The sequence below is a fragment of the Triticum aestivum genome, chromosome 3A, assembly GCF_018294505.1.
Source record: "Triticum aestivum cultivar Chinese Spring chromosome 3A, IWGSC CS RefSeq v2.1, whole genome shotgun sequence".
Lineage (NCBI taxonomy): Eukaryota > Viridiplantae > Streptophyta > Magnoliopsida > Poales > Poaceae > Triticum > Triticum aestivum.
The window spans coordinates 428,856,254-428,928,342 of NC_057800.1; positions in this window are offsets into that span (position 1 = coordinate 428,856,254).

Genomic DNA, 72,089 nt, shown 5'->3' on the forward strand with positions numbered 1-72,089 from the left:
CATTGTTACCGGCATGACACCATGATCTCCATCATCTTGATCTTTTATCAACGTGTTGTCACATTGTTGTCTCACCAGCTGTTTCTTTTGCAACTATTGCTATCGCATAGTGATAAAGTGAAGCAATTACATGGCACTTGCATCTTATGCAATAAAGAGACAACCATAAGGCTCCTGCCAGTTGCTGATAACTTTAATAAAACATGATCATCTCATACAACAATTTATATCTCATCATGTCTTGACCATATCACATCACAACATGCCCTGCAAAAGCAAGTTAGACGTCCTCTACTTTGTTGTTGCAAGTTTTACGTGGCTGCTACAGGCTGAGCAAGAACCGTTCTTACCTACGCATCAAAACCACAATGATATTTTGTCAAGTTAGTGTTGTTTTAACCTTCAACAAGGATCGGGCGTAGTCACACTCGGTTCAACTAAAGTTGGAGAAACTGACACCCGCCAGCCACCTGTGTGCAAAGCACGTCGGTAGAACCAGTCTCGCGTAAGTGTACGCGTAATGTCGGTCCAGGCCGCTTCATCCAACAATACCGCTGGACCAAAGTATGACATGCTGGTAAGCAGTCTGACTTGTATCGCTCACAACTCACTTGTGATCTACTCGTGCATATAACATGTACGCATAAACCTGGCTCGGATGCCACTGTTGGGGAATGTAGTAATTTCAAAAAAAATCCTATGCACACGCAAGATCATGGTGATGCATAGCAAGGAGAGGGAAGAGTATCGTCCACGTACCCTCATAGACCATAAGCGGAAGCGTTATGAGAACGCGGTTGATGTAGTCGAACGTCTTCACGATCCAACCGATCCAAGTACCGAACGCACGGCACCTAGTTCAGCACACGTTTAGCTCGATGATGTCCCACGAACTCCAATCGAGCGGAGCTTCATGGGAGACTTTCCGTCAACATGACGGCGTGATGATGGTGATGATGTTGCTACCGACGCAGGGCTTCGCCTAAGCACTGCTACGATATGATCGAGGTGGATTATGGTGGAGGGGGCACCGCACACGGCTAAGGGATCAATGACCAACTTGTGTGTCTTGAGGTGCCCCCCTGCCCCCGTATATAAAGGAGTGGAGGAGGGGAGGGCCGGCCCTCTACTATGGCGCGCCCTGAGAGTCCTACTCCCACCGGGAGTAGGTTTCCCCCCTTTCCATGTAGTAGGAGTAGGAGAGAAGGAAAGGGAAAAGAGAAGAGAAGGAAGGAGGGGGTGCAGCCCCTCCCCCTAGTCCAATTCGGACTAAGCCTTGGGGGGCGCGCAACCTCCCCTCTCTCTTTTCCCTAAAGCCCAATAAGGCCCATATACTCCCTGGCGAATTCCCGTAACTCTCTAGCACTCCGAAAAATACCCGAATCACTCGGAACCTTTCTGATGTCCGAATATAGTCGTCCAATATATTGATATTTACGTCACGACCATTTCAAGACTCCTCGTCATGTACCCGATCTCATCCGGGACTCCGAACTACCGTCAGTACATCAAAACACATAAACTCATATTATCGATCATCACTGAACGTTAAGCGTGCGGACCCTACGGGTTCGAGAACTATGTAGACATGACCGAGACACGTCTCCGGTCAATAACCAATAGCGGAACCTGGATGCTCATATTGGCTCCTGCATATTCTACGAAGATCTTTATCGGTCAAACCGCATAACAACATACGTTGTTCCCTTTCTCATCGGTATGTTACTTGCCCGAGATTCGATCATCGATATCTCAATACCTAGCTCAATCTCGTTAACGACATGTCTCTTTACTTGTTCTGTAATACATCATCCCACAACTAACTCATTAGTTGCACTGCTTGCAAGGCTTATAGTGATGTGCATTACCGAGAGGGCCCAGAGATACCTCTCCGACAATCGGAGTGACAAATCCTAATCTCGATCTATGCCAACTCAACAAGTACCATCGGAGACACCTGTAGAGCACCTTTATAATCACCCAGTTACGTTGTGACATTTGGTAGCACACAAAGTGTTCATCCGGTATTCGAGAGTTGCATAATCTCATAGTAAGAGGAACATGTATAATTCATGAAGAAAGCAGTAGCAACAAACTAAACGATCATTGTGCTAAGCTAACGGAATGGGTCAAGTCAATCGCATCATTCTCTAATGATGTGATCCCGTTACTCAAATGACAACTCATGTCTATGGCTAGGAAACTTAACCATCTTTGATTCAACGAGCTATTCAAGTAGAGGCATACTAGTGACACTCTGTTTGTCTATGTATTCACACATGTACTGAGTTTCTAGTTAATACAATTCTAGCATGAATAATAAACATTTATCATGATATAAGGAAATAAATAATGACTTTATTATTGCCTCTAGGGCATATTTCCTTCAAGGAGTAGGTTGTGTCATCCGAGGACAGGAAGCTTAACCCCGCCACGGAAGCAGCAGACTCCACGGTGTTGGAGCCGCACACAGACCTAACCTCTGGTAATGCATGTGTCACCGGAACCTTGGGCTCATTTCTGTTTAAAAGTTTTGAACTATGTGCATCCGCACATGTCAAGCATAATCGATTATCAATCGCCGAATTCAGGGCCGCAGACATCTTCCAGCGCTCACCCTTGGGTGATGTGCTAAATTCATTAAAAAATCTATCCTTAGTGGGGGATTCACAACCGAACTATATCCAGTTCGAACTAGAAGCTGATGATAGGGAATTTCACTCCCCACCCGCCACCCACTTCATAGCCACTGTCGAAGACTTAACTGACATGCTCGATTACGGCTCCGACGACGTCGACGATATGGACGACGATGCCGGAGAAGAAGAGTCCCAGGACCCGCCGTTCACCGGACGCTGGACGGCCACTTCCTCGTACGATGTATACATGGTGGATGCACCAAAGGAGAACAACGGTGATGATAAAGAAGATCCAGTTGAGGATAAACCTCCTAAGATACAATCAAAACGCTGGTGTCAGCGGTGCCGCTCTAAGTCACGCCGCAGTAAAGATAGCAACACCGGCACAGGAGAAGATAACACTCCGGAAGGTGCCGAAGACAACGAAGACCCCGTTGACGCAGCTACCGAACAGGATGAACTGGAAGATGGGCAGGTTAGCCCTGGTAAACAGGCCACGCACAAGGACTCGGAGAATAGTAATTATCTTCCGCTCTCCGAGGATGAGGCGAGCCTTCCTTCTTATCTGCCAAATACTTGGGGCAGTTCTGCTTCCAGTGACCAGTCCCTTTGCAGTAGAAGCACTTAGTCTCAGGCTTAGGTATAGACTTGGGCTTCTTAACTTGAGCAGCAACTTGCTTGCCGTTCTTCTTGAAGTTCCCCTTCTTCCCTTTGCCCTTTTCTTGAAACTAGTGGCCTTGTCAACCATCAACACTTGATGCTTTTCTTGATTTCTACCTTCATCGATTTCAGCATCACGAAGAGCTTGGGAATCATTTTCGTTATCCCTTGCATATTATAGTTCATCACGAAGTTCCAGTAACTTGGTGATAGTGACTAGAGAACTCTGTCAATCACTATCTTATCTAGAAGATTAACTCCCACTTGATTCAACTGATTGCAGTACTCAGACATTCTGAGCCCATGCTCACTAGCTGAGCTATTCTCCTCCATCTTGTAGGCAAAGTGCTTGTCAAAGGTCTCATACCTTTCGACATGGGCATGAGTCTGAAATACTAATTTCAACTCTTGGAACATCTCATATGCTCCGTGGCATTCAAAACATCTTTGAATCCCCGATTCTAAGCCGTAAAGCATGGTGCCCTAAACTATCAAGTAGTCATCATATCGAGCTCGCCAAACGTTCTTAACATCTGCATCTACTCTTGCAATCAGTCTGTCACCTAACGGTGCATCAAGGACATAATTCTTCTGTGCAGCAATGAGGATAATCCTCAGATCACGAATCCAATCCGCATCATTTCTACTAACATTTTTCAACTTAGTTTTTCTCTAGGAACATATCAAAATAAATGGGTAGCTACATCGCGAGCTATTGATCTACAACATAGTTATGCAAATACTATCAGGACAAAGTTCATGATAAATTAAAGTTCAATTAATCTTATTACTTAAGAAGTCCCACTTAGATAGACATCCCTCTAGTAATCTAAATGATCACGTGATCCAAATCAACTAAACCATGTCCGATCATCATGTGAGATGGAGTAGTTTTTAATGGTGAACATCACTATGTTGATCATATCTACTATATGATTCACGCTCGACCTTTCGGTCTCTAGTGTTCCGAGGCCATATCTGCATATGCTAGGCTCATCAAGTTTAACTCTCAGATCAAAAGGGGTGGGGTGAGTTGAACAAAAGGGTTGCGCATCTGCGTCGGCTGCCGCTCCCCGCTCCCACGTCTACGCCGGCTGACGCTCCGGCACCGGCGGCCACCCCCTTCTCCGGCGCATATGGCGAGCCGTGTCTAGCTCTTAGCCTCCTCCTGCCCGGTGTCGGCACCCCCGCCCGCTGCGGGTGGTCCCCCCACTCGCCTGCGCTCGCTCATTGTCGCCTCGTAGCCGTGGATGGATGCCCCAGCACTGGCTGGTGGCGGCGCCCCCTGGCAGCTAGTTCGGGGCAGGAAGGAGCGACGGCCCGCTGGCCCTCCCCCGGGTGCCGTGGGTCTGCTTTCCTCCCGCCCGCCGCGCTCGGCCAGCTCGGCTCCGCTCAATGGTTGCTGTTACAACTGTGGGGATGATGACGGCACATCTCGAGGTTTTGCCCGAATCCGACCAAGTGTGTTTGCTACGGCGGTAGCAACCACACCTCTCGCGGGTGCACCCACCCCCGGAGCCCGTCAGACTCGCCACCGGCGCTGCTGGCCCCGGCTCTGTGCGTGCATGCGCTAGCTGTGCCAACCCCTACTAGCCGGCTTCCGCCGCCGCCCCAGGCCCTCCGCCACTTGGGGCCGTCCGGTTGGCCTCGCCTTCTCCCATGGTGCTTCCTCCGCCGCCGCCGGGCCTCCCCCCAGCCATGGCGGCCTACCTGGACAGGGCGTGGTCGGACGTGGCCCGTGGTTCTTTCATTGGCAGTGGCGTCGGGCCTCGGTTCTCGGTGTCGTTCGAGGGCCCGGTGGTGGCAGAGCAAGTCGCCGTGGACACGGTGGACTGCTGCTTCCTCAAGTCTGGGGTGGATCTATGCGCTCTGGAGGACGAGCTCTGGCGGGCGGTCGTGGTCTCGGTGGTGGATGCGCACCGTCAGGTAGATCTCGCTATGGCCGCGGCGGTGCTCCATGCTTCGTTCAACATTGGTCCCTCCGACATGTCCATCCATGCGTACCATCCGGAGGACTTCCTTGTGCTCTGTGGAAGTGAGGCCATTAGAGAAACGATGGTGGATAGAGGTCGAGCTCTGGCGCGGGGCTTCTCTTTGTCGCTTCGGCCTTGGAGTCGTCACGCGCAGGTCACTGGCATCGACATGTCGTTCCTGGTGCTATTTGCACTGGTTTGCGTTCCGGCGAACGCCTGGACTCGGCGGGCCGCGCAAGAGGTGTTGCACAGAACTGGCGTCGTGGTCAAGGTGGCCGACAGCACCGCTAGGTGCCATGACATGTCGTGGTTTCGCGTTTGGTTGAAGATGGATGACCCGGACCGAATTCTAGCTCGCCGCATCTTGGTCGTGGAGGAATCGTCCAGCCGGCGAGGCCGTGGGCGCGTGGAGGGCGTGGATGCCCTATGGTACCCCGTGGAGATCATCAGGGAAGCACCGCCTGTCAGGCCGGGTGGCAGCCCATCCGGTCACCGCCCTCCGCCGCCATCGCCATCGTCTGCGGACGGAGATGAGGAAGATGACAGGCTGGCCCGAGGTGGGCGCGATGGGTTTCCGCCTGGTGGGCCTCCGGCTCCCAGCCCGACAGGCTCTCCGCGGTCCTCGACGGCATCTGCGCCGCCGGCGAGGTCACATGGGCGTGCGCCGCCGTCGGTTGATGGGTGCCCTGCTGGCCAGGGAGGCCCCGCGCAGCTGTCCGAAGGGGCTGACATCAGGAGTTCATGCCAGGGGGTGGACCAGGTGGAAAGGCAGGGCGGTCTCCCTGCGGAAAGCGTGGGCGGTCTTCTCACGGGGCGATATGTGGAAAGCCAGACCAGGGTGGACTAAGAGGAGGCGTGGGAAAGCGTGGTTGTGGGATAATGCGGGTTGCCCCTCCCCGCCCCACTCCCCCCGCTCGCGTCGTCTTGCGGCTCCATAAGGATCTCCCACCAACCGGAGGGTGACAATGAGTCATCTGCACAGTCTCCTGTCTCGGTGAACCAGCCCAACGGCAGGATGTGACGGGCGGATTCCGGGCTGGCCCTGCTGGTCGGACCCGCGCGCAGCCTGAGCATGGGTGGCTGCACCACTGCCAGCACCACCATCGACCCAGAGCGCTCCATTCTTATTGGTGCTTGGGATCTGGCCCTACTGGTAGATGCCAGTCGGGACCCCACATGCCTGCCACGGCATGATCTCACGCTCGATTCCCTGGGGGACAGCCCGGTTGGTGGGGACAGGGGATCCCCCTCGTTCCCCACGCCAGATGGCGACACAACAAGTGGCGAGCCAACACCGGTTGAGAGTTTGCATGCATGCACGATGACGGAACCCACGTTCCTGGTGTGCCTCTCTGATGGGCATGAGCGGTCGCCGCCTCGGCTCGCAGCCACGGTCGATGAGGTGCAGACCCCTGTTGCGGTTCCGTGTGATGAGCTGAACCAATTTTGTATCTCTGCCCGGAGAATCCTTGACCTAGTTCTTGTCATTCCCGCGGACCGTGCACCACCGCAAGCCAAGAGAAGACCAAGGCAAAGAAGGGCGCCGGTCTCGAGCCCGAGAAGGAGTGTGCGCCTGGCCAAGGGTCCGAGAAGGCGCTTAGTGGGTTCAAAACAGCAACACGTCCTAATCCGTAGATTGTGCCTCGCCAACGAAGCGGAGGTGATTACGGATGAAGCGCTACTACTCTATGCGGATCTTTTCTCCAAGCCACTTAACGATGATCACATCACGGTGATTCTGGCGCTGTTTGGGTGGGAGGCACCGGCTCTTCCCCTCCAGGAGGAGGTGCCAGAGGTAGATGCGCGGAAGTGACCTGCGCATGCCTGGTGGTTTTGGTAGGCTTAGTCCATGGAATCATGGCCTTACAAAGTCCTTGTGTGGAATGTGCGCGGACTAAACTCGCCGGCTCGGTGTAGTGCCATATATCAGGTGGTGGATATGGTTAGGCCGGCTATAGTGTGTCTACAGGAGACAAAGGTCGAACACTTGACTGTGGATATTGTTCGGCACTGCCTGGGTATTAATTTAGAGAATTACTTCTACTTGCCGGCGACCGGAATGAGGGGTGGAATCCTACGGGCTTGGGATGAGACAATTGTCGGGCTTTCCAATCCGCATCGCACCATGAAGACGATAACTGCCTTGGTGAAACCCAAGAACGGTGGGCATTGGTGGTTCACCGGTGTGTATGGCCCGCAGACGGGCATGGACAAGGTCACATTCATGCAAGAGTTGGTAGACGTGCATGAATTACATGCAGGCCCGTGGGCAATCATGGGTGACTTTAACTTGCTGGTGAACCCTCAAGACAAGAACAATGACGCGATCAATAGGCGAATGATAGCTAGGTTCAGAAACAAGGTGAACCAACTGGAAGTGAAAGAGATGTACCTCAACAGCCGCAAGTTCACCTGGTCTAACAAACAGCAGTGCCCAACCATGGAGAAAATAGAGCGCGTGTTCACAATGAACTGCTGGGACGATGCCCACCCAGTTGCTCTGCTAACTGCCATGGGATCGGCGGTCTCGGACCACTGTCCGCTCCTCCTGGACATCAACGCAGACTTTGCATATGGGAAGCACTTCATATTCGAGACCTTTTGGATAAAGGCAGAAGGCTTTTATGAAACTATGGAAACTGCATGCGGATCGATAAGCTCGGAAGGCAATGCTTTCATTGTGTTACACAACAAGCTATGAGCCACGGCAAAAGCGCTCCACTGGTGGAGTGATAGGTGGATCGGGAACATTCAGCTTCAGATAGCAATCGCACTGGAGGTGATCGCGCAACTTGATGGGACAATGGACTCGCAGATTCTGTCAGATCAGGAGAGGGGCCTACACAATGCCCTCAAGAAAAAGCTTCTTGGCCTATGCTTGTTACAGTGCACAATTGCGAGAAAAAGATCGAGGTTACTCCAGCTAAAAGAGGGGGAGGCGAACACAACCTTTTTCCATCGCCAAGCGAGTCACAGGCAGAGGAAGAATGCGATCCTTTTGATTGTCTCAGAGGACCAGGTGCACACGAGGCAGGAGAATATTGTGCATGCGGTGGATGCGTACTACGCGAGACTCCTTGGGTCAACCACCGAACGGACGCAAGGCCTAAACATGGAGATGCTGCAGCTGCCTGTTCTTGACTTGGCACACCTAGAAGAGCCGTTCTCGGTGCAGGAAGTGGCGCGGGTAATCAAGAGTATGCCACTCGACAAGGCGCCAGGGCCTGACGGTTTCACGGGCCGATTTTACGCTACCTGTTGGACTATCATCAAAGGCGATTTCATGAGATCCCTACAGGAGTTCCATGGTGGAAATATGTGTGGACTACATGTGATCAACAGAGCCACAGTCACATTGCTACCAAAAAAGCCAGGGGCAGTGGACATTCGTGATTTCAGACCGGTGAGCATGAACCATGGCGCAATCAAAATCTTTGACAAGATCCTCGCCATGAGGCTTGCGGACGATCTGCCACACCTGATCAGGAACCACCAGAGCGCCTTTGTACGGGGACGGACACTCCACGACAATTTTATGCTTGTGCAAGGCACGGCCCGCAGGTTGCATGCTCTAAGGGAGCCAGCGGTGCTCCTCAAACTAGACATATCCAAAGCTTTTGACACCGTGCAGTGGTCCTTTTTGGTGGAGATTTTGTCTGTGCTGGGCTTTGGACCAAAGTGGCTTGCCTGGATTTGTGGTTTGTTGTCGACGTCCACCACCAAGATCACTGTCAATGCCATAGCAGGGAGACCATCTACAATTGCCAGGGCCTGAGACAAGGCAGCCCCTCTCTCCCATGTTATTCATCCTCTGCATGGAGCCTTTGCACCATCTGTTCGAATGCGCGTCCACAGCCAGACTAATCACCCCTCTTGCCAGGTCTGGGCTCCAGCAGCGCGTGTCCATGTACGCTGACGACATCATGGTGTTCCTGAAGCCATCTGTGAGAGACCTGCGAGCCTGCGCTGCCCTGCTGGACCTATTCGGCCACGCGCCTGGCCTGTGGATAAACCTGCAGAAAAGTGCAGCCCTGGCAATTAGGTGCACGCGGGAGCATATGCAAACGGTAACAGGGCTGCTGGGCTGCACAGGTGGCACATTTCCTTGCTGGTATCTCAGCCTCCCGCTCTCGATAAGGAAGCAGACGGCTGCCCAGTTCCAGGGGATGGTCGACCAGATGGTAGCGCGCCTGCCTACCTGGAAGGCTACGACGCTACCCAAGAGCAGCCGCCTTCTGCTGGTTCAATCCGTGCTTAGTGCAATCCCAGTACACTCCATGCTCGCAATGGGCCTGCCGCCGAAGACCATCAAGGCGATGATCAAAATTTGTAGGGGTTTCCTATGGTGTGGAAAGGAAGAAGCTGGCGGTGGCAAATGTGTCGTGGCATGGGAATCGTTGAGTCGACCGAGGTGGGCAGGAGGACTTGGAGTTCCAAATCTGCGATGGATGAACATTGCCTTGCAAACCAAGTGGCTCTGGCTACAGTGCGTTGATCACTCTAGGCCATGGGTGGAATTCAAGTAGAACATACCTGAGGAGGCTAGAGGGCTCTTTCAGGCAGCTGCGAGGATGACCATTGGAGATGGGCGCACAACCATTTTCTGGGAGGACCGATGGCTGACAGGATACCGCATACAGGAGCTTGCGCTAGCCATATATGACAGAATATCTAAACGGACGAGGCAATCCCGAACTGTGGCGGATGCCCTAACCGATTCCACTTGGGCCCGAGACATTGGCCCGGACATGGACGAGCAGGCGTTAGCCCAGTTCCTTGGGCTTTGGCCCCAGGTGGAGAGTGTGACACTATTGGATCACACACCAGACAAGTTGACGTGGTCATGGGAGAAGGATAGAGTTTTCTCGGCGCGATCGGCCTATGCGGCAAGATAAGCAACGCTTCAGGTCTCCCCCACGGCAGGTTACACATGGTCATCGCATGCACCCTGCGCTGTCAATTTTTCGCATGGCTGGCCCTTCAAAATCGGGTGTGGACCTCAGATAGACTCGCGAGAAGAGATCTCCCACATCAGGAACGCTGCCCGTTTTGCGACCAGGACGTTGAAATAATTAACCACCTCCTCATCCGCTGTGTGTTTGCTAGAGAGACCTGGGATGCGTTTTGCCAGGCGATTGGCACAATTGGCGAGGCCCCAACGGCAGCGGATGACCTTCTAGCCTGGACTACTAGACCTGCGTTGGCCGGGCGGCATGCCAAATCCCTACGTGCACTTCATCTTCTGATCATGTGGAATTGTGGAAACACAGGAACTCTATTGTGTTTGAGGGGAAGACACCGGACGTGCGGGCACTTCTGTGGAAAATTGCCGATGAGTGCGTGGTGTGGACGAAGGCAGGGATCATTCATAGCGACCTCGAAATTTATAGTAAGGGATCATCTTATAAAGCTACCGTCGAACTAAGCAAAATAAGATGTATAAAAGATAAACATCACATGCAATCAAAAATATGTGACATGATATGGCCATCATCATCTTGTGCCTTTGATCTCTCCAAAGTACTGTCATGATCTCCATTATTACCGGCATGACACCATCATCTCCATCATCTTGATCTTTTATCAATGTGTTGTCACATTGTTGTCTCACCAGCTGTTTCTTTTGCAACTATTGCTATCGCATAGTGATAAAGTGAAGCAATTACATGGCACTTGCATCTTATGCAATAAAGAGACAACCATAAGGCTCCTGCCAGTTGCTGATAACTTTAACAAAACATGATCATCTCATACAACAATTTATATCTCATCATGTCTTGACCATATCACATCACAACATGCCCTGCAAAAGCAAGTTAGACGTCCTCTACTTTGTTGTTGCAAGTTTTACGTGGCTGCTACAGGCTGAGCAAGAACCATTCTTACCTACGCATCAAAACCACAATGATATTTTGTCAAGTTAGTGTTGTTTTAACCTTCAACAAGGATCGGGCGTAGTCACACTCGGTTCAACTAAAGTTGGAGAAACTGACACCCGCCAGCCACCTGTGTGCAAAGCACGTCGGTAGAACTAGTCTCGCGTAAGCGTACGCGTAATGTCGGTCCAGGCCGCTTCATCCAACAATACCGCTGGACCAAAGTATGACATGCTGGTAAGCAGTCTGACTTGTATCGCTCACAACTCACTTGTGATCTACTCGTGCATATAACATGTACGCATAAACCTGGCTCGGATGCCACTGTTGGGGAATGTAGTAATTTCAAAAAAAATCCTATGCACACGCAAGATCATGGTGATGCATAGCAAGGAGAGGGAAGAGTATCGTCCACGTACCCTCGTAGACCATAAGCGGAAGCGTTATGAGAACGCGGTTGATGTAGTCGAACGTCTTCACGATCCAACCGATCCAAGTACCGAACGCACGGCACCTAGTTCAGCACACGTTTAGCTCGATGATGTCCCACGAACTCCAATCGAGTGGAGCTTCATGGGAGACTTTCCGTCAGCATGACGGCGTGATGACGGTGATGATGTTGCTACCGACGCAGGGCTTCGCCTAAGCACTGCTACGATATGATCGAAGTGGATTAAGCCTTGGGGGGCGCGCAACCTCCCCTCTCTCTTTTCCGTAAAGCCCAATAAGGCCCATATACTCCCTCGCGAATTCCCGTAACTCTCTAGCACTCCGAAAAATACCCGAATCACTCGGAACCTTTCCGATGTCCGAATATAGTCGTCCAATATATCGATATTTACGTCACGACCATTTCAAGACTCCTCGTCATGTACCCGATCTCATCCGGGACTCCGAACTACCTTCAGTACATCAAAACACATAAACTCATATTATCGATCATCACCGAACGTTAAGCGTGCGGACCCTACGGGTTCGAGAACTATGTAGACATGACCGAGACACGTCTCCGGTCAATAACCAATAGCGGAACCTGGATGCTCATATTGGCTCCTACATATTCTACGAAGATCTTTATCGGTCAAACCGCATAACAACATACGTTGTTCCCTTTCTCATCGGTATGTTACTTGCCCGAGATTCGATCGTCGATATCTCAATACCTAGCTCAATATCGTTAACGGCATGTCTCTTTACTTGTTCCGTAATACATCATCCCACAACTAACTCATTAGTTGCACTGCTTGCAAGGCTTATAGTGATGTGCATTACCGAGAGGGCCCAGAGATACCTCTCCGACAATCGGAGTGACAAATCCTAATCTCGATCTATGCCAACTCAACAAGTACCATCGGAGACACCTGTAGAGCACCTTTATAATCACCCAGTTACGTTGTGATGTTTGGTAGCACACAAAGTGTTCATCCGGTATTCGAGAGTTGCATAATCTCATAGTAAGAGGAACATGTATAATTCATGAAGAAAGCAGTAGCAACAAACTAAACGATCATTGTGCTAAGCTAACGGAATGGGTCAAGTCAATCGCATCATTCTCTAATGATGTGATCCCGTTACTCAAATGACAACTCATGTCTATGGCTAGGAAACTTAACCATCTTTGATTCAACGAGCTATTCAAGTAGAGGCATACTAGTGACACTCTGTTTGTCTATGTATGCACACATGTACTGAGTTTCTAGTTAATACAATTCTAGCATGAATAATAAACATTTATCATGATATAAGGAAATAAATAATGACTTTATTATTGCCTCTAGGGCATATTTCCTTCAAGGAGTAGGTTGTGTCATCCGAGGACAGGAAGCTTAACCCCGCCAGGGAAGCAGCAGACTCCACGGCGTTGGAGCCGCACACAGACCTAACCTCTGGTAATGCCTGTGTCAAGCATGATCGACTCTCAATCGCCGAATTCAGCGCCGCAAACATCTTCCGGCGCTCACCCTTGGGTGATGTGCTAAATTCATTAAAAAATCTATCCTTAGCGGGGGATTCACAACCGAACTATATCCAGTTCAAACTAGAAGCTGATGATAGGGAATTTCACTCCCCACCCGCCACCCACTTCATAGCCACTGTCGAAGACTTAACTGACATGCTCGATTACGGCTCCGACGACGTCGACGGTATGGACGACGATGCCGGAGAAGAAGAGCCCCAGGACCCGCCGTTCACCGGACGCTGGACGGCCACTTCCTCGTACGATGTATACATGGTGGATGCACCAAAGGAGAACAACGGCGATGATAAAGAAGATCCAGTTGAGGATAAACCTCCTAAGATACAATCAAAACACTGGTGTCAGTGGCGCCGCTCTAAGTCACGCCGCAGTAAAGATAGCAACACCGACACAGGAGAAGATAACACTCCGGAAGGTGTCGAAGACAACGAAGACCCCGTTGACGCAGCTACCGAACAGGATGAACTGGAAGATGGGCAGGTTAGCCCTGTTAAACAGGCTACGCACAAGGACTCGGAGAACAGTAATTATCTTCCGCTCTCCGAGGATGAGGCGAGCCTCGGCACCAAGGATTTCATCGTGCCTGAGGAACCTCTTGAGCAGGAGTGCTTCAAGCGCCAGCTAATAGCCACTGCAAGGAGCCTGAAAAAGAAGCAGCAACAACTTCAAGATGACCAAGATCCGCTCAACGATAAATGGGCTAACGTCCTAGCAGCCGAAGAATACGGCCTCAAGCGCCCGGCCAAAAGCTACCTGTCGGTGTCAAAACTGGAGGATCACGGGTAGGGGGTCCCAAACTATGCTAAGGTGGATGGTAACAGGAGGTAGGGGACACGATGTTTTACCCAGGTTCGGCCCCTCTTGATGGAGGTAAAACCCTACGTCCTGCTTGATTATACTTGATAATATGAGTATTACAAGAGTTGATCTACCACGAGATCGGAGAGGCTAAACCCTAGAAGCTAGACTATGGTATGATTGTCTGTTGTCCTACGGACTAAAACCCTCCAATTTATATCGACACCGGAGGGGCTAGGGTTACACAAGGTCAGTTACAAAGGAGGATATATATATATCCGTATTTCCTAGCTTGCCTTCCACGCCAAGTAGATTCCCATCCGGACAAGGGACGAAGTCTTCAATCTTGTATCTTCATAGTCCAACAGTCCGGCCAAAGGATATAGTCCGGCTGTCCGGAGACCCCCTAATCCAGGACTCCCTCAGTAGCCCCTGAACCAGGCTTCAATGACGATGAGTCCGGCGCGCAGTGTTGTCTTCGGCATTGCAAGGCGGGTTCCTCCTCCGAATACACCACACAAGAGTTTGAATACAAGGATAGTGTCCGACCCTGCAAAATAAGTTCTAGATACCACCATAGAGAGAGAGTAATATTTCCACAAATCCAATCTGCTGACACATTTTGGTAGCATGACATCATGCCATGGCCCGGTAATTATTCGAACAGTTTTTCCTTAACCAGCCCCGCATATAACGCGAGGCGGTTTCTAGACACGTCTGGTCAAAGTAGAGATCCCCTTATTATGGGATTCTCATTAATACGGACATGGGTAACCCAACCGTGCCTAGGACTCCTAGATTTTAGGCAAGTCCAAAACGGCCACGAGGAGGACGCTTGATATTCACCCTCTTTATAATGGGACAAGGCTTTTACTTCTTCCCTCCCGTGCTCAATCGAATCCTTCCCCCTCCTCGAGTTCTAACACCCAAAGCCCAGGTCAGGTGCTTCGGACCTTCAATCATGTCCGGATCCAGCCTTCAAGGCTGGTGGATGCCTTCCTCCGTCACGGAGGAGGATATCAAGAAGTTGAGGGAGGCTAGATACCTGACTGCCGAAATTTCGCGTAGGCTGTCCACCCGAGGGCAGGTCATCCCTACTCCCGAACCCAACGAGAGCGTTGTGTTTGTTTCCCACTTCCTCCGTGGACTAAGCCTCGCTCTGGATCCCTTTGTTAGGGGTCTTATGTTCTATTACGGGCTGGATTTTCACGACCTAGCCCCGGATTCCCTCATTCACATCTCGTCATTTATTGTCGTTTGTGAGGCCTTCCTCTGCATTACCCCTCACTTCGGCATGTGGCTCAAGACCTTTGATGTGAAGCCGAAGATGGTCGAGGGGTAGTACGCAGCGTGCGGAGGTGCTCTAATAAGAAAAATTGCTGGCGCTCCATGGCCGAAGGGCTCCTTTCCAGAGGTGTCCGGATTGTGGCAACGGGAGTGGTTTTACATCACAGCTCCCCGAAGTGCCAAGTGGGTAGCCGCCCCCACCTTCCGCTCGGGCCCTCCACCACAACTGATGTCATGGATCAGCAAGGGGCTGAGCTGGGGCCCAACCAAGGACGTGCCCATACTGCAGAGCCGCATCCGAGATCTCTTCGAGGGAGATTTCAGTCTGGTTATGGTAATGCAAGTCATGCTGGTTCGTCGAGTCCAGCCTTGCAAACGTCGGACCCTCCGCATGTGGGAATTCAACCCGGAAGTACCACGCACTATTCAGAATTTCCTCGGCCTGACGCACGAGGAGATGTACAAATCGTTCTTCGGACCCCAAATAGGTGTCCGGACACTACCGAGGATGTAGGCCTGAGCAGCAACCGCACTGCGGCACAAGTAAGTAATCCCATGGCCGAACACACTGTCCTTTTTTTATTATGACATCATTCTGAAGAATCGCTCTTTGACCAGGACTGGATAACAAAGGCAAAGATGATCCGGTGTTCGACCCCCCTTCCTGAAGGCTTGGACAATCCGGTGCTGGAAAAGATGCTCGAGCCAGCACCTTGCCTGGTGCCCTCAAAGGAAGATGAGGGGGGAATAAAGAGGGCGAAAGCGGGCCTCCACCGCTACCTACTCCAACCTACGGAATGAGCGCCTCCGTGAGGGAGGACAACCCAGGGGAAGAATCTGACATTCTCTCGCCCCGGGGAAGGAAGAGGACTACCTCTAAAGATCCGGAAACCAAGGTTTCCAAACAGGAGAAGAAATCTCCACCGGAGGGTCCTACCTCGGAGGGTGCTCTTTCCACACAATGTCCGCGCGGGGATCAGCCCTCTAACGAGTTGTAAGTAATCAAAAAGTACTTAATAGTGAAGGTATCCTACCTTACTTCTGAGGAAAATAACCGAAGCATTTATCTCGCAGTTCAGATCTTAGCCCTTCTCAGCAGAGCTCGTCTTTAGGGGATCTTCTTCCGGAGATGATGGAGAGCGAAACGCCTCCCCCGGACTCCCCAGCTCAAGAAGCGGGCGACCTTGAAGTGTCATCGCGGAGGGTCTCTCTGGATCCGGCGAGGCTAGAAGATAATCCTATGGCCACCCGAAGTCCCCAATATCCGGCTCTTGAAGAGAACAAACAAAAGAGTCCGGCACCGTCTGGTATGCGGTCGAACGTACTAAGGGATCTGCTAGAGCGAGCTACTATCTCAGAAGAGCACCGTACATTTATGGGTACGGTGATTGAAAGGATTTCGTCCGCCGAAAGCGGGTTGCATGAAGCCTTTATGAGTGTACTGACGGGTTTTGAGGTACGTGAAATGATGTACATTTTTGATAGTACCACACATTTTTAAGGTGTGCCCTGTGTAGATAGTAGCCCCTGAGACTCTGGTTGTCATCGAGAACGGCGGCAAACAAAGGATCATAGTCCTAGGTAATAACCAGGCCGCCTTTATGTGCAGGTGGTTGAAGCTCCGGTGGCTATCCGGGCTGATGGGTTTGCCGGACTAAAGCGGCAACTGGATGCGGCAGATGCCGACATTGTGCTTGTCAACAAGCGGCTTGACGAGGCACAGGGTGAGTGATTTTTCTGGTGATCGTCACATAATAAGAGTAGCATGATGCCAGTATCTTTAACATGTTGTGACTGCAGATGGAGCTACCACCATGGAGACCCTTCGGGCGGAGCTTGCCCGAGCCAAGGAGCAAGCAAGGAGTAGTAATGCGGCCGCTTTAAAGGCGGCCAAAGAGTTAAGAGACACAAAGGCCACGCATTGTGAGAGCAAAGAGAAAATGGCCAAGATGGCTGTAAAGTTAAAAGACACTGCCGACCATTGCTAGCTTCTTGAAGAAGAAAACTGGGCGGAGGCGATGGACCTGGATAAGGCCACGATGGCGACCAAAGACACCCGCTCTGCAATGAGAGCGAAGAAGGAGGAGCTGCGTCAAGCCGGGGATATCGCGGCTGGGAAACCCTTCATGCTGCGGAGGAAGTTTGGAGATCCTCAGTATGCCCCACTGGACCGGCTGTGGAGTTCGACGGACACATATCTGGACTTGGCGGTGAGTGTTGTTGATGCGGCCGAATACTTCCGAGATCAAACAGATCGTGAAGTGGACAAGCTATTCTGGTCACAATTTAATGTTCTAGAGCGTCCGCTTCCATTGACTGATCGGCTTGCCAAATGGGCCGAGCTGAATAGATTGTCCGGACTCGCCATGAGGTCTGTTGTGGATCATCTGTGGCCAGAAAGGCCAAAGCCGAACATCTATTTTAGTTTGGTGCAGCAGTTCCTTGGTGCAGTGCCGCGCATTAATGTGATGAAGGGGTCGGCGTGCATAGAAGGCTCGCGGATGGCCCTTTCCCATGTCAAAACATATTGGGCGAGATGGATGCCACCACTGTCGCGGCGCAGGGTTCGGCCATAGGCCGAGTGGCCGTCGAGCACTATTTTGAAGAAGTTCTTAAAGGCGCTCGTTCGATAGAGGCCCAGTGCTCGAAGAATATTATGTTTGAATGACATGTATTCCCATTATAAAAACAATGTTTTATTAAGTTTATCAAGGCTGAATTTATACTTTTGCCTGAAAGTATTATGATGCCTCCTGTGCGGCCGTTTATGTATATGTGTATATAACCTGAAAGATTGCAGTCGTCGGCTTCAGCCCCCACGCATATAATGCGGGGGTGTTCGCAGAAGATGCATGTTCACACTTATTCCAACGTCTTGATCCATTAAGGAGGTGATAGCGTAGTGAACTAGGCAACCAGACTATAATGCTTTAACACTTTCACTTAGCCAGAGGAGTTTGACAGTGGGGCTACTATATAGCCCCTGGTGGCTCCGCACTCCTTCGAATTCGGGGTGCGTACATGCCTGGCCGGGAAACGGCCCTTCGTTAAGGCGGAGGAATCCCGAAGATTCCGGTAGGTCATCGAGTGGTTGACCAGTCTCATGCTATATCATGACAGTCAGTTTTCGGCTTTCTCTACTGAGGTGCTCGTCCGGATGAACCAGGGCACAATCGCAGTAGTTCTCCTGGTGCCGCCTTAGTTGATAGAGCGGAACGTAAGGCAGCAAAACACAGGAGCTGGGCAAACCCAACATTTGACCAAAGACATGATTCAGAGCTGATGCATATAAGGCCAAACTCGCGACGCCGAACACTCCCTAAGGTATTCGGTGTTTATGGTGTAAACCGGGCCTGAACAGTGCCCTTTGTAATAAGCCCCTGGTGTCCAGGTACGTGCAATATTCTAACGTGGCCACATGCCAATACGCCAGCATCCTTCTTAATTGTACTGAGAATCCGAGGGATGTGTATCAACAAGAGACAGTAAAGAAGGTTTACACAGGGTCTTAATCTAAAAAGTATCCTTGGAACGGGTCCCTGCTGCACGTCTGCGCATGTGTCTCCGTTGTGCCGTATCCTGGACGGGTGTAGCACGATGGTCATCTGTAAAAGAGAGGAACTTGGTTGAAAAGTTGTTGTGCAAAAAGGTAGGTTGTACTAAAGAAAATATGTACAGTTCAAGATGAGCAAAGTTGAGCCTAATTGCCACTTGTTTACGCGCGCTCAGCCCCTTGTATTGTAATAGGGGTATGGCCATCAAACCTGTATCAATTACATATAATTGTGTCGGACTCGTCTAACCGCGTCTGTGGTCTTAACGACCTGTGAGATGCTTCAGTTGGTGAGGCCGTTTAGCGTGCTGCTGCCCAGGCAGCCGCATGGTCTTCCGTGCACAAGGAGTGCCCAATATTTCCATTTACCGTAACGATGTCGCGTGGACCGGGCATCTTAAGCATAAGAGAAGCGTAATGCGGTATTGCATTAAAGCGAGTGAAAGCTTCGCGTCCGAGTAGAGCTTGATAGCCACTTTGGAATGGAGCGATGTCGAAGGTTAACTTTTCGCTGCGGAAGTTATCGGGAAAGCCGAATATAACCTCTAGTAGCAGGGAGCCCGTGCAATGGGCTTCTGCGCCTGGCGTTACTCCTTGAAAGGTAGTATTGCTATGGCTAATTTTTGCTGGGTCTATCCCCATGTTGCGTACCGTGTCCTGATATATCAGGTTTAAACTGCTGCCACCGTCCATCAGAACTCATGTGAAGTGGTATCCGTCAATTATTGGGTCTAATACCAAGGCAGCCCATCCTGCATGCCCGACACTTGCTGAGTAATCCCGATGGTCAAAAGTGATCGGTTGAGACGACCAGTGGCAGAATTCCACGGTGATAGGCCCTGGGGCATGTGTCTCTGGGAGTGCCGCTTTGTTTCTCCCCTTTATTACGTGTAATATGTTGACTGTTTTGACTTCTGGTGGGAATTTCTTCTGTTCCCCACTGCTTTGTTTGTGAGGCTCGTCCTCGTCTTCGCTTGGTGTATCCTGCCCCTTATGTTCGGCGTTGAGCTTGCCGGACTGCTTGAAGACCCAACATTCTCTATGGGTATGATTTGCAGGTTTGTCAGGGGTACTATGGATCTGACATATTTGGTCTAGAATCTTGTTTAGGCTGGACAGTTCGTCTCTATTGCCTTTGGAGGGCGGCTTTTGCTGACCTGGCCGAGAGCTTCTGAATCCGGCATTTACCGCCGTGCTCTTCGGGCTGTCTTCTTTATTCCGGCGCTTGTTTTTGCTGCGTCGTGATTTCTCGTTTCCACCCCTGACATCGAATGTCCTTGGGTCGCTGGTGATGCATCGGGCTAACCAGTTGTCCTCGCCCGCGCAAAAGCGGGTCATGAGGCTTGTTAATGCTGCCATTGTTCTTGGCTTTTCTTGGCCGAGGTGTCTGGCGAGCCATTCATCTCGAACGCTGTGCTTGAAAGCTGCTAAGGCTTCGGCGTCCGGACAGTCTACTATTTGGTTCTTCTTAGTGAGGAACCTGTTCCAAAGCTTTCGGGCTGACTCTCCGGGCTGTTGAGTTATATGATTTAAATCGTCTACATCCAGTGGTCGGACATAGGTCCCTTGAATATTTGCCCGAAAGGCGTCTTCGAGCTCTTCCCAGCTTCCAATGGAGTTTTCGGGGAGGCTTTTAAGCCAGTGCCGAGCTGGCCCTTTGAGCTTGAGGGGTAAGTACTTGATGGCGTGAAGATCGTCTCCTCGAGCCATGTGGATATGGAGGATATAGTCCTCAATCCAGACCCCAGGGTATGTTGTTCCGTCGTACACCTCTATGTTTACGGGTTTGAATCCCTCTGGAAATTCATGGTCCAGCACCTCATCGGTGAACACATAGGGGGGGTGTGGCACCCCTGTATTTGGGTGTACCGTGGTGTTCGGATGTTTGTTGTGTTGTATTGCATACTGGAGCGCGCTTGCGTGGCCCGTAGATGGATCTGGTTGCGCCGTACTTTTGATGTGAATCCTCACGTGGATCGCGTACCAGCTTATGTGCGGTGTCATTTGTCGTTCTGTGTTGGCCACGAGGTCGTCTATCCGACTGGATGGCCGTTTTGTTTTTTAATTGCGGGGAATCTAAGGCCTCCTCATCGAATTCAGGTAGCAGCTTTCACTTCGGGTAGCTCTTGATGTGGCGATTACCGCCGTACTTCGCTGAAATGTTGAGTACTTCACTCCATTTGATTCTGAGTGTGTCTTGTGCAGCCCTGAGCCTTTGCTTCCACTTTTTCAGACTCTTCGCAGTGCCAACCAGCCTTTGATGGGCATTATGTTGCTCCGGGTGCTTCTCCGGTGTGATGTTGTCCGGACTGTTATCTTCGACGGAGTCGGGTTGTTCGGTTTGATTCTCCGTGTTGCCTTGGTCGGGAGATGGTTCACCCTGCTCTATCGCTGGGTCTATGTGACCGCTGTTTCTGCCGAGGCGGGATTTGGAGCGGCGCTTACGCCGCCGCTTTGACTGCTTCTCGAGGGAACAACCCTTCGTTGTGTCCTTCCATTCCTCGTCGTCGTTTTCTTTGGGTGTGTCCACCATGTATACATCATATGATGAGGTGGCTGTCCAGTGCCCTGTGGGCAGTGGTTCCTCTTCGCCTCCCGCATCGTCGTCCATACCGTCGATGTCCTTGGAGTTGAAGTCGAGCATGTCAGTTAAGTCGTTGACAGTGGCTACTAAGTGGGTGGTGGGTGGGCGGCGAATTTCTTTGTCATCCGCATCCCAATCTTGCCAGACATAGTTCGGCCAGGACTCTCTTGACAAGGAGAGAGACCTTAATGAGTTCAGTATGTCGCAGAAGGGCGAGTGCTGAAAGATATCCGCGGAGGTAAACTCCATGATCGGTGCCCAATCGGATTCGATAGGCATGGGCGCAGGCGGTTGGGACTCCGTGGCCGGGGAGGAATCCGGTAGTTCGGCGTCACGGCTCCCGTGAAGGGTAAGGTCGATACTCGGCTCGATCGCCGATGAGAGTGCGGCCTCCGTGGCGGGGTCTATCCACTCGTCCATGGATGACGCAACTGGCTCCGAATTGAGGGTCGGAGCGGTTGCCGGCGCGATCTCCTGTACACTGTCCGATGGTAGAGCTGAATCATGCTCATCGTGACCGTGTGGCACAATAAGCGAGGGCTCGAATCCGTCGAAGATCAAGTCCCCGCGGATATCGGCCGTGTAGTTTAAGCTTCCAAACCTGACCTGGTGGCCAGGGGCGTAACCCTTGATCTGCTCCAGATGGCCAAGCGAGTTGGCCCGCAGTGCGAAGCCGCCGAATACGAAGATCTGTCCGAGGAGAAAAGTCTCACCCTGGACTGCATCGCTATCGATGATTGAAGGAGCCATCAAGCCTAACGGCGACGACACAGAGGAACGCTCAATGAAAGCACCAATCTCGGTGTCAAAACCGGCGGATCTCGGGTATGGGGTCCCGAACTGTGCCTCTAAGGCAGATGGTAACAGGAGGCAGGGGACACGATGTTTTACCCAGGTTCGGGCCCTCTTGATGGAGGTAAAACCCTACGTCCTGCTTGATTATACTTGATAATATGAGTATTACAAGAGTTGATCTACCATGAGATCGGAAAGGCTAAACCCTAGAAGCTATAGCCTATGGTATGATTGTCTGTTGTCCTACGGACTAAAACCCTCCGATCTATATAGACACCGGAGGGGGCTAGGGTTACACAAGGTCGGTTACAAAGGAGGAGATATACATATCCGTATTGCCTAGCTTGCCTTCCACGCGAAGTAGAGTCCCATCCAGACACGGGACGAAGTCTTCAATCTTGTATCTTCATAGTCCAATAGTCCGGCCAAAGGATATAGTCCAGCTGTCCGGAGACCCCCTAATCCAGGACTCCCTCACTACCCAAAGCGCAAATTACTACCTCAGTTTGACGACGAGGCGCCGGAACACATACCACCATCGTGCAATGCGGCTGACCGACCACCACGTGGCCGTGACAAAGCGGCAACTCAAGCCGAACACCAGCCCGCCCCGCCTCATCACAAAGGCAGAGGTAAATCAGCTCACGGTCATACATATGACCTTCGACATGCCCACCCCGCAGGACATACCAGATCGATCTACGGATCACGAGGACGTGCCCCGACACGCGATGACGACCATCTGTTCGGATGTGACAAACCTAGTCATGCGCGGGCTGAAAGTCGCAGACGGACCGCATCAGAGCTACGTCACGATATGGCCCGATATAGAGGCGCCGCACAACCTGATTGCTTCACCGACGAAGTCATGGAACATGAATTCCCAGAAGGGTTCAAAACCGTGAATATAGAATCATATGATGGCACCACAGACCCCGCGGTATGGATCGAAGACTTCATTCTCCACATTCATATGGCCCGCGGCGATGACCTTCATGCCATTAAATACCTCCCGCTAAACCTCAAAGCACCAGCACGGCACTGGTTGAACAGCCTGCTCGAAAACTCCATCCTTAGCTGGGAAGACTTGGAAGAAGCCTTCCTTGATAACTTCTAAGGTACATACGTCCGACCTCCGGACGCCGATGACTTAAGTCATATAGTTCAACAGCCCGAAGAGACCGCCAGGAAATTCTGGACCAGGTTCCTAACTAAAAAGAACCAGATAGTCAACTATCCGGATGCCGAAGCCCTAGCGGCCTTTAAACACAGCATCCGTGACGAATGGCTCGCCCGCCACCTCGTCCAAGAGAAGCCAAAGTCCATGGCAGCCCTCACGGCACTCATGACCCACTTTTGCGCGGGCGAGGATAGTTGGCTGGCCCATAGCAAAAACAATGCAAGCGGCGCTGGCAGCCCTGAAGCTAAAAATAGCAACGACAAGTCTCGACGCAACAGGTACAAACATCGAAATAACAATGACAACACCGAGGATACGACGGTCAATGCCGGATTCAGTGGCTCTAAGCCTGGTCAGCGGAAGAAGCCGTTCAAAAAGAACAATTCGGGCCCATCTAGCCTGGACCGCATACTCGATCATCTGTGCTAGATTCAGGGCACCCCAGACAAACCACCCAATCATACCAATAGAGATTGTTGGGTTTTTGTCGGCGTTCTGGGAACGGGGGTCCCCAAACTTGCCTGCCTACGGCGTGGCTCAAAAGGGGGCCCAGCGTGGCCCATCTTCACCAACACAAAACCAAGACCCTCGCCAGGGGCCAAGCCTCACGGGGCGGACGACGCGGAGCTTCCTCAGGCACGGCCTCATCAGGCTGGCTCACGAGGAGGCGGAGAGACCAAGGTGGGGTACCTCACGAGGTGCCCGTGACGCAAGCCATGACGACCAAGGGCGCCAGGCGGGTGCCAGCCCGCGCGGTGTCCTCCTTTCCTCTTTGGTGCAAAGGGGGCAAGCGCAGCCGCGGAATACCGAGGCATCAGGCAAAGGTTGCCATTTTGGTGCAACGAGACCAAGACCATGAGGACTACAAGACGGAGGTCATCGTGGAGCCGAGACGGCGTCATCACCAGAGCTTTGTGCAGGCGAAGACTACTTTTGTCAGGGTAGTTGGTACTAGCTGTCCCCTTTCAAATTAGCCCGCCATTGTTGGCTCCCTTCCCGCTCGATATTTGGGAAGAGGACCAGGGCCTCTATAAATAGGATCAGCCACTTGCAAGAGGGGGCAGCTGAGAGGGAGGAGGCTCTTTAGAGAGGGGTTTCGATCAGAGAAAGAGAGAGAGAAAGGTGATTGAACTCCTCCCAGCAGTTCATCGCCCCAACCAAGAGCAGACCCTCGCGAGGCCGTTCTTCCTTGTATTGTTCATCATCATCATCCCAAGAGGCAATCCACCACACCACACACTGGAGTAGGGTATTACACCACAACGGTGGCCCGAACCAGTATAAACCCTATGTCTCTTGTGTTGTTCTTTCCATAGTTTAGATCTTAGCGAGGCGGAGGGGTGCAGGTAGGTAGGAGGCGAAATCTCCGCGCGTACCCCAGTGTTCGAACATCAAGGGTCTGCCGGAACCTGAAATCCGACATTTGGCACGCCAGGTAGGGATGCGCCTGGATTCGTCTTCCCCCACCCCGTTCTCCTCCGACCATCACGCCCATGTTTGACGCTCGTCGGGCCCGCGCCGAGCGCCGGGCCGCTCTCGCTTCCTGCGTCGCCCAGACAGCCCCTGTCGGCGGGTGTCCTCGCCATTCCCCGTCACCTGCCGTCAACGCCGCCACCGGCCCGGCGGGGGACGAGCAGCAAGCATCGTCTCAGCATCCGTCTGTGCGTCAAGACGGCCACACCGCAACTCCCTCGCTCACCCCAGCTGGTTCTTCGTCCCACGCGCTCCGCGCGCCCATGGACGCTCGGGCTGCACTCATCGCGGCAAATGAGCTCCTGCGCTACCATCCCATCGACGACGTCTACTGAGAATGGCTCGACCGCGTCGCCGAGCTTGTCCGCGCCGCAGGGGGCTCTCCTGCGCCGTCTGTTCCGCTGCACCGCACCCCACCCCGCGCGGGCGATGAAGCTCCGGCGGCGCCCCGGCCGCCTCCTCCTCAGGAAGGCGCCATGGCACCAAGGCATGTGGCCCCTAGGCAGAACCCGCTCCGTCAGGTGCCAGCGCGGCAAGAGCAGAGGTGTCAAGAAGTCCCTCGCCCGCAAGAAGCTGCCCGGGCGCTCCCTGCTCCAGCACGTCGCGACCATGCTCCTGCTCCCGCGCGTCAAGACCCCGCGCTGCTCCCAGCTGCAGTGCATGGGGACATGGAAGACCAAGCTCCCCGTCACCCAAGGCCTCCCGTGGCCACAGCAGGCTGCTGCGCCTTCACCGCCGAGCTACGCAGCGTCGTGTGGCCCGGCAAGTTCAAGCCAGACCTGCCTCCTCACTACGACGGCACGGCTGACCCTGCGGAGTTCCTCCAGCTCTATGAGCTGGGCATCGAAGCTGCCAACGGAGACGAGAAGGTCATGGCGAATTGGTTCCCCATGGCGCTTAAGGACAGGGCCCGCACCTAGCTCCTGAACCTGGCTTCGGGCACAATCTCCTCCTGGGACGAGATGCGCACCCGCTTCATCGCCAACTTCCAAGGCACTCGCGACCGGCCACCCGCCGTGAGCGACATGTGCCGCATCAAGCAACAGCCCGGGGAGACCCTGTAGAAGTACATCCAGTGCTTCAACAACGCACGCCTCAAGATTCCCAAGGTAATTGAGGAGGCCATCATCTCAGCCTTCTCCAACAGCGTGCGCGACGTCAAGATGAAGGAGGAGCTGGCGATGCATGAAGACCTGTGTCCTTCCTTGGAGCTATTCAACCTAGAAACCAAGTGTGCCAGGGCCGAGGAAGGGCGTCTCTCCCTCCTCGAGTTGCCTGCCGCAGACCCAGAAGAGGAGAAGCCCAAAGCCAAGGATGTGAAGCGCAAGGGGGCTGCCGTGCTCGCGGTAGAACCAGACACCAAGCGGGGCAGAGATCAGCCCGAACCTTCCAAGAGCAGCCGGTACTGTGTGTACCATGACCTCCACACCCACAACACCAACGAATGTCAAGAGCTCCGAGCCGTGTGAGAAGGAAGGATCGACCGTCGCCCTGACCGCGGTGCCCGGGGCTACGGTCGAGGAGGAGGAAGGAACGCATGACGCTGGGAAGACCATGGCCCGCGCCAAGGGTGGCACGATCAACCTCGCGAGGATCGCTGGCAAGACCCGCCTCGCGAGGGAGACTGGAGGGATCAGCCTCGCGAGGATCGCCCGCAAGGCAACGCCGGCCTCCCACCGCTGCCGCTGCAGCCAAGGAGAAACGAGGACCGCCACCAGGACGAGGGGGCTGGGGGCTTCCAGGAGCCGCGCGCGATCGCCTGCATCCTGGGCGGGGCACAAGCCCCAGCCTCTCAGCGAATCTTCAAGCAGTGCGCCCGTGAAGTGAATGCAGTCCTCCCCAGGCTCGAAGACACGCGCCCTCTTAGGTGGTCGGCGTGCGCCATCACGTTCAGCTCAGCAGATCAGCTCAAGTGTGCGGCTACAGCCGGAGTCCTCCCGATGCTTTGTTCTCCAATCGTCAGCAACGTGGTGGTCACCAAGACCCTCATCTATGGCGGGGCAGGGCTCAACTCCTGTCCGTGGAAACATTCAACAATCTCCAAGTGCCCTACAGCCAGCTTTAGCCAACCAAGCCTTTCTCCGGTATCACCGACGGCTCCACGATCCCGATTGGGCAGGTCCGCCTCCCTGTCACCTTTGGGGCACGCGACAACTACCGCACCGAGCTCATCGACTTCGACGTCGCTCACATTCACCTGCCGTACAACGCCATCCTTGGGTACCCAGCACTGGCCAAGTTCATGGCCGTAACTCACCACGGCTACAACGTCCTCAAGATGCCAGGAAGCGGCGGAGTCATCATGGTGCCCTGTGAAGAGAAGGACGCGGTGTGTTCCCTGGAACGAGCCTTTCAGGCTGCGTCACTAGAAGACCCGGATCGTGGAAGCAGGTGGCCTCCCGAGACCGCCCCTAAGAAGAAGAAGACATCATCCGGCCCGACCACTCAGGAGGCAGGCCCCTCTGGGCCCGCGCCTGCCCAGGGGGAACCTCCTTCCATCGCATAGGAAAGCGCGCCCGGCGCCCTCCTCAGGCAGGGCTCGGGGGCTATCCCCTGGAGGGCCACCGACCTAGCTAGGGTCACGAGGGAGGCGCTTGGGAACCACATGGAGGTGTGTTTCGAAGCACGTTTCCCTCAAGAAGGAGCAAGGCAAGGAGATCCAGACCCTCAGGAGTTCGTCAGCAAGGCCATTCAGGAGCTACAGGAGTCAAGAGTCATGAAAGGCGGCCGCCGCCTACCAGCAGTGGCTCCCCATCCAGGCAAGGATGGTGGGCTGCGCGTCTACATCGACATACCTGGGCTCAACCGAGTCCCTGTCGGCATTCTGGGAACGGGGGTCCCCAGACTTGCCTGCCTGCGGCCTGCGGCGTGGCTCAAAGGGGGGCCCAGCGCAGCCCATCTTCACCAACACAAACCCAAGACCCTCGCGAGGGGCCAAACCTCGCGGGGCTGACGACATGGAGCTTCCTCGAACGCGGCCTCGTCAGGCTGGCTCACGAGGAGGCGAAGAGATCAAGGTCGGGTATCTCACGAGGTGCCCGTGACGCAAGCCATGACGACCAAGGGCGCCAGGCGGGTGCCAGCCCGCGCAGTGTCCTCCTTTCCTCTTTGGTGCAAAGGGGGCAAGCGCAGCCGCGGAGTACCAAGGCATCAGGCAAAGGTTGCCATTTTGGTGCAACGAGACCAAGACCAGGAGGACTATGAGACAGAGGTCATCGTGGAGCCCAAGACGGCGTCATCACCAGAGCTTTTCGCAGGCGAAGACTACTTTTGTCAGGATAGCTAGTACTGGTTGTCCCCTTTCAAATTAGCCCGCCATTGTTGGCTCCCTTCCCGCTCGATATTTGGGAAGAGGACCAGGGCCTCTATAAATAGGACCAGCCACCCACAGAGCAAGAGGGGGCCGAGGGTTTGGAAGGATAGAGAAGATCAGAAAGAGAGAGAGAGAGAGAGAGAGAGAGAGAGAGAGAGAGAGAGAGAAGGGTGACTGAGCTCCTCCCAGCAGTTCATCGCCCCAGCCAAGAACAGACCCTCGCGAGGCTGTTCTTCCTTGTATGGTTCTTCATCATTAGCCCAAGAGGCAATCCACCACACCACACACTGGAGTAGGGTATTACACCACAATGGTGGCCCGAACCAGTATAAACCCTGTGTCTCTTGTGCTCTCCTTTCCATAGTTTAGATCCTAGCAAGGTGGGGGTGCAGGTAGGTAGGAGGCGAAATCTACGTGCGCACCCCAGTGTTCGATCCTCAAGGGTCTGCCGGAACCCGAAATCCGACATTTGGCGCGCCAGGTAGGGGTGCGCCAGGATTCGTCTTCCACCACCCCGTTCTCCTCCGACCATCACGCCCATGTCTGACGCTCGTCGGGCCCGCGCCGAGCGCCGGGCCGCAGTCGCTTCCCGCGTCGCCCAGACGGCCCCTGTCGGCGGGCGTCCTCGCTATTCCCCGTCACCTACCATCAACGCCGCCACCGGCCCGGCGGGGGACGAGCGGCAAGCATCGTCCCAGCATCCGTCCGTGCGGCAGGACGGCCGCACCGCAACTCCCTCGCTCACCCCAGCTGGTTCTTCGTCCCGCGCGCTCCGCGCGCCCATGGAGGCTCGGGCTGCACTCATAGCGGCGAACGAGCTCCTGCGCTAACGTCCCGTCGACGACGTCTACGAAGAATGGCTCGACCGCGTCGCCGAGCTCGTCCGCGCTGCAGGGGGTTCTCCTGCGCCGTCCGTTCCGCTGCACCGCACCCCGCCCCGCGCGGGCAATGAAGCTCCGGCGGCGCCCCGTCCACCTCCTCCTCAGGAAGGCGCCATGGATCCAAGGCGCATGGCCCCTGGGCGGAACTCGCTCTGTCAGGCGCCAGCGCAGCAAGAGCAGAGCTGTCAAGAAGTCCCTCGCCCGCAAGAAGTTGCCCGGGCGCTCCCTGCTCCAGCACGTCGTGACCATGCTCCTGCTCCCGTGCATCAAGACCCCACGCTGCTCCCAGCTGCAGCGCGTGGGGACATGCAAGACCAAGCTCCCCGTCACCCAAGGCCTCCCGTGGCCACAGCAGGCTGCCGCGCCTTCACCGCCGAGCTACGCAGCGTCGCGTGGCCCGACAAGTTCAAGCCAGACTTGCCTCCTCGCTACGACGGCATGGCTGACCCTGCGGAGTTCCTCCAGCTCTACGAGCTGGGCATCGAAGCTTCCAACGGAGACGAGAAGGTCATGGCGAACTGGTTCCCCATGGCACTCAAGGACGGGGCCCGCACCTGGCTCCTGAACCTGGCTCCAAGCACAATCTCCTCCTGGGACGAGATGCGCACCCGCTTCATCGCCAACTTCCAAGGCACTCGCGACTGGCCACCCGCCGTGAGCGACATGCGCCACATCAAGCAGCAGCCCGGGGAGACCCTACAGAAGTACATCCAGCCCTTCAACAACGCGCGCCTCAAGATTCCCAAGGTGACTGAGGAGGCCATCATCTCGGCCTTCTCCAACGGCGTGCGCGATGTCAAGATGAAGGAGGAGCTGGCGATGCATGAAGACCTGTGCACTTCCTTGGAACTGTTCAACCTGGCAACCAAGTGCGCCAAGGCCGAGGAAGGGCGCCTCTCCCTCCTCGAGCTGCCTGCCGCAGACCCAGAAGAGAAGAAGCCCAAGGCCAAGGATGTGAAGCGCAAGGGGGCTGCTGTGCTCGCGGCAGAACCAGACACCAAGCGGGGCAGAGATCAGCCCGAACCTTCCAAGGGCAGCCGGTACTGTGTGTACCACAACCTCCACACCCACAACACCAACGAATGTCAAGAGCTCCGAGCCGTGCGAGAAGGAAGGATTGGCCGTCGCCCTGACTGCAGTGACCGGGGCTATGGCCGAGGAGGAGGAAGGAACGCAGGACACTGGGAAGACCGTGGCCCGCGCCAAGGGTGGCGCGATCAACCTCGCGAGGATCGCTGGCAAGACTCGCCTCGCGAGGGAGGCTGGAGAGATCAGCCTCGCGAGGGAGACTGGAGGGATCAGCCTCGCGAGGATCGCCTACAAGGCAATGCAGGTCTCCCACCGCTGCCGCCGCAACCAAGGAGAAACGAGGACCGCCACCAGGACGAGGGGGCTGGGGGCTTCTAGGAGCCGCGCGCGATCGCCTGCATCCTGGGCGGGGCACAAGCCCCAGCCTCTCAGCGCATCTTCAAGCAGTTCGCCCGCGAAGTGAACGCAGTCCTCCCCAGGCTCGAAGCCACGCGCCCTCTCAGGTGGTCGGCATGCGCCATCATGTTCAGCTCAGCAGATCAGCTCAAGTGTGCGGCTACAGCCGGAGTTCTCCCGGTGCTTTGTTCCCCAATCATCAGCAACGTGTTGGTCACCAAGACCCTCATCGATGGCGGTGCAGGGCTCAACGTCTTGTCCGTGGAAACATTCAACAACCTCCAAGTGCCCTACAGCCAGCTTCAGCCAACCAAGCCTTTCTCCGGTATCACCGACGGCTCCACGGTCCCGATTGGGCAAGTCCGCCTCCCTGTCACCTTCAGGACACGCGACAACTACCGCACCGAGCTCATCGAATTCGGCGTCGCTCACATTCGCTTGCCGTACAACGCCATCCTTGGGTACCCAGCGCTGGCCAAGTTCATGGTCGTAACTCACCACGGCTACAACGTCCTCAAGATGCCAAGAAGCGGCAGAGTCATCACGGTGCCATGTGAAGAGAAGGACGCGGTGTGTTCCCTGGAACGGGCCTTTCAGGCCGCGTCACTGGAAGACCCGGATCGTGGGAGCAGGAGGCCTCCCGAGACCGCCCCTAAGAAGAAGAAGACATCGTCCGGCTGGCTCCTCAGGAGGCAAGCCCCTCTGGGCCCGTGCCTGCCTAGGGGGAACCTCCTTCCATCACATAGGAAAGCGCGTCCGGCACCCTCCTCAGGGAGGGCTCGGGGGCTCTTCCCTGGAGGGCCACCGACCTGGCTGGGGTCACGAGGGAGGCGCTTGGGCACCACATGGAGGCGTGTTTTGAAGCACGTTTCCCTCAAGAAGGAGCAAGGCAAGGAGATCCAGACCCTCCGGAGTTCGTCAGCAAGGCCATTCAGGAGCTACAGGAGTCAAGAGTCATGAAAGGCGGCCGCCGCCTACCAGCAGTGGCTCCCCATCCAGGCGAGGATGGTGGGCTGCGCGTCTGCATCGACATACCAGGGCTCAACTGAGTCGCCTCTCTGGAGCGCCTCTGGCCCTCGCGAGTGGGGCGCTGCGGAGGCCCACCCCACAGCTACGTCTGCATGCCTTGCGGCCTGCCGAACGCGGCTGACACGTACCAGTGCCTCATGAGGGGCATCACGGAGGCACGAGTGGCAGGGCGTTTCGCAGCCCTGGCAGGGATGGAGATGGCCCGTGAGGAGCCGCCAGCGCCTCTGGAGCCTCCCGAGGCCCCTAGGCCTGGGGGCTTGTGAGGATCGGCTCTCGCAGCCCACCGAGCCTGCTACATCAATGCTCCTTCATCCTCAACATCATCAGGTGACGTCTTTCGAGTTTTATTTCCAGCTGGGAGTGCACCCCCCCAGGGCTGCATTATTCCCAGGCCACGTGGGTCCGTCCCTGCGGCATGTATCCCCATTTTATTCCATGTTGTTAGCTTACCCTGTTGGGGGCGCCCCTCGGGCTGCATGACCCCCCAAGTCGCTCGGGCCTGACCCAGTGATGTCCGCATTCCTAGCATTTATCTGAACGGATCCACTCCTTCACGGCTAATGTGTTTTACCTAGTTGCCTGCTCAGCTGACGCCAACTAACGGAGCTGCTCCCAAACGGCACGACACTTGCGCATGGGTCCGTCCATGCAACGCCGACAAACCTGGATGGCTCAGCTCTGGCCGCGGCAGACCCGCATAGCGTCACCTCGTCAAGCCTTCAGTGCCTCACTACCCCTCAGAAGCATCCAACGGCTGACTGTCAATTGTCATGGCGACCCCTTGTTTTTTTCTATGATGGACCTGCAGGACCTCCTGAAGGAGCTACATCAGGCGAGGCCCTCGCGGTGTCTCCTTCGCTCTCGTCCGCGCGAACCGCTTGCACGTTAAAGGGGGGTGCCTGAGCATCGCGACTCAGGGCTCCTACTGGCTCTCCAGCCCTCACCCTCTGGCCTTGACCACGGCATCACGACCTGGCATACCAGCGACGGCTGAGACTCGCTCGAGGGCCGGGACCCGAGGACGTAGAGCAGAAAGGGAGCAAAGGCAAGAGGGGAGAGACACACGAGGACCTCGCCGAGCAACCTCGCGCGTGCCGATGCAAGGACCCGGCGACACACCAGAGAGCGGCCCCTGATCCTCAGGATAACTCACCACCCGGAAGCGCCAGCTACCATGGCACCATCCCCGCACCTAATGCTATCCCGTGTTAGCGACGCCGCTCTCCTTTCTCACTAAACGACGGCTGCTTTGGCACCAAAGGGGACCTCCTGAGCATCGCGACTCAGGGGCTCTTACCGGACTCTGGGTCGCTCACCTCCTGGCCTTGACCACGGCATCGCGACATGGCATACCAGTGACGGCTGAAGCCGCCTTGGGACTGGGGCCTGTCGGCGCAGAGAACCTAGCCCTCATGAGGTTCGAAAGGGAAGACTGCGCTAAGACGAAATGAGCAACTCGCGCAATTCTACGACGAGGGTTATATTAACAAAACGGGATCACAGGCACCTTACAAGCCCCTACGGGACGCGTTTTTGATTCAACGCAGGGAACAGATCCTAAAGGGACACAAACTACACGTGTCCCTGCAAAGACGCCATCATCAACAGTGGGCCGTCAAGAACCGACGCCAACCCCATCCAGATCAGTCGGTGGTGGCCTGACGAGCCCGCCCTGCTCCAGGAGCGGCGGCGGCTCGGGGGCTCGTAGCTGTCGTCGCTCATCTCCGGAGTCGCGAAGAGCTCGCCGGAGTCGCTAGAACCTCCGATGCCTCCACCACCTGAGGAGCCGCCAAGGGGGCGGTTGGCGGGCCCAGTCCTCGTCGCGGCAGGGACCTGGCCACCTTCCCCAGGGCAGCACTCCAGCCGTCGCCCGCTCGCATCGAAGACCTTGAAGAGCATCACCGAAGCACCGTCGTAATCCAAGTGGACCACGAAGACGCCCCTTACCCTGCAAACCCGGGCGATCTCTCTCCAGCCCCGAGTCATGTAGACCTCGCCCGGGGCAACGACCGCAACCTCTGCCTCGGTCGCGAGGGTGCTGCAGCTGGCATGCTGCAGCCAGAGCTCCAGGGGCTCCCCTGCGGGATGATGGAGGCGAAGAAGGGAGGAAGGCGGATCCAAGACTGAAGAGGAATGGCGACGTGAAGCATGAACTCTCGGGCGGAGCCCTCGGTGTGGACCCCAGGGGGGACGACCCACACCTTCGTGACCCGTCGGCGCCGACGGTGGCGCCGCCCATGGCGATCTGCATCAGCTCCTTCGAGGCCCTCGTCGTGGGCATACAATGGCAGCGGGAACCCTGGCGGCACCCGCTCGCACCAAGGCCTCGACACCACCTGAAGGGCCCCTTCGTCCGGGCCACGGGGGACGAGTCGTTTCTTCGGCGGGAGTGGGTCTGGTTCCTCTCGGGGAGCCTTTCCCTTCTCTGTCGTCGAGAACTGGCGGATCGGAGCCATCGCAGCAAGACGGAGCAAGGATCGGGAAGAAGGAGAAGCAAGGGGAGATGGACTGGAAGGGCGCGCGCTGTTCCATACTTATGGCCGGCGAGGGCCAACCACCCACCTCCACGATTGCAGGTAATCATGACCCACTTTGCATGCAGGGACTTGTCCAATCCATGCAGTTGCTGAGGCGCCATGGGGAAGTGGAGGCGCCCATGCCCAACCAACCGCCACGTGGTGCCCAAGGCTGCAGGCTGTTAGGGCCCGCGGCGCTTCGCTCTTGCCCTTCCGCCTCCCTACACGGCCAAGTCCGGGCGCGCCTTGGCCCCAGGGGCTACTATCGGTGTTCTGGGAACGCGGGTCCCCAGACTTGCCTGCCTGCGGCCTACGGTGTGGCTCAAAGGGGGGCCCAGCGCGGCCCATATTCACCAACACAAACCCAAGACCCTCGCGAGGGGCCAAGCCTCGCGGGGTGGACGACACGGAGCTTCCTCAGGCGCGGCCTCATCAGGCTGGCTCACGAGGAGGCGGAGAGATCAAGGCCGGGTATCTCACGAGGTGCCCGTGACGCAAGCCATGACGACCAAGGGCGCCAGGCGGGTGCCAGCCCGCGCAGTGTCCTCCTTTCCTCTTTGGTGCAAAGGGGGCAAGCGCAGCCGCGGAGTACCGAGGCATCAGGCAAAGGTTGCCATTTCGGTGCAACGAGACCAAGACCAGGAGGACTACGAGATGGAGGTCACCTGGAGCCCAAGACGGCGTCATTACCAGAGCTTTTTGCAGGCGAAGACTACTTTTGTGAGGATAGCTAGTACTGGTTGTCCCCTTTCAAATTAGCCCGCCATTGTTGGCTCCCTTCCCGCTCAATATTTGGGAAGAGGACCAGGGCCTCAATAAATAGGACCAGCCACCCACAGAGCAAGAGGGGGCCGAGGGTTTGGAAGGATAGAGAAGATCAGAGAGAGAGAGAGAGAGAGAGAGAGAGAAGGGTGACTGAGCTCCTCCCAGCAGTTCATCGCCCCAGCCATGAACAGACCCTCGCGAGGCTGTTCTTCCTTGTATGGTTCTTCATCATTAGCCCAAGAGGCAATCCACCAGACCACACACTGGAGTAGGGTATTACACCACAATGGTGGCCCGAACCAGTATAAACCCTGTGTCTCTTGTGTTGTCCTTTCCATAGTTTAGATCCTAACAAGGCGGGGGGTGCAGGTAGGTAGGAGGCAAAATCTCCGCGCGTACCCCAGTGTTCGAACCTCAAGGGTCTGCCGGAACCCGAAATCCGACAGTCGCCTCTCTGGAGCGCCTCTGGCCCTCGCGAGTGGGGCGCTGCGGAGGCCCACCCCACAGCTACGTTCGCATGCCTTACGGCTTGCCGAACGCGGCTGCCACGTACTAGCGCCTCATGAGAGGCATCACGGAGGCATGAGAGGCTAGGCGCTCCGCAGCCCTGGCGGGAATGGAGATGGTCTGCGAGGAGCCGCCAGCGCCTCTGGAGCTTCCCGAGGCCCCTGGGCCTGGGGGCTCGTGAGGATCGGCTCCCGCAGCCCACCGAGCCTGCTACACCGACGCTCCTTTGTCCTCAACGTCATTAGGTGACATCTTTCGAGTTTCATTTCCAGCTGGGAGCGCCCTCACCAGGGCTGCATTATTCCCAAGCCGCGTGGGTCCGTCCCTGCGGCGTGTATCCCTATTTATTCCATGTTGTTAGCTTACCTTGTTGGGGGCACCCCTCAGGCTGCATGGTCCCCAAGTCGCTCGAGCCGCACCGCAACTCCCTCGCTCACCCCAGCTGGTTCTTCATCCCGCGCGCTCCGCGCGCCCATGGAGGCTCGAGCTGCACTCATCGCGGCAAACGAGCTCCTGCGCTACCGTCCCATCGACGACGTCTACGAAGAATGGCTCGACCGCGTCGCCGAGCTCGTCCGCGCCGCAGGGGATTCTCCTGCGCCGTCCGTTCCGCTGCACCGCACCCCGCCCCGCGCGGGTAATGAAGCTCCGGTGGCACCCCGTCCGCCTCCTCCTCAGGAAGGCGCCATGGATCCAAGGCGCATGGCCCCTGGGCGGAACTCACTCTGTCAGGCGCTAGTGCAGCAAGAGCAGAGCTGTCAAGAAGTCCCTCGCCCGCAAGAAGTTGCCCGGGCGCTCCCTGCTCCAGCACGTCGCGACCATGCTACTGCTCCCGCGCGTCAAGACCCCGCGCTTCTCCCAGCTGCAGCGCGTGGGGACATGCAAGACCAAGCTCTCCGTCACCCAAGGCCTCCCATGGCCAAAGCAGGCTGCCGCGCCTTCACCGCCGAGCTACGCAGCGTTGTGTAGCTCGGCAAGTTCAAGCGAAACTTGCCTCCTCGCTACGACGGCACGGCTGACCCTGCGGAGTTCCTCCAGCTCTACGAGCTGGGCATCGAAGCTGCCAACGGAGACGAGAAGGTCATGGCGAACTGGTTCCCCATGGCACTCAAGGACGGGGCCCGCACCTGGCTCCTGAACCTGGCTCCAGGCACAATCTCCTACTGGGACGAGATGCGCACCCGCTTCATCGCCAACTTTCAAGGCACTCGCGACCGGCCACCCGCCGTGAGCGACATGCGCCGCATCAAGCAGCGTCCCGGGGAGACCCTGCAGAAGTACATCCAGCGCTTCAACAACGCGCGCCTCAAGATTCCCAAGGTGACTGAGGAGGCCATCATCTCGGCCTTCTCCGACGGCGTGCGCGACGTCAAGATGAAGGAGGAGCTGGCGATGCATGAAGACCTGTGCACTTCCTTGGAACTGTTCAACCTGGCAACCAAGTGCGCCAGGGCCGAGGAAGGGCGCCTCTCCCTCCTCGAGCTGCCTGCCAAAGACCCAGAAGAGAAGAAGCCCAAGGCCAAGGATGTGAAGCGCAAGGGGGCTGTTGTGCTCGCGGCAGAACCAGACACCAAGCGGGGCAGAGATCAGCCCGAACCTTCCAAGGGCAGCCGGTACTGTGTGTACCACGACCTCCACACCCATAACACCAACGAATGTCAAGAGCTCCGAGCCGTGCGAGAAGGAAGGATTGGCCATCGCCCTGACCGCAGTGACCGGGGCTATGGCCGAGGAGGAGGAAGGAACGCAGGACGCTGGGAAGACCGAGGCCCGCGCCAAGGGTGGCGCGGTCAACCTCGCGAGGATCACTGGCAAGACCCGCCTCGCGAGGGAGGCTGGAGAGATCAGCCTCGCGAGGGAGACTAGAGGGATCAGCCTCGCGAGGATCGCCCGCAAGGCAACGCAGGTCTCCCACTGTTGCCGCCGCAACCAAGGAGAAATGAGGACCGCCACCAGGACGAGGGGGCTGGGGGCTTCCAGGAGCCGCGCGCGATCGCCTGCATCCTGGGTGGGGCACAAGCCCCAGCCTCTCAGCGCATCTTCAAGCAGTTCGCCCGTGAAGTGAACGCAATCCTCCCCAGGCTCGAAGCCACGCGCCCTCTCAGGTGGTCGGCATGCGCCATCATGTTCAGCTCAGCAGATCAGCTCAAGTGTGCGGCTACAGCTAGAGTTCTCCCGATGCTTTGTTCCCCAATCATCAGCAACATGGTGGTCACCAAGACCCTCATCCATGGCGGTGCAGGGCTCAACGTACTGTCCATGGAAACATTCAACAACCTCCAAGTGCCCTACAGCCAGCTTCAGCCAACCAAGCCTTTCTCCAGTATCACCGACGGCTCCACGGTCCCGATTGGGCAGGTCCGCCTCTCTGTCACCTTCAGGGCACGCGACAACTACCGCACTGAGCTCATCGACTTCGATGTCGCTCACATTCGCCTACCGTACAACGCCATCCTTGGGTACCCAACGCTGGCCAAGTTCATGGCCGTAACTCACCACGGCTACAACGTCCTCAAGATGCCAGGAAGCGGCGGAGTCATCACGGTGCCATGTGAAGAGATGGACACGGTGTGTTCCCTGGAACGGGCCTTTCAGGCCACGTCACTGGAAGACCCGGACCGTGGGAGCAGGAGGCCTCGCGAGACCGCCCCTAAGAAGAAGAAGACATCATTCGGCCGGCTCCTCAGGAGGCAGGCCCCTCTGGGCCCGTGCCTGCCCAGGGGGAACCTCCTTCCATCGCATAGGAAAGCGCGCCCGGCGCCCTCCTCAGGCAGGGCTCGGGGGCTCTCCCCTGGAGGGCCACCGACCTGGCTGGGGTCACGAGGGAGGCGCTTGGGCACCACATGGAGGCGTGTTTTGAAGCATGTTTCCCTCAAGAAGGAGCAAAGCAAGGAGATCCAGACCCTCAGGAGTTCGTCAGCAAGGCCATTCAGGAGCTACAGGAGTCAGGAGTCATGAAAGGCGGCCGCCGCCTACCAGCAGTGGCTCCCCATCCAGGCGAGGATGGTGGGCTGCGCGTCTGCATCGACATACCAGGGCTCAACCGAGTCGCCTCTCTGGAGCGCCTCTGGCCCTCGCGAGTGGGGCACTGCGGAGGCCCACCCCACAGCTACGTCCGCATGCCTTGAGGCCTGCCAAACGCGGCTGACACGTACCAGTGCCTCATGAGGGGCATCATGGAGGCACGAGTGGCAGGGCGTTCCACAGCCCTGGCAGGGATGGAGATGGCCCGTGAGGAGCCGCCAGCACCTCCGGAGCCTCCCGAGGCCCCTGGGCCTGGGGGCTCGTGAGGATCGGCTCCCGCAGCCCACCGAGCCTGCTACATCAATGCTCCTTCATCCTCAACATCATCAGGTGACGTCTTTCGAGTTTTATTTCCAGCTGGGAGCGCCCCCCAGGGCTGCATTATTCCCAGGCCACGTGGGTCCGTCCCTGCGGCGTGTATCCCCATTTTATTCCATGTTGTTAGCTTACCCTGTTGGGGGCGCCCCTCGGGCTGCATGCCCCCCAAGTCGCTCGGGCCTGACCCAGTGATGTCTGCATTCCCAGCATTTATCTAAACGGATCCACTCCTTCGCGGCTAATGTGTTTTACCTAGTTGCCTGCTCAGCTGACGCCAACTAACGGAGCTGATCCCAAACGGCACGACGCTTGCGCATGGGTCCGTCCCTGCAACGCCGACAAACCTGGATGGCTGAGCTCTGGCCGCGGCAGCCCCGCATAGCGTCACCTCGTCAAGCCTTCAATGCCTCACTACCCCTCGGAAGCAACCAACGGCTGACTGTCAATTGTCATGGCAACCCCCTTGTTTTTTTGATGGACCTGCAGGACCTCCTGAAGGAGCTGCGTCAGGCGAGGCCCTTGCGGTGTCTCCGTCGCTCTCGTCCGCGCGAACCGCTTGCACGTTAAAGGGGGGTGCCTGAGCATCGTGACTCAGGGCTCCTACTGGCTCTCCAGCCCTCACCCTCTGGCCTTGACCACGGCATCGTGACCTGGCATACCAGCGACGGCTGAGACTCGCTCGAGGGCCGGGACCCGAGGACGTAGAGCAAAAAGGGGAGCAAAGGAAAGAGGGGAGAGACACACGAGGACCTCGCCCAGCAACCTCGCGCGTGCCGATGCAAGGACCCGGCGACACACCAGAGAGCGGCCCCTGATCCTCAAGATAAGTTACCACCCGGAAGCGCCAGCTACCGTGGCACCATCCCCGCACCTAATGATATCCCCTGTTAGCGACGCCGCTCTCCTTTCTCACCAAACGACGGCTGCTTGGGCGCCAAAGCGGACCTCCTGAGCATCGCGACTCAGGGGCTCTTACCGGACTCTGGGTCGCTCACATCCTGGCCTTGACCACGGCATCGCGACATGGCATACTAGCGACGGCTGAAGCCGCCTTGGGACTGGGGCCTGTCGGCGCAGAGCACCTAGCCCTCATGAGGTTCGAAAGGGAAGACTGCGCTAAGACGGAATGAGCAACTCGCGCAATTCTACGACGAGGGTTATATTAACAAAATGGGATCACAGGCACCTTACAAGCCCCTACGGGACGCGTTTTTGATTCAACGCAGGGAACAGATCCTAAAGGGACACAAACTACATGTGTCCCTGCAAAGACGCCATCATCAACAGTGGGCCGTCAAACACCGACGCCAACCCCATCCAGATCAGATTCGGCGGCAGCCTGACGAGCCCGCCCTGCTCCAGGAGCGGCGGCGGCTCGGGGGCTCGTAGCTGTCGTCGCTCGTCTTCGGAGTCGCGAAGAGCTCGCCGGAGTCGTTGGAACCTCCGACGCCTCCACCACCTGAGGAGCCGCCAAGGGGGCGGTTGGCGGGCCCAGTCCTCATCGCGGCAGGGACCTGGCCACCTTCCCCGGGGCAGCACTCCAGCCGGCGCCCGCTCGCATCGAAGACCTTGAAGAGCATCACCGAAGCACCGTTGTAATCCAAGTGGACCACGAAGACGCCCCTTACCCTGCAAACCCGGGCGATCTCTCTCCAGCCCCGAGTCATGTAGACCTCGCCCGGGGCAACGACCGCAACCTCTGCCTCGGTCGCGAGGGGGGACGACCCACACCTTCGTGACCCGTCGGCGCCGACGGTGGCGCCGCCCATGGCGGTCAGCATCAGCTCCTTCGGGGACCTCGACGTGGGCGTACAATGGCAGCGTGAACCCCGGCGGCACCCGCTCGCACCAAGGCCTCGACACCACCTGAAGGGCCCCTTCGTCCGGGCCACGGGGGACGAGCCGTTTCTTCGACGGGAGTGGGTCTGGTTCCTCTCGGGGAGCCTTTCCCTTCTCTATCGTCGAGAACCGGCGGATCAGAGCCATCGCAGCAAGACGGAGCAAGGATCGGGAAGAAGGAGAAGCAAGGGGAGATGGACTAGAAGGGCACGCGCTGTTCCGTACTTATGGCCGGCGAGGGCCAACCGCCGACCTCCACGATTGCAGGTAATCATGACCCACTTTGCATGTAGGGACTTGTCCAATCCGTGCAGTTGCCGAGGCGCCATGGGGAAGTGGAGGCGCCCACGTCCAACCAACCGCCACGCGGCGCCCAAGGCCGCAGGCTGTTAGGGCCCGCGGCGATTCGCTCTTGCCCTTCCGCCTCCCTGCACGGCCAAGTCCGGACGCGCCTTGGGCCCGGGGCCTACTATCGATGTTCTGGGAACGGGGGTCCCTAGACTTGCCTGCTTGCGGCCTGCGGCGTGGCTCAAAGGGGGGCCCATTGCGGCCCATCTTCACCAACACAAACCGAAGACCCTCGCGAGGGGCCAAGCCTCGCGGGGTGGACGACACGGAGCTTCCTCAGGCGCGGCCTCGTCAGGCTGGCTCACGAGGAGGCGGAGAGATCAAGGCCGGGTATCTCACGAGGTGCCTGTGATGCAAACCATGACGACCAAGGGCGCCAGGCGGGTGCCAGCCCGCGCAGTGTCCTCCTTTCCTCTTTGGTGCAAAGGGGGCAAGCACAGCCACGGAGTACCGAGGCATCAGGAAAAGGTTGCCATTTCGGTGCAACGAGACCAAGACCAGGAGGACTACGAGATGGAGGTCACCGTGGAGCCCAAGACGGCGTCATCACCAGAGCTTTTCGCAGGCGAAGACTACTTTTGTGAGGACAGCTAGTACTGGTTGTCCCCTTTCAAATTAGCCCGCCATTGTTGGCTTCCTTCCCGCTCGATATTTGGGAAGAGGACCAGGGCCTCTATAAATAGGACCAGCCACCCACAGAGCAAGAGGGGGCCGAGGGTTTGGAAGGATAGAGAAGATCAGAAAGAGAGAGAGAGAGAGAGAGAGAGAGAGAGAGAGAGAGAGAGAGAGAGAAGGGTGACTGAGCTCCTCCCAGCAGTTCATCGCCCCAGCCAAGAACAGACCCTCGCGAGGCTGTTCTTCCTTATATGGTTCTTCATCATTAGCCCAAGAGGCAATCCACCACACCACACACTGGAGTAGGGTATTACACCACAATGGTGGCCCGAACCAGTATAAACCCTATGTCTCTTGTGTTGTCCTTTCCATAGTTTAGATCCTAGCAAGGCGGGGGGTGCAGATAGGTAGGAGGCGAAATCTCCGCGCGTACCCAAGTGTTCGAACCTCAAGGGTCTGCCGGAACCCGAAATCTGATAGTCGCCTCTCTGGAGCGCCTCTGGCCCTCGCGAGTGGGGCGCTGCGGAGGTCCACCCCACAGCTACATTCGCATGCCTTATGGCTTGCCGAACGCGGCTTCCACGTACCACCGCCTCATGAGAGGCATCACGGAGGCACGAGAGGCCAGGCGTTCCGCAGCCCTGGCGGGGATGGAGATGGTCCGCGAGGAGCCGCCAGCGCCTTTGGAGCTTCCCGAGGCCCCTGGGCCTGGGGGCTTGTGAGGATCAGCTCCCGCAGCCCACCGAGCCGGCTACACCGACGCTCCTTCGTCCTTAACGTCATCAGGTGACATCTTTCGAGTTTCATATCCAGCTGGGAGCGCCCCCCCCCCCCCAGGGCTGCATTATTCCCAGGCCGCGTGGGTCCGTCCCTGGGGCGTGTATCCCTGTTTATTCCATGTTGTTAGCTTACCTTGTTGGGGGCACCCCTCGGGCTGCATGGTCCCCAAGTCGCTCGGGCCTGGCCCAGTGATGTCCACCTTCCCAGCATCTATTTGAACGAATCCACTCCTTCGCGGCTAATGTGTTTTACCTAGTTGCCTGTTCAGCTGACGCCAACTAACGGAGCTGCTCCCAAACGGCACGACGCTTGCGCATGGGTCCGTCCCTGCAACACCGACAAACCTGGATGGCTGAGCTCTGGCCGCAGCAGCCCCGCATAGCGTCACATCGTCAAGCCTTCAGTGCCTCACTACCCCTCGGAAGCAACCAACAGCTGACTGTCAATTGTCATGGCAACCCCCTTGTTTTTTTGATGGACCTGCAGGACCTCCTAAAGGAGCTGCGTCAGGCGAGGCCCTTGCGGTGTCTCCTTCGCTCTTGTCCGCGTGAACCGCTTGCATGTTAAAGGGGGGGTACCTGAGCATCGCGACTCAGAGCTCCTACTGGCTCTCCAGCCCTCACCCTCTGGCCTTGACCACGGCATCACGACCTGGCATACCAGCGACGGCTGAGACTCGCTCGAGGGCCGGGACCCGAGGACGTAGAGCAGAAAGGGGAGCAAAGGCGAGAGGGGAGAGACACACGAGGACCTCGCCGAGCAACCTCGCGCCTGCCGATGCACGGACCCGGCGACACACCATAGAGCGGCCCCTGATTCTCGAGATAAGTCATCACCCGGAAGCGCCAGCTACCATGGCACCATCCCTGCACCTAATGCTATCCCATTATAGCGATGCCGCTCTCCTTTCTCACCAAACGACGGCTGCTTGGGCGCCAAAGGGGACCTCCTGAGCATCGTGACTCAGGGGCTCTTAGCGGACTCCGGGTCGCTCACCTCCTGGACTTGACCATGGCATCGCGACCTGGCATACCAGCGATGGCTGAAGCCGCCTTGGGACTGGGGCCTGTCGGCGCAGAGCACCAAGCCCTCGTGAGGTTCGAAAGGGAAGACTGAGCGAAGACGGAATGAGCAACTCACGGAATTCTATGACGAGGGTTATATTAACAAAACAGGATCACAAGCACCTTACAAGCCCCTACGGGACGCGTTTTTGATTCCTCGCAGGAAACAGATCCTAAAGGGACACAAACTACACGTGTCCCTGCAAAGACGCCATCATCAACAGTGGGCCGTCAAGCACCGACGCCAATCCCATCTAGATCAGATTCGGCGGCGGCCTGACGAGCCCGCCCTGCTCCAGGAGCGGCGGCGGCTCGGGGGCTCGTAGCTGTCGTCGCTCGTCTCCGGAGTCGCAAAGAGCTCGTCGGAGTCGCTGGAACCTCCGACGCCTCCACCGCCTGAGGAGACGCCAAGGGAGTGGTTGGCGGGCCCAGTCCTTGTCGCAGCAGGGTCCTGGCCACCTTCCCCGGGGCAGCACTCCAGCCGGCGCCCACTCGCATCGAAGACCTTGAAGAGCATCACCGAAGCACCGTCGTAATCCAAGTGGATCGCGAAGACGCCCCTTGTCCTGCAAACCCGGGCGATCTCTCTCCAGCCCCGAGTCATGAAGACCTCGCCCGGGGCAACGACTGCGACCTCTGCCTCGGTCGCGAGGGTGCTGTAGCCGCCGTGTTGCAGCCAGAGCTCCAGGGGCTCCCCCTGCGGGATGATGGAGGCGAAGAAGGGAGGAAGGTGGATCCAAGACTGAAGAGGAATGGTGACGTGGAGCACGAACTCTTGGGAGGAGCCCTCGTTGTGGACCCCAGGGGGGACGACCCACACCTTCGTGACCCGTCGGCGCCGACGGCGGCGCCGCCCGTGGTGGTCAGCATCAGCTCCTTCAGGGCCCTCGACGTGGGCGTACAATGGAAGCGGGAACCCCGGCGGCGCCCGCTCGCACCAAGGCCTCAACACCACCTGAAGGGCCCCCTCGTCCGGGCCATGGGGGGCGAGCCGTTTCTTCGGTGGGAGTGGGTCTGCTTCCTCTCGGGGAGCCTTTCCCTTCTCTGCCGTCAAGAACCGGCGGATTGGAACCATCGCAGCAAGACGGAGCAAGGATCGGGAAGAAGGAGAAGCAAGGAGGGATAGACTGGAAGGGCGCGCACTGTTCCGTACTTATGGCCAGTGAAGGCCAACCGCCGACCTCCAGGATTGCAGGTAATCATGACCCACTTTGCATGCAGGGACTTGTCCAGTCCGTGCGGTTGCCGAGGCGCCACGGGGAAGTGGAGGCGCCCACGTCCAATCAACCGCCATGTGGCGCCCAAGGCCGCAGGCTGTTAGGGCCCGCGGCACTTCGCTCTTGCCCTTCCGCCTCCCTACACGACCAAGTCCGGGCGCTCCTTGGGCCCGGGGGCTACTGTTGGCGTTCTGGGAACGGGGGTCCCCAGACTTGCCTGCCTGCGGCCTGCGGCGTGGCTCAAAAGGGGGCCCAGCGCAGCCCATCTTCACCAACACAAAACCAAGACCCTCGCGAGGGGCCAAGCCTCACGGGGCGGACGACGCGGAGCTTCCTCAGGCATGGCCTCATCAGGCTGGCTCACGAGGAGGCGGAGAGACCAAGGCGGGGTACCTCACGAGGTGCCCGTGATGCAAGCCATGACGACCAAGGGCGCGGGTGCCAGCCCGCGCGGTGTCCTCCTTTCCTCTTTGGTGCAAAGGGGGCAAGCGCAGCCGCGGAGTACCGAGGCATCAGGCAAAGGTTGCCATTTCGGTGCAACGAGACCAAGACCATGAGGACTACAAGACGGAGGTCATCGTGGAGCCGAGACGGGTCATCACCAGAGCTTTGTGCAGGCGAAGACTACTTTTGTCAGGGTAGCTGGTACTAGCTGTTCCCTTTTAAATTAGCCCGCCATTGTTGGCTCCCTTCCTGCTCGATATTTGGGAAGAGGACCAGGGCCTCTATAAATAGGATCAGCCACTCGCAAGAGGGGGCAGTTGAGAGGGAGGAGGCTCTTTAGAGAGGGGTTTCGATCAGAGAAAGAGAGAGATAAAGGTGACTGAACTCCTCCCAGCAGTTCATCGCCCCAGCCAAGAACAGACCCTCGCGAGGCCTTTCCTCCTTGTATTGTTCATCATCATCAGCCCAAGAGGCAATCCACCACACCACACACTGGAGTAGGGTATTACACCACAACGGTGGCCCGAACCAGTATAAACCCTGTGTCTCTTGTGTTGTTCTTTCCATAGTTTAGATCTTAGTGAGGCGGAGGGGTGCAGGTAGGTAGGAGGCAAAATCTCCGCGTGCACCCCAGTGTTCGAACCTCAAGGGTCTGCCGGAACCCGAAATCCGACAGTTTTTAAATAGGCCGGCAAGTTAAGTGCCGAAAACAAGGATAAGGGATCGCAAAGCAAAGACGATGACGAGGAGCCTCGGCCGCCGAACACAGGGGGACAGAAGAAGTTCCCTCCTCAGGTCAAAACGGTAAACATGATATACGCTACCCACATCCCCAAGAGGGAGCGCAAGCGCGCGCTCAGGGACGTCTACGCGATAGAGCCAGTCGCCCCAAAATTTAATCCATGGTCGTCATACCCAATCACTTTTGATCATCGGGGTCATCCCACCAGTATTCGTCATGGCGGTGCAGCCGCACTGGTTCTGGACCCAATAATTGATGGGTTCCACCTGACGTGAGTCCTGATGGACGGTGGCAGTAGCCTCAACTTGCTCTATCAAGATAGAATGCGCAAAATGGGCATTAACCCATCGCGGATCAAGCCCATAAAGACTACCTTTAAAGGACTCATATCGGGCGTAGAGGCCCGCTGCACGGGCTCAATCACACTAGAGGTTGTCTTTGGGTCTTCGGACAACTTCCGAAGTGAGGCATTAATCTTCGATATCGTCCCCTTTCGCAGCGGCTACAGCGCACTGCTCGGACGAACCACATTTGCTCGATTCAAGCGGTGCCACACTACGCTTATCTCAAGCTTAAGATGCCAGGACCACGTGGTGTCATAACAGTCAATGGAAATACGGAACGCTCCCTCCGCACTGAGGAGCACACCGCTGCCTTAGCGGCAGAGGTATAGGGCGGCCTTGTTAAGCAGAACCTCAATTCGGCAGCCGATCCCTTGGACACTGCCAAGAGAGTCCGAACCATTCCGCAGAAGGACAGCTCAGCTCGTTAGGAGCTCGACTAGCAATTTGGCCTCCGTCCCCGTCCTGACCAAGTGGCGGCCATCATACCGCATGTACATAATTACGCACTAAAAATACCATGGACCCGGATGGAGGCATAATCAGCTTGTGATTCACAATACGGCTCGACCGCCCCGAACACTCATACTTTCACTATTTCCCTTTTTTTTCTTTTGTTTTTCCTTTTTTAGGCCTTTCCTGGCGGCTTGACCATCGATTCTTTTCGAAGGATAAAAACACCAAGACAACAAGAAGCATGGACGTACTGGTAAACTCTTAGGTGGTCTCTTTAACGATCCCTTTCCCTATCTTCAGGACCCACACGCATCTCTCTCTTGGTGAAGGCATAGTAATTTTCCTTTCCGCTTATTGCATTACTTGTATAAATGCTTTTAACGCACCAATGAAATTATAATAGAAATAGTTTGCGGCCCAAATTTTCACGGCTCTAGCTTACCACTGGTTCTTCCTTTTTCTTTCTTTTTGCCTTTTCCTTTCTGGTAATTCTATCAGATAACACCTGTACACTCGGGTGCGTTTCAATTTGCCAGGGGCTTCATAGCGCCCCACAACATGGCAACAAAAGTATGAACACTTTTACAGTACAGTTCGGCACCCCGAATTTAACATTATATGCATTGGCTCCGAATCATGTCTTTGGTCAATAGTTGGGTTGCCCGGCTCCTGTGCTTGCTACCTTACGTTCCGCTATATCAGCTAGGGTAGTAAAGGGAGAACTACTATGATTGTTCCTTGGTTTACCCAAGTGAGAACCTCAGTAGAGAAAGTCGAAAACTGTCTGTCATGATGCGGTGAGAGCTGGTCAGCTCTTTGGAGGTCTCAAATCCTTAGAGATTTTTTCTGCATTATGCGAGGGATTGGTACTTACCCGATCAAGTGTTTACATCATCCTAGTCCGGATACTAGGAGTTGTGCATATATTTCTATTGTCGAACTCCTATGGCTAAGTGAGAGTGCTAAAGCTGCATAGTCTGATTGCTTGGTTCGTCGCGCTAAACACCTCCTTCAAGGACCAAACAATTGGATCAAGAGTGTTTAGATTACATCCCGAACACCCCCGTATTTCCTACATTGGGGCACAAGCCGGCGACTAGCCAACTCTCAGATTTCACATAAAACAGCCGCACAGGAGGAGAATTTTTTTAAAAGCATTATATTACATAAAAGTTTTGTTTCATAATACAAGGCAAAGACAACATGAATGTATTCATTCAAAAATAATGTCTTGCCTACACTGCATTGCTACAATGCGAGACCCCTCTAGGACATCTGCAAAATAACGCTCGGGTGTGCGGTGCTCCTTGCCCTCTGGCGGCCCCTTGGTTAGCTCGACGGTGTCCATCTTCGCCACCACATCTTGCAACGGGTGAAGTCCATGCGTGCACCTTCAATACAGGTTGATCTCTTGACGGCGTCCAGCCGAGGACATGCGTTCACCAGCCGCTTCACAAGCCTGAAGTAGCTGTCGGGCATAGCTTCGGCTGGCCACAGCCGGATTATCAAATCCTTCATGGCTAGTTCGGCCACCCTATGCAGCTCGACCAGCTGTTTCAGCTGATCAGTGAAGGGCACGGGATGCTCTGGCGCAAGATACTGCGACTAGAACAATTTCTCTGTGGAGCTCCCTTCTTCAGCTCGGAAGAACTCCGCGGCGTCGGACACACTGCACAGCAGATCTGCGAAGGTGCCTAGAGAACTCCGAATCTGGGTTAGTAAGAAATACTTCTTCATATACTTGCTTTGCATACTAAACGCCTTACCCGCCGTGATCTTCCTGGCCTCTTGGATCTCCTGGAGGGCACCCTGGGCTTCAACCCAGGCCGCTTCCGCGCTTTGACGAGCCTTGGAGAGTTCGGTCTCTCGAGCTGAAACATTGGCCTCCAGGGTCTCGTACTTCTTCATCGCATCCTGGAGCTCTTGTTGGACCTCGTCCAGCCGGGCCTTCAACTTCTTGCGAGCGGCCTGCTCCTTAACAGCTTTCCCCTCGGCTTCGGCCATGGCCTTTTTCAGGGCCTCGACCTCGATCGTCGCCCCTACACATATAATGACACTACGGTCAGTATACATCATTTACTCTTTCTGAATATATAGCGAGCCATTGCATACCTTGCTGGTCTTCCACCTGCTTCCTCGCTTGGCCGAGTTCCTCCTCGGCCCGCTCCAGTCTCTGCTTTAGTCCAGAGACTTCGGCAGTGTGAGAGGTCGCGGCTAGCAGCGAAGCCTGTTTATTCACATCAGACACATTTTCGTTAGTTTCCTATGAAATTTCATTGATCCTCTGTCCGGCTTCTCTTTCTGAACACCGGACAGTGTCTCAGGGGCTACTATCTATACTGGGATTTTCTCGGTTAAACGCTACTTACCTCAAAACCTGTCAGCGGGCTGCTGTAGGCTTCGGTCAGTCCGCTCTTGGCGGACTGAACCTTTTCAATTATCATGCCCATAAGAACACGGTGCTCATCCACAATGGAAGCGCCTCGCAGCGCTTACAGCAGACTATCCGGTGCCCCTGGTTGGACAGGGGTCACCGGCGGAATAGGCATACCCCCTTCTTTTGAAGGAGGTTGTGCGTCAGATTCCGGAGCCGTATCAGTCTCCGGAATCGAATCCGGCTGAGGGCCTAACTGAATACGGCCCTCACCACCAGCCTCCATGGGGATTGGCTCCCCCTGGTGTCCGGCGATGAAGGCCTCGCCTCCTGGCACCTCCTGAGCCTCCCCCCGGCCTGGGAAGGTCCTTTGGGACAGCACCTCATCGTCTCCCTTGGCCTTGGGAGAGTAAGCGGCCAGCGGTGTCTCGCTGGCCATCTCCTTTGAGTCCAACGAGCCTCTTGATGAGGATCGCTGGGAGCTGTCGTGGGCCAGACTGCAATGATATGATTAAACCATATAAAATACCATAAGGTGGAAAAGATGGATAAATGGACGTGTACGGGTTCTTAGCACTCACGATGCGGCCATGGGCTTGTTCCGGGGGCGTCGCTCTGGACTGCTATCGACGTCCCATGCGGAACTGCCATGAGAGTGCCTTGCCCCTTCTTAGGCGCCTCCGCCTCCAGAATTGTGGAGGCCTCCCTCTTCTTCCTCCCCCCATTAGGGGGAGAATCGCTCTCCTCCTCATCATCATCATCGTCCTCGGCAGCGGAGGAGCGGGTCTTGTCTTCGGACGTCAGGTCCGAAGCGCCCTTGCGGCGGGGGCCACTCCGGATCCCCTTGGCCTTCCCCGTGGCCTTCTTCGCTGGTGCCGTATAGGGCGCCGGCACCAGCATCTTTGCTAAATGCGGGATGACTGGTTCTTCAGGCAGCGGAGCCGGACACTAGACCCGCTTCGCCCTCTCCATCTAGTCCTAAAAAAGCAATGATAATAAAAGCTTAGATATCATCCTTGAAACAAGCAAGTAGGGGATGCGTTAAAAATAACATACCTCGTTGGCGAGGTGGTTAATGTCGTGCCCGCGGTCCGAATATGTGGCCGGCAGTGTCTTGTTGCCCTTGAAGAGCAACTTCCAGGCGTCTTCGTGAGTGGTTTCAAAGAGCGTCTTCAAGGTATGGTGCTTCTTCGGGTTGAACTCCCACAAAGGGAGACTTCGGCTTTGGCACGGGAGAATCCGACGAACTAGCATCACCTGGATTACGTCGACGAGCTTGATATCTTTGTCCACCATGCTTTGGACGTGTGTCTGCAGTGCTATTAGCTCATCTGACAAAGACCAATTCGGGCTCTTCTCGACCCAGGAGGTGAGCCGCATTGGAGCGCCGGAGTTGAATTCGGCAGCTGCGGCCCAGTTTGTGCCGCGGGGTTCCGTGATGTAGAACCATTGTTTCTGCTATTCCTTGACAGTCTCCACAAAACTGCCTTTCGGCCAGGAGACATTGGTCAGCTTACTCACCATGGCGCCTCCGCACTCCGCGTGCTGGCCATCCACCACCTTCGGCTTCATGTTGAAGACCTTGAGCCATAGCCCGAAGTGGGGTTGAATGTGGAGGAAGGCCTCACACACGACGATGAATGCCGAGATGTTGAGGAAAGAGTTTGGGTATGGATCATGGTAGTCTATCCCATAATAGTACATCAGCCCACGGATGAAAGGGTGGAGTGAAAACCCTAGCCCACGGAGGAAATGAGGGATGAATACCACCCTCTCGTTGGGCTTCGGTGCGGGGATGACTTGCCCCTGGGCGGGAAGATGGTGGGCGATTTCCTTCGCCAAGTACCCGGCCGCCCGAAGCTCAGTAATGTCCTTCTCCTTGACGGAGGAGACCATCCACTTGCCTTGACCTCTGGATCCGGACATGGTTGAGTGCTAGCTTGAGTGGGAAGAAGATGGGAACTTGGGTGCTGGAGCTCAAGAGTGGAAGGGCAGAGGAAGAGAGAAGGCATGGGAGAAGAAGGGGGAATCCTTATCCCCTTATAAAGGCAGTGAATATCGAACGCCTCCCTACTCACCCTAAAATTCGCCTATTCCCAAGGGCAGTGTAAACGGCACGATTGGGTTACCCACGCCCGCATTGATGAAAATCACATAATAAGGGGACACGATCTTTGCTTTGACAAGACATGCCAATGGAAACTGCATCTCAAAGCGCGGAACGGCGGACAAAAACGGTTCGATGTAGTGACCGAACAAATGTGATGTCATCTTGCAAAAAATTGTCAGCAGATGGGACTCGTGAAATACTATATTCCTTGCAGTTGTGTGTGGTACTTGTGTTGCAGATCTGGACACCTTCGTTTCATCCAAAGATTATCCTGGAGTATTTTGAAAGTAGAACCCGCCTTGCAATGCCGAAGACAATATGCGCACCGGACACATCGTCATTGAAGCCTGGTTCAGGGGCTACTGAGGGAGTCCTGGAATAAGGGGTCCTCGGGTGTCCGGTCTATTGGATATGGGCCGAACTGATGGGCCGTAAGGATACAAAGACCAAAGACTCCACCCGTGTCCGGATAGACTCTCCTTGGTGTGGAAGGCAAGCTTGGCGACCAACTATGAAGATTCCTTTGTCTGTAACCAACCTTGTGTAACCCTAGATCCCTCTCGTGCCTATATAAACCGGAGGGCTAGGTCCGTAGATAGGCTGAATCCCGAATAATCATAGCCAAGTTAGACTCTTATGGTTTAGCCATTACAATCTCATGGTAGATCAACTCTTGTAATACTCATATTCATCAAGTTCAATCAAGCAGGACGTAGGGTATTACCTCCATAGAGAGGGCCCGAACCAGGGTAAAACATTCTGTCGCCCGTCTCCTGTTACCATCGACCCTAGATGCACAGTTCGGGAGCCCCTACCCGAGATCTGCCGGTTTTGACACCGACACCCAACCCCCCTAGGCGCGCCCCCTGCCTCGTGGGCACCTGGAAGCCGCCCGATGCCCATCTTCTGGTATAAGGTGTCTCTTGCCCTGAAAAATAGTAAGGAAGCTTTCGGGATGAAGCACCGCCGTCTCGAGGTGGAACCAATCTAGGGCTCCGGCGGAGCTGTTCTTCCGGGGAAACATTCCTCCGGGAGGGGGAAATCGTCCCCATCGTCATCACCATCGATCCTCTCATCGGGAGGGGTCAATCTCCATCAACATCTTCACCAGCAACATCTCCTCTCAAACCCTAGTTCATCTCTTGTATCTGATCTTTGTCTCAAAACCTCAGATTGGTACCTGTGGGTTGCTAGTAGTGTTGATTACTCCTTGTAGTTGATGCTAGTTGGTTTATTCGGTGGAAGATTATATGTTCAGATCCTTTATGCACATTAATACCCCTCTGATTATGAACATGAATATGATTTGTGAGTAGTTACGTTTGTTCCTGAGGACATGGGAGAAGTCTTGTTATAAGTAGTCATGTGAATTTGGTATTCGTTTGATATTTTGATGAGATGTATGTTGCCTTTCCTCTAGTGGTGTTATGTGAACATCGACTACATGACACTTCACCATTTTTTGGGCCTAGGGGAAGGCATTGGGAAGTAATAATTAGATGATGGGTTGCTAGAGTGACAGAAGCTTAAACCCTAGTTTATGTGTTGCTTCGTAAGGGGCTGATTTGGATCCATATGTTTCATGCTATGGTTAGGTTTACCTTAATTCTTCTTTCGTAATTACGAATGCTTGCGAGGGAGTTTAATCATAACCGGGATGCTTGTACAAGGAAGGGCAGTACCCAAGCATTGTTCCACCCACATATCAAATTATCAAAGTAACGAACGCGAATCATATGAGCATGATGAAAACTAGCTTGACGATAATTCACATGTGTCCTCGGGAGCGCTTTCCTTTATATAAGAGTTTGTCCAGGCTTACCCTTTGCTACAAAAAGGATTGGGCCACCTTGCTGCACCTTGTTTACTTTTTTTACTTGTTACCCATTATGAATTACCTTATCACAAAACTATCTGTAACCGATAATTTCAGTGCTTGCAGAGAATACCTTACTGAAAACTGCTTGTCATTTCCTTCTGCTTCTCGTTGGGTTCGACACTCTTACTTATTGAAAGGACTATGATAGATCCCCTATACTTGTGGGTCATCAAGACTCTTTTCTAGCACTGTTGCCGGGGAGTGAAGCGCCTTTTGTAGGTGGAATTTGGTAAGGAAAAATTTATATAGTGTGCTGAAATTTACGGCCACTTGTTACTATGGAAAATAATCCTTTGAGGGGCTTTTTCGGGGTATCTTCACCCCGATCAGTAGAACAAAGAGTTGCTCCTGAACCTACTGAAAATGTTTACTTTGAAATTCCTTCGGGTATGATAGAGAAACTCCTAGCTAATCCTTTTACAGGAGATGGAACATTACATCCCGATATGCACCTCATCTATGTGGATGAAGTTTGTGGATTATTTAAGCTTGCAGGTATGCTCAAGAATATTATTAAGAAGAAGGTCTTCCCTTTATCTTTTAAGGGAAAGGCATTGACATGGTTTAGGCTATGTGATGATATTGGATCGTGGAACTACAACCGATTGAAATTGGAATTTCATCAGAAGTTTTACCATATCCATCTGGTTCATCATGATTGTAATTATATATATATAATTTTTGGCCTCGCGAAGAAGAAAGTATCTCTCAAGCTTGGGGGAGGCTTAAGTCAATGGTATATCCATGCCCCAATCATGAGCTCTCAAGAGAAATTATTATTCAAAAAAATTATGCTCGGCTTTCTCTCAATAATCACTCCATGCTCGATACTTCTTGTACTGGTTCTTTTATGATGAAGACTATTGAATTCAAATGGGATTTTTGGAAAGAATTAAATGCAACTCTGAAGATTGGGAACTCAATGAAGGTAAGGAGTCAGGTATAACACCTAAGTTTGATTGTGTTAAATCTTTTATGGATACCAATGCTTTTCGTGAATTTAGCACTAAATATGGACTTGACTCTGAGATAGTAGCTTATTTCTGTGAATCGTTTGCTACTCATGTTGATCTCCCTAAGGAGAAGTGGTTTTAATATCATCCTCCCATTGAAGTAAAAGTAGTTTAACCTATTAAGGTTGAAGAAAACACTATCACTTATAATGATGATCCTATTGTTCCTACCGCTTATATTGAGAAACCACCTTTCCCTATTAGAATAAAGGATCATGCTAAAGCTTCAACTGTGGTTCATAAGTGTAATGCTAGAACAGCTACACCCGCTGAGCAAATTAAATTTGAACCTAGTATTGCTATGGTTAAATATCTCTTGGTCGATAATATTGATGGGCATGTTATTTACTTCTGTGTTGAAGCTGCTAGAATTGCTAGACTCGATACTAAAAATAAACATAGACCTGTTATAGGCATGCATGTTGTTTCTGTTAAAATAGGAGATCATTGCTATCATGGCTTATGTGACATGGGTGCTAGTGCGAGTGCAATACCTCATTCCTTATATGAAGAAATTATGCATGATATTGCACCTGCTGAGATAGAAAGTATTGCTGTTACAATTAAGCTTTCCAGTAGAGATACTATTTCACCAATTGGGATTGTTAGAGATGTTGAAGTCTTATGTGGGAAAGTTAAATATCCTATTGATTTTCTTGTTCTTGGTTCCCCACAAGATGACTTTTGTCCCATTATATTTGGTAGACCCTTCTTGAATATTGTTAATGCTAAGATAGACTGTAAAAAGGATATTGTCACAGTTGGTTTAGGGGATATGTCTCATAATTTTAATTTTGCTAAATTACGTAGACAACCCCATGATAAAGAATTGCCTAGTAAAGATGAAATTATTGGTCTTGCTTCTATTGACGTGCCTCATAATGATCCTTTAGAACAATATATGCTAGACCGTGAAAATGATATGTTTATGAATGAAAGAAGGGAAATAGATGAATTATTCTTTAAACAGGGACCTATTTTGAAACACAACTTGCCTGTTGAAATTCTAGGGGATCCTCCTCCGCCCAAGGGTGATCCCGTGTTTGAGCTTAAACCATTACCTGATACTCTTAAATATGCTTATCTTGATGAAAAGAAGATATATCCTATTATTATTAGTGCTAAGCTTTCAGAGCAGGAAGAAGAGAAATTATTGAAAACTCTGAAGAAGCACCGCGCTGCTATTGGATATACTCTTGAAGATCTTAAGGGCATTAGTCCCACTCTATGCCCACACAAAATAAAATTGGAGAAAGATGCTAACCTGGTTGTCGATCACCAATGACGGTTAAATCCTAAGATGAAAGAAGTGGTAAGAAATGAAATGGTAAAGCTTCTAGAGGTAGGTATAATTTATCATGTTGCTAATAGTCAGTGGGTAAGTCTTGTCCATTGTGTCCCTAAGAAGGGAGGTATTACTGTTATTCCTAATGATAAAGATGAATTGATCCCACAAAGAATTGTTACAGGTTATAGAATGGTAATTAATTTCCGCAAATTAAATAAAGCTACTAGAAAGGATCATTACCCTTTACCTTTTATTGATCAAATGCTAGAAATATTATCCAAACATACACATTTTTGCTTTCTAGACGGTTATTCTGGTTTCTCTCAAATACCTATGTCGAAAGAGGATCAGGAAAAGACCACTTTTACTTGCCCTTTCGGTACCTTTGCTTATAGACGTATGCCTTTTGGTTATGTAATGCCCCTGCTACCTTTCAAAGATGTATCACTGCTATATTCTCTGACTTTTGTGAAAAGATTGTTGAGGCTTTCATGGATGATTTCTCTGTGTATGGAACTTCTTTTGATGATTGCTTAAGCAACTTTGATCGAATTTTGCAGAGATGTGAAGAAACTAATCTTGTCTTGAATTAGGAGAAGTTCCACTTTATGGTTATTGAAGGTATTGTCTTGGAGCATAAAATTTCTGAAAGAGGTAATGAAGTTAATAAAGCTAAAGTTGATGCTATTGAAAAGATGTCATGTCCTAAGGACATTAAAGGTATAAGAAGTTTCCTTGGTCATGCCGGTTTTTATAGGAGGTTCACTAAAGACTTCTCAAAAATTTCTAGGCCTCTGACTAATCTCTTACAAAAATATGTTCCTTTTGTCTTTGATGATGATTGTGTAGAAGCATTTGAAATAGTTAAGAAAGCCTTGATTTCCGCACCTATTGTTCAGCCACCTTATTGGAATTTACCCTTTGAAATTATGTGTGATGCTAGTGATTATGCTGTAGGTGTTGTTCTAGGACAAAGAGTTGATAAGAAATTAAATGTTATCCAATATGCTAGTAAAACTCTAGACAGTGCCCAGAGAAATTATGCTACTACTGAAAAAGAATTTTTAGCAGTTGTATTTGCTTGTGATAAGTTCAGACCTTATACTGTTGATTCTAAAGTAATTGTTCACACTGATCATGCTGCTATTAAATATCTTATGGAAAAGAAAGATGCTAAACCTATACGTATTAGATGGGTTCTCTTGCTACAAGAATTTGATTTGCATGTTATTGATAGAAAGGGAGCTGAGAACCCCGTTGTAGACAACTTATCTAGGTTGGAGAATGTTCTTGATGACCCACTACCTATTGATGATAGCTTTCCTGATGAACAATTAGCTGTCATAAATGCTTCTCGTACTGCTCCATGGTATGCTGATTATGCTAATTACACTGTTGCTAAATTTTATACCACCTAGTTTCACATACCAGCAAAAGAAAAAGATTTCTATGATTTAAGACATTACTTCTGGGATGACCCACACCTTTATAAAGAAGGAGTAGATGGTGTTATTAGACGTTGTGTACCTGAGCATGAACAGGAACAGATCCTACACAAGTGTCACTCCGAGGCTTATGGAGGACACCACGCTGGAGATAGAACTGCACATAAGGTATTGCAATCCGGTTTTTGTTGGCCTACTCTTTTCAAAGATGCTCGTAAGTTTGTCTTGTCTTGTGATGAATGTCAAAGAATTGGTAATATTAGTAGACGTCAAGAAATGCCTATGAACTATTCACTTGTTATTGAACCATTTGATGTTTGGGGCTTTGATTATATGGGACCGTTTCCTTCCTCTAACGGGTATACACATATTGTAGTTGTTATTGATTACATTACTAAGTGGGTAGAAGCTATTCCAACTAGTAGTGCTGATCATAACACCTCTATTAAGATGCTTAAAGAAGTTATTTTTCTAAGGTTTGGAGTCCCTAGATACGTAATGACTGATGGTGGTTCACATTATATTGATGGTGCTTTTCGTAAAATGCTTGCTAAGTATGATGTTAATCATAGAATTGCATCTCCATACCACCCACAGTCTAGTGGTCAAGTAGAACTGAGTAATAGAGAGATTAAATTAATTTTGCAAAATACTATTAATAGATCTAGAAAGAATTGGTCCAAGAAACTTGATGATCCATTATGGGCCTATAAAACTTCATATAAAAATCCTATGGGTATGTCTCCGTATAAAATGGTTTATGGAAAAGCATGTCACTTACCTCTTGAACTAGAACATAAGGCATTTTGGGCCATTAAAGAGCTCAATTAAGATTTCAAACTTGCCGGTGAGAAGAGACTATTTGACATTAGCACACTTGATGAGTGGAGAACCCAGGCCTATGAGAATGCCAAACTGTTTAAAGAAAAAGTTAAAAGATGGCATGACAAAAGGATACAAAAGCGTGAGTTTAATGTAGGTGATTATGCTTTATTATACAACTCTCGTTTAAGATTTTTTGCAGGAAAACTCCTCTCTAAATGGGAAGGTCCTTGCCTTATCGAGGAGGTCTATTGTTCCGGTGCCATAAAAATGAACAACTTCGAAGGCACAAATCCGAAGGTGGTGAACGGTCAAAGAATCAAACATTATATCTCAGGTAATCCCATAAATGTTGAAACCAATGTTATTGATACCGTAACCCTGGAGGAATACATAAGGGACACTTTCCAGAACGTTTCAGACTCCGAAAAGGAATAGGTATGGTGTACGGTAAGTAAACCGACTCCAAAACAGTTCTAATAGCAATTTTTCTCTGTTTTGGAAAATTTAAAAAAATAGGAAAATAAAAGTAGTCCGAAAGGGACACGAGGCATCCACGATGGTGGAGGGCGCGCCCCCTGCCTCGTGGGCACCTCGTGTGCCCTCCGGACTCCGTTTTCTTACATGACACTTCTCTTGGTTGGCAAAAATTCATTATATAATCTCTCGAAGGTTTTGACCACGGTACCACGACAAAATCCTCTATTTTTGTTTCGAGCTGTTTTTCTGATAGATCTAGATCACCATGGCGTCTTCAAGTGCCCCCAAGGACACGTTTTTTGAGAAGGTCGTCAACCCCTACCTCGCGGAGGTGCTGCAACACCCTCAAACCATTGAGATGCGTGAAGGGGTGCTGCACATCCGCGATGTTGAGGGACCAAGGAGGACCGGAAGCGTGGGGACAAGACTCGAAGCAATCGAGCAACAAGTTTTCAAGTGCCAGGGGATGGTGGAATGCAGACTCAACGCCAACCACATGATGATCGCGGAGTTCACCAACAACCACAAGCTGGATGCCAAGAACATTGGGGAGACCATCTTCAAGCTTCACGAGAAAATCGAGCGCGTCCAAGCCCAGATCTATGACCTGCAAAACCAAAATTATGAGTATGGATAGAGATTCCAAGGGATGAGTTTGGCTGCAGATTTGAGGATCTCGAAGACTCGATCATCCTTCTATGATGGTGAGCCTATGCCTTGGAAGATGGACGACAAGCCTACATCATCAACAACTCCATCATCGCCACCGCTGAAGAAACAGACATAAATACATGGGTATGGGCACACCCCTTGGCAACTTCCAAGCTTGGGGGAAGTGCCCCGGTATCGTATCACCATCACACTTCTATCTTTATCGTCTTTCTTAGTTTGATCCTTTTGGTTATATCTTGATCCAGTAGAATAAAGTTTAGTATGATCTAGCTTTCAGTTTTGTGTTGATCCTTATCTATGCAATCGAGTCCGTGAGCTATATATAATAAAGATTAGTCTTGAGTCGAGGTCTTGGTTATCTTGCTATGATCTTGAGGGAATAAAAAAGAAAGAATAAAAATAAATAAAGAGATCATATTGGTCTTATGGAGAGTAATGACTTCACATATAAAGAGTATGATGAATAAAAGTTGTTGAGAGCTGACAAACATAGATTTGGTCATCGTTGCAATTAATAGGAGGTAATAAAGAAAGAGAGGTTTTCACATCTAAATATACTATTGTGGACATATTTTATGATTGTGATCACTCATTAAAATATGACATGCTAAAAAGTTGATGTTGGACAAGGAAAACAACGTAATGGTTATGTTTTCTTATATCCGAAATAAATTATATTGTCATGGATCATCCAACATGTTGAGCTTGCCTTTCCCCATCATGCTAGCCAAATTCTTTGCACCAAGTAGAGATACTACTTGTGCTTCCAAATATCCTTAGACCCAGTTTTGCCATGAGAGTCCACCATATCTACCTATGGATTGAATAAGATCCTTCAAGTAAGTTGTCATTGTTGCAAGCAATAAAAATTGCTCTCTAAATATGTATGATCTATTAGTGTGGAGAAAATAAGCTTTATACGAGCTTGTGATATGGAAGAAGTAAAAGTGATGGACTGCATAATAAAGGTCCCTATCACAAGTGGCAATATAAAGTGACGTTCTTTTGCATTAAGATTTTGTGCATCCAACCATAAAAGCACATGACAACCTCTACTTCCCTCTGCGAAGGGCCTATCTTTTATTTTTGTCTTATACCTTATACAAAGTCATGGTGATCTTCACCTTTCCTTTTTACACTTTATCCTTTGGCAAGCACTATGTGTTGGAAAGATCCTGATATATTATATTATCCAATTGGATGTGGGTTTTCATAAAGCATTATTGTTGACGTTACCCTTGAGGTAAAATGTTGGGAGGCAAAACTATAAGCCCCTATCTTTCTCTGTGTCCGATTAAAACTTCATACCCATAAGTATTGCGTGAGTGTTAGCAATTCTGAAAGACTAAATGATAGTTGAGTATGTGGACTTGCTGAAAATATCTTATATTGACTCTTTCCGATGTTATGATAAATTGCAATTGCTTCAATGACTGAGATTATAGTTTCTAGTTTTTCAATGAAGTTTCTGATTCATACTTTACATTGTGAATAGATTGTAACTTCAGCATAAGAAATCATATGACAATATATATATATATATGTTGCTATTCTAAGAATGATCATGATGCCCTCATGTCTGTATTTTATTTTATCGACACCTCTATCTCTAAACATGTGGACATATTTTTCGATATCGGCTTCCGCTTGAGGACAAGCGAGGTTTAAGCTTGGGGGAGTTGATACGTCCATTTTGCATCATGCTTTTATATCGATATTTATTGCATTATGGGCTATTATTACACATTATGTCACAATACTTATGCCTTTTCTCTCTTATTCTACAAGGTTTACATGAAGAGGGAGAATGCCGGCAACTGGAATTCTGCGTTGGAAAAGGAGCAAATATTAGAGACCTATTCTGCACAACCTCAAAAGTCCTGAAACTCCATGAAAGTTAGTTTTGGAATATATTAAAAATATTGGGCAAAGAAAGCACCAGAGGGGGGCCACCCACCGTCCATGAGGGTGGAGGGCACCCCTACCCCCCTGAGCGCGCCCCCTGCCTCGTGGGCCACCTGGAAGCCCCACGATGCCCATCTTCTGGTATAAGGTATCTTTTGCCCTAAAAAAAATAGGAAGGAATCTTTCGGGACGAAGCGCCTCTGTCTCGAGGCGGAACCTTGGCGGAACCAATCTAGGGCTCCGGCGGAGCTGTTCTGCTGGGGAAACATCCCTCCAGGAGGGGGAAATCATCACCATCCTCATCACCATCGATCCTCTCATCGGGAGGGGGGCAATCTCCATCAACATATTCACCAGCACCATCTCCTCTCAAACCCTAGTTCATCTCTTGTATCCAATCTTTGTCTCAAAACCTCAGATTGGTACCTGGGGGTTGCTAGTAGTGTTGATTACTCCTTGTAGTTGATGCTAGTTGTTTTATTTGATGGAAGATTATATGTTCAGATCCTTTATGCACATTAATACCCCTCTGATTATGAACATGAATATGATTTGTGAGTAGTTACATTTGTTCCTGAGGACATGGGAGAATCTTGTTATAAGTAGTCATGTGAATTTGGTATTTGTTTGATATTTTGATGAGATGTATGTTGTCTTTCCTCTAGTGGTGTTATGTGAACATCGACTACATGACACTTCACCATTGTTTGGGCCTAGGGGAAGGCATTGGGAAGTAATAAGTAGATGATGGGCTGCTAGAGTGGCAGAAGCTTAAACGCTAGTTTATGTGTTGCTTCATAAGGGGCTGATTTGAATCCATATGTTTCATGCTATGGTTAGGTTTACCTTAATTCTTCTTTCGTAGTTGTGGATGCTTGCGAGGTGATAACCCACAAGTATAGGGGATCGCAACAGTTTTCGAGGGTAGAGTATTCAACCCAAACTTATTGATTTGACACAAGGGGAGCCAAAGAATATTCTCAAGTGTTAGCAGCTGAGTTGTCAATTCAACCACACCTAGAAACTTAATATCTGCAGCAAAGTAATATGATAGCGGTAACGGTAGCAAAAGTAATAGTTTTGGTTTTATAGTGATTATAACAGTAGCAACAGAAAAGTAAATTAGCAAAGAACAATATGTGAAAAGCTCGTAGGAAATGGACAAGTGATGGATAATTATGTCGGATGCAATTCCTCATGCAATAGTTATAACATAGGGTGACACAGAACTAGCTCCAGTTCATCAATGTAATGTAGGCATATATTCCGAATATAGTCATACGTGCTTATGGAAAAGAACTTGCATGACATCTTTTATCCTACCCTCCCATGGCAGCGGGGTCCTATTGGAAACTAAGGGATATTAAGGCCTTGTTTCAATAGAGTACCGAACCAAAGCATTAACACTTAGTGAATACATGAACACCTCAAACTATGGTCATCACCGGTAAGTATCCTGATTATTGTCACTTCGGGGTTAACGGATCATAACACATAATAGGTGACTGGACTTGCAAGATAGGATTAAGAACTCACATATGTTCATGAAAACATAATAGGTTCATATCTGAAATCATGGCACTCGGGCCCTAGTGACAAGCATTAAGCATAGCAAAGTCATAGCAACATCAATCACAGAACATAATGGATACTAGGGATCAAAACCTAACAAAACTAACTCGATTACATGATAAATCTCGTCCAACCCATCACTGTCCAGCAAGCCTATGATGGAATTACCCACGCACGGCGGTGAGCATCATGAAATTGGTGATGGAGGAAGGTTGATGATGATGATGGCGACGGATTCCCCTCTCCGGAGCCCCGAACAGACTCCAGCTCAGCCCTCCCAAGAGATATTAGGGATTGGCGGCGGCTCCATATTGTAAAACATGATGAATCGTTCTCTCTGATTTTTTTTCTCCCCGAATGTTAATATATGGAGTTGGAGTTGAGGTCGGTGGAGCACCAGGGGGCCCATGAGGCAGGGGCGCGCCCCCCACCCTCATGGACAGGGTGTGGGCCCCTGGCCTTGATTCTTTCGCTAGTATTTTTTATATATTCCAAAAATATTCTCCGTTGATTTTAAGGTCATTCCGAGAACTTTTATTTTTGCACAAAAATAACACCATGGCAATTCTGCTCAAAACAGTGTCAGTCCGGGTTAGTTCCATTCAAATCATGCAAGTTAGAGTCGAAAACAAGGGCAAAAGTGTTTGGAAAAGTAGATACGATGGAGACATATCAACTCCCCCAAGCTTAAACATTTGCTTGTCCTCAAGCAATTCAGTTGATAAACTAAAAGTGATAAAGAAAAACTTTTACAAACTATGTTTGCTCTTGTTGTTGTAAATATGTAAAGCCAGCATTCAATTTTTTAGCAAAAATTATGACTAACCATATTCACAATAACATTTAGGTCTCATGTTTACTCATATCAATGACATAATCAACTAGCGAGCAGTAATAGTAAATCTCGGATGACAACACTTTCTCAAAACAATCATAATATGATATAACAAGATGGTATCTCGCTAGCCCTTTCTGAGATCGCAAAACATAAATGCAGAGCACCCCTGAAGATCAAGGGCTGACTGGAAATAGTAATTCATGGTAAAGGATATCCAGTCAGGTCATACTTAATGCAAACTAACAATAATACATGCAAATGACAGCGGTGCTCTTCAATTGGTGCTTTTTAATAAGAGGATGATGACTCAACATAAAAGTAAATAGATAGGCCCTTCGCAGAGGGAAGCAGGGATTTGTAGAGGTGCCAGAGCTCGGTTTTGAAATAGAGATGAATAATATTTTGAGCGGTATACTTTCATTGTGTAACACCCATGATGCGGCTATATCTCCCACGTGTCAGAGCACGACTTAGAGGCATAACCGCATTGTAGGCATGTCGCAAGAGGGGTAATCTTCACACATCCCATGTACTGAATAATAAAGAGGTACATAGTTGGCTTACTATCGCCACTTCACACAATACATGAACATAGCTTTACATCATCCAGATACAATCAAGGTCCGACTACGGAACCAAAATAAAAGAAGACTACCCCTAATGCTACAGATTCCCGATCGCCCCGAATGGGATCCACTACTGATCAACTGGAAACGAAACAACACAACGAACAAGATCTTCATCGAGCTCCTCCTTGAGCTGGGTTGCATCACTTGCACGGTATCATCGGCACCTGCAACTGGTTTTGGAAGTAATCTGTGAGTAACAGGGACTCAGCAATCTCACACCCTCGTGATCAAGAGTATTTAAGCTTATGGGTAGGGAAAAAGGTATGAGGTGGAGCTGCAGCAAGCACTAGCATATATGGTGGCTAACTTACGCAAAAGCGAGCGAGAAGAGAAGGCAAAGCACGTCCGTGAAACTAGAAGTGATCAAGAAGTGATCCTGAAACTACTTACGTTCAAACATAACTCCAACACTGTGTTCACTTCTCGGACCGCACCGAGAAGAGACCATCACGGCTACACACGCGGTTGATGCATTTTAATTAAGTTAAGTGTCAAGTTCTCTACAACCGGACATTAAAAAATTCCCATATGCCCATAACCGCGAGCACGGCTTTCAAAAATTCAAAACCCTGCAGGGGTGTCCCAACATAGCCCATCACAAGCTCTCGCGGTCAATGAAGGATATTCCTTCTCCCAGGAAGACCCGATCAGGCTCGGAATCCCGGTTACAAGACATTTCGACAATGGTAAAACAAGACCAGCAAAGCCACCCAGATGTGCCGACAAATCCTGATAGGAGTTGCACATATCTCGTTCTCGGGGCACACCGGATGAGCAAGACGTTGGGTTGGCATAAAAACTGGTTGCCCAGGGGGCACCGTACATCGCTCAGGTTGGACCAACACTTAGAGAAGCACTGGACCGAGGGGGTTAAAATAAAGATGACCCTTGAGTCTGCGGAACCCAAGGGAAAAGAAAGGCTAGGTGGAAAATGGTAAAACCAAGGTTGGGCCTTGCTGGAGGAGTTTTATTCAAGGCGAACTGTCAAGGGGTTACCATTATAACCCAACCATGTAAGGAACGCAAAATCAAGGAACATAACACCGGTATGAGGAACTAGGGCGGCAAGAGTGGAACAAAACACCAGGCATAAGGCCGAGCCTTCCACCCTTTACCAAGTATATAGATGCATTAAGTAAATAAGATATATTGTGATATCCCAATGATAATCATGTTCCAACAAGGAACAAACTCCAATATTCACCTGCAACTAACAACACTATAAGAGGGGCTGAGCAAAGCAGTAACATAGCCAAACAACGGTTTGCTAGGACAAGGTGGGTTAGAGGCTTGACATGGCAATATGGGAGGCATGATATAGCAAGTGGTAGGTATCGCAGCATAGGCATAGCAATAGAGTGAGCATCTAGCAAGCAAAGATAGAAGTGATTTCGAGGGTATAGTCATCTTGCCTGAGATCCCGCAAGGAAGAAGAAGGAGTCCATGAAGAAGACAAACGGACGGAGTCGAACGGATCCTCACAAACGTGACGTTATCGGAACTAACCCAAAGAAGCAACACCGGAAAGAAGCAAACAACATAGTAAACAATCAACACATAATCATGGCATGATGCACAAGCAAGTATGATGCATGTCCGGTTTAATGAAGCATGGCATGGCAAAGTGCACAAACAATCCCACAAATTAAGTGGGGCTCAACATGCAACTCCGTTGCATATTGACGAAACACCACATTCAAGTTATTTAGTTCGATCTCGTTTATGTACCCAACAATATTAAATGTTGTTAAACATGGCAAGAGGGTGAAGCAAAGTAAAACTACATATCTAGTCAAGTTTAAATGAGGACGGAAACAACGAACAACAATTCCGGAAAAATCCTCATATGCATATATTAGGTTTGGTACTGTTCTGCCCTAAACCATATTTTATAGTTGTTAAACATGCAAAGTGATGCCACCATGTTAAACTAGGCACTTTTCTACCCCATTTACATATAAAGATTATTTAAAACCGAGCTACAGTTATTAAGTTATGAAATAAACTATTTTAACATGTCATTTCTGCAAAACAATGCAAACAACAATTTTAATCAGTTTTAACAGGGATGAAAGTTGCATATTGTTAAAGAACATGAAAAACTGGGCAAGATGCATATATGACATGTTTCATTTGGATGCATGGATATTTAGTTATGAGCATTTTAATATGATGGCATTACTGTAAATAAGAATGCACTGGGAAATGGTAAAATGCACATACTGAAAAAATGCACAGGCCAGATTCAACGCACTATGCAAGCCCGGTAGCAGATCGGACCCATTGCGTGTGAGAGAGAATAAGCAGGGCAATAAAAAGTAATAGGGGGCGCCTGAGATTCGAACTCCAGACCTCCTGGTTGGATACTGGCTGCGCTAGCAACTGGGCTAGGTATGAGTTCGTAATAAAACAAGCTCCCAGGCTCTTTTGAGCTATTCAGGAATAGGTCGAGCTTGGCCATGGCTGCACGGCGACAACCGAGGGCGAGGGCAAGCAAAAGCGACGGCCGTTGGGGTTATGAACCTGCGGCGGGCGTGCGGAAACAGAAGACGGTGCACGCGTGCTTGCAGAGAGCTCCGAGAGGGGCCAGAGCATAAGCCTCGAGCAGAAGCTCGTCCCGGCCGAGGCACAACGTGCGACTATGCGGCAGCTGCTGGGCGTGAGCGAAGAAAAACTGGCAAGGACGCGAGCATGGCGCGGGTGCGGACAAAGGAGGGGGGTGCACTTCAAGATGCTCGCGTGCATGCGGGGCTTCTACGAGTGTTGGTGATGTGTGTGGACTCGCTGAAGATGCATGCATTGGGTCTTAACCAAGCGGAGCAATACAGAGACATAGGGTCGGGCTTGCAGGTTGAGGCGCTCGGCCACGGCCACGGCCACGGCGGGGCATGCGACACTTGAGGCAAGTCTGCAGCGAGGCGACGAGGTGAAGCGAAGCAGGGGACCGAGCGAGGCGAGCGGGGTCAAGATCCGATGGGGCACGGCAGCGTTTCTCTGAAAGTTTCAGAGATTCGCCGGAGCAACGAGGGCACTACGATGGCATGGATCTAGTAGTGACTCCGGTGACCTAAACGCGACAGGAAGAAGAAGGAGGGAAGAAGGTATACCTAGCTCACCCTAGGACACGCAGACGGACACAGAGACGAACCAGCGGCGATGCGGACGAGCTCTGAACCCGACGCGGTTCCTGTCCGAGGAAGAAGGATGCAGGGGAGGATGCCAGGCGCGGGACTTGGCGACGCAGAGGAAGCAGACGAGCTAGAGGAAGAAGATCGCGGCGCCCTTGGACCCTTCTTGCTTTTGGCCTTGCTTGAAGTTGAAGAAGACGACGAGGAGGCCTCACAAACGACGGTGGAACGCGCTTGGTGGGGTGAGGCCTTGGCTTCGAGCGGCTTGGGGCTGCTAGGATTTGTGTGGCGCGGAAAAAACGGGAGGCGGTCGGGGAGATTGGATTGGGAGGAGGTCGCTGGTTGGATCGATGGGGATGCCGAGGTGGGAGTTGGTGAAGTGGTGGCGGCTGTGATGGGTGGATGGAACAGGGGCCTAAAATTTAGGGTTAGGGGCTATATATAGCAAGTAGGTGAAAGGAGAGGGATTTGGATCATCAGATCAAAATCCAACGGACGAGAATAAATGGGTTAGGAAAACCAAATGAGAAAACGGTGATGTTTTGTAGACGTTTGGGGATGATCCGGACCCAACGGTGACGACTGTCCGGGTCAGGGTCGGGACAACTCTCAGACGCGCGCGAGGGGCCGATGCACTGTGCAAGGAAAGGGTTTCGGGGCCTCGGGGTTGGTAGCGGAGTGTGTAGAAAGGTTTGGGCTGAGAGAAGAGAAGAGAGAGAGTCCCGGCGACTGTTCCGGAGACCGAAAACGTCTGACGAAAAGACCGGCTATAATGCCGCTATAGTTATCCGTTGGGGCATCAAACGGACTCCGAATGCGATGAAACTTGGCAGGCGGCCTAACTACACTATAATTGGACCGCACACCAACTTTCAACCCATTCCGAGAACATTTTCCGGCCACTTATAAAATAATATTTCGGACGTGCCGCGGGCGCGTGCAAGTGTGTCTGGGCTCAGAACGGACAGCGGACGGAAGTGGGGGAACCCAGACGGATGCAAGTTTTGAAAACATGATGATGCAATGCATATGATGACATGATAAAATGCAACACGCAAGCAAAAGACATGGCAACGATAGCGAATAATTGGAAGACACCTGGCGCATCAGCCTCGGGGCGTCACAACACTCCACCACTACGAGAGGATCTCGTCCCGAGATCTAGAATGGCACCGGAGAGAAAAGGAAGAGGAAGAGCAGCGGTAAAACTAAGTTGCTTCTTTGACAAACGAGTGAAACCAATGAACCTTGAAAGGTTAAGCCATTTCAAGAAAATAATACAACTAAGATGAATGAAGTTGATAACTCTCCGTTAGAAAAGAGGAACAAGGAAGAACAAATTTGGGCAGCACTCCGGTTGGGAAGGGATGCAAGACTAGATAAGATGAAAAGAACTCAGATGAAAACACGACACTCCGGTTAAAAAGGATAAGCATGAAAAGATCATGATCTTCACAAATCGAGATGATGACTAAAAAGAGCAATATCACAAAGTCTCCAGAAGAAAATAAAGAATGGAATGGAATGGACGGAGGGGAACAAGATCTTGAGAGAGCTTGCTTACAACAAATGCTGGAATGGAGTTGTTGGATTATCAATAATGAAAAAGCATGAACTTGATTTCGTCTTATGGAATACATCTCAAAATTATGAGGTGACAACCTGCCACTGACGGAAAAAAGATTGGATTGAAAGCTAGAAAAGATAGAAAATCTTCTTCCACCGAGGTGACAAGGATAAATCCTGGATCATAGACAATTACCACAACGAGCAACATTCCCAATGGAAGGCTTAAGGTGTAATATAACCCAAGATAACTCCAATGACGAGATTGATGGATTTAAAATACCTCATTCTTAACAACATATGTGAATCATGAAACATGAACTCAAATTATCAAGAATGGCATAATACCACCTCCAATGATATGGTAGAAAATATTGCACTTCGGAATGCGAGATGAAGAATGCTTCAGCTCCTCTGGGAAGAATCTCAAAGAACACTTCGAGAAGGAATTAAATCCTTGCTGAACCATCATGTAGAGCCTCCATGAAGAACTCCGGTAACAAAAGAGTGATCAAACGAAATGAAGGATGAAAAGAATAAGGTTGAAGCCTTGCGATGATTTAGATGGATCTCCGTGGTGATAATGCGGAAAACTTGGCACTCCGGAAAAGAAAAGATGAAGCATCTCGGACCGAGAATGTGATATGATGAACAACTCCGGGAAGAAGAAACTAGATCACTTGGATGAAACAATAATAAGAATTACGTTATGCGTATCCTTCACCAATTTAGATTGATGACAAGCACTGATTTGGCATACTACTTATTCTCGTAGACATGATAAAGATAGATATTGCGCAAACTTGGGAAGGTCTTCAACGATCCACCGGAAGGATTGAAACAACGAATGAATTGATACAATAACGACGGAAGAGAATTTTTGAACGAAACGGCATAAAAATTGAAAATGAACGAAGATACCTGAGAGAATTTAGAACTAGAGAATGAAGAGATCCCGAACAGATTAGAGAAAACTTGATTGATGCACCGGTAAGATTTGAAGAATGAGAGCTGAAGTCTAAAAATGAGTAAGTCTTCTGAAAAGATGGGCTCCGGAGAATCAAATTGAAAAGAATCTTGAATTGCTCTGGATAGGTGAAAAGAATTCTCACAATCAAAACAATTATGAGAGGATGGCAACAAGCTAGAATGACGAATCTTTGAGAGAACGGATAAGATTTGGAGGAAAAACTCTTCCCCGGTCTTCAAAATCTGAGAATTACGACGAGAAACACCACCATGAATTATTTAGACACTCCGTAAGAATCAAAAGCGAAGAGGTTGAGCCAACGATGAAAAGAATTTGTCCGATCTTGGAGAAACACATCTGACTGATGAGAATTCATTGTTACGTCAAACTTTGAAAGATTTGAGAATAGCTCCGGTAAAATAAGAAGAGTCAGGTAAGATCCTGGGAAAAGACCTGTGGGTTAGGGCCCACTCAAAAGATACACCGTTGAACAATTACTTGAAACGGAGATAGCACTGGTTGAATTAAATGGCTAGAATGAGATAACATCCTCAAAAGAACTTGAGCTAATAGAGAAAGGAAACTTGAATCTTCTGAGATATCTTCAGCACTCCAGAACAAATGAATGGCGAGTAGTGGATGATCAAGAGGTGCTCCAGCATGAGAAAGCATTTGAACTGAGGACATGATATGATCAACCAAAGCTTGAATTGAATCCACTGGAGAAGAAAAAGAATGGCGAATGATGAACTTGAAGCTCCGTTAGTATCTTCTTGAGAATCACTGGATAAGAACATTGACGGAAAGGAATGGAGAGACTTCCCATCAATAACATGATAGTTGATTAAGAAATCCGAATCCTGGGTGGGAGGGTGGGAAAAACAAAGACAATTTCGGACGGATGAAACAAACACCGTTGACGAAAACTGAGATTGGATCTTGCAAATGTTGAAATGATCGGATCCACTTGAAGGGAATCTCACCGGTTGAGAAGAAATTGAAATGACAAACTCAATGATCAAGAAGGATTTGTATTCACATAGGAGTATGAGAACACCACTTAGGCAAGGTATGGAATCAACATTTGACTTCGAAGCAACTCGAATACCACAACTGAAAACAAAAACAAAGGATTGGCTTGCAGAATAAGCCAGAACAAACATATGATAAAAATTTCGTCCGAAGTTTTCGAGGTGGGGCCCACACGGGCTCGATCGTACAGCACCATCATGTACAAGGCAGTGCACATGACATACGAAGCGTCCCCGAGTCAGCATAGCCAAGGACTCTTTAAGACACAACAAGACCAGTGTAAAACCAACCGTGGATAGCCGGACCACTAGACATAGAACCCCAATCTCATATCACACATCTGTCGGAAAGATGTCCTAAGAGCTACTTGAATTCCCACTTATAAACTCCCGAAACTTTCTGGTTATGCAATCAGGTGTTGGGGATACAGGGGAAGCATAATATTTCACCCAAAACTAGCAAATCCTACATCCATCTGTATCCATCCTTCAACACATAACCAAGAAACCTTCGGAAATCATTTACCTCAACCTTCAAAAAGCATCTGTTATACAAGTTATGGCAATACTCCCGAACTCCCGCCCCAGTACTGGGTGGCGTCGAGGTTATCTCACCAACAATTGCATAAAAGAGATTTTCGATGTTAGCGAAACTTAGGTATTCCAGAACTACAACGCTAAAATTGTGACGACAACACCTCGGAGCTCAACTCCCCGGGACACTGCCACAACCCCCAAATGTCAGGAAGCACCAAGAACAATGTTCTCGTCACAAAACCATCGAAACGATTCCAAGATACCCGCGTGATCCTAATTTTTTTTAGTGAAATTTGAGAAGAGAAGAGTCAAAACTCTACGCCAGGATGCCTCACCAGAGCGATGAAGGGACTGAGGAGTAAAAAGAATCCTACTCTCTGATATATATATATATAATCCTATAAGACTCGAAACATTTTTCTAGACTCAACAACGCCAGCGATTCGATCAAGCAGGGGGCTCCTAAGTCGGGGAAGGCTCTGATGCCAACTTGTAACACCCATGATGCGGCTATATCTCCCATGTGTTGGAGCACGACTTAGAGGCATAACCGCATTGTAGGCATGTTGCAAGAGGGGTAATCTTCACACATCCCATGTACTGAATAAGAAAGAGGTATAGAGTTGGCTTACAATCGCCACTTCACACAATACATGAATATGGCTTTACATCATCCAGATACAATCAAGGTCCGACTACGGAACCAAAATAAAAGAAGACTACCCCTAATGCTACAGATTCCCGATCGCCCCGACTGGGCTCCACTACTGATCAACTGGAAACGAAACAACACAACGAACAAGATCTTCATCGAGCTCCTCCTTGAGCTGGCTTGCGTCGCCTGCACGGTATCATCGGCACCTGCAACTGGTTTTGGAAGTAATCTTTGAGTCACGGGGACCCAGCAATCTCACACCCTCGCGATCAATACTATTTAAGCTTATGGGTAGGGGAAAAGGTATGAGGTGGAGCTGCAGCAAGCACTAGCATATATGGTGGCTAACTTACGCAAAAGAGAGCGAGAAGAGAAGGCAAAGTACGTTCGTGAAACTAGAAGTGATCAAGAAGTGTTCCTGAAACTACATACGTTCAAACATAACTCCAACATCGTGTTCACTTCCCGGACCCCGCCGAGAAGAGACCATCACGACTACACACGCGGTTGATGCATTTTAATTAAGTTAAGTTTCAAGTTCTCTACAACCGGACATTAACAAATTCCCATCTTCCCATAACCGCGGGCACGGCTTTCGAAAGTTCAAAACCCTACAGGGTTGTCCCAACTTAGCCCATCACAAGCTCTCACGGTCAACGAAGGATATTCCTTCTCCCAGGAAGACCCGATCAGGCTTGGAATCCCGGTTACAAGGCATTTCGACAATGGTAAAACAAGACCAGCAAAGCGACCCA